Raw genomic sequence first — 72,089 nt, 5'->3', positions numbered from 1 at the left:
GCAGATCCTCACCAGACATCACCGGCAACAACGTCGCCTATGGACACAAACCCATCGTTGCTGGACCAGACAGGACTGGCAAAAAGTGTTCTTCACTGATGAATCACCGTTTTGTCTCACCAGGGGTGATGGTCGGATTTGCATTTATCGTCAAAGGAATGAGCGTTACACCGAGGCCTGTACTCTGGAGCAGGATACTGCTCGTTCTATGTGTGATTTCTTGCAAGACAGGAATGTCAGTGTTCTGCCTTGGCCAGCGAAGTGCCCGGATCTCAATCCCATTGAGCACGTCTGGGACCTGTTGGATCGGAGAGTGAGGGCTAGGGCCATTCCCACCAGAAATGTCCGGGAACTTGCAGGTGCCGTGGTGGAAAAGCGGGTTAACATCTCACAGCAAGAACTGGCAAATCTGGTGCAGTCCATGAGGAGGAGATGCACTGCAGTACTTAATGCAGCTGGTGAACTCACCAGATACTGAATGTTACTTTTGATTTTGACCCCCCCCTTTGTTCAGGGACACATTATTCAATTTCTGTTAGTCACATGTCTGTGGGATTTGTTCAGTTTATGTCTCAGTTGTTGAATCTTGTTATGTTCATACAAATATTTACACATGTTAAATTTGCTGAAAATAAACACAGTTAACAGTGAGAGGATGTTTCTTTTTTTGCTGACTTTATATGTCAAGATAGGTGGAACTCATACTTCTCTATCCCAAGTTTCCTTCCTGGGTCACATTATCTCTACCGCAGGCATCCAAATGGACCCCGTAAAGGTTGAGGCGGTCGCTGACTGGCCCCGTCCCACCTCACTCTAGCAGGTCCAACGGTTCCTCAGGTTTGCCAATTTTTACAGGTGTTTTATACGCAACTTTGGTGCGGTGGCAGCGCCTCTCACGGTCCTAACCCGCAACTTCCAGACCCATTTTTACTGGAATCCCGAGGCTGACAGGGCATTCATAGAGCTCAAGGGACGTTTCATCTCTGGACCCATCCTCATTCGTCCTGATCCTACTCGTCCCTTTGTGGTAGAGGTGCACACATCGGTGGACAAGAGGAGGACAAGAAACTGCACTCATGCGCCTTTCTCTCCAAGAGGTTCTCGCCAGCGGAACATAACTACGATGTAGGCAACCGGGAGCTCTTGGCAGTTAAGTGGGCCCTTGAGGGGTGGAGACACTGGTTGGAGGTCTGGCACCGAAGGCCTCTTCAACCCGGTCACCTATGGTCTCCAGCTTCCCAGGCCTATGAGGGTCTGTCCATCCTTCCATGTCTCCCATCTCGAGCTGGTAAGGAGCAGTCCCTTCTCTCCCCCCACACCTGCACCTCCGACCCCTCTACTTGCGAATGGTCGCCCGGCCTGCACTGTCCGCCGTCTGCTGGAGGTTCATCAAGTCCCAGGCACCCTGCAGTACCTGGTGGACTGGGAGGGCTACGGCCCAGAGGAGCGGGCGTGGGTGCCTGCCCGAGACATCCTGAATCAGGGACTTGTTCGGGACTTCAACCAACTATGTGGTGGTCGCCCTGGCTCCGCAGCTGGACCCGCTCCTAGAAGGGGGGGGTACTGACATGGTTCCATCTGTCACCAGAGGACGGCAGAGACCGTCCTAGAGACATTAACGTCAGTCAGGTGTGGCCAATTTAATCATTATGATTTCACTGTAAAGAGGTGTGTTTTCTGTTGTCCTTTGCAGAAGCTTGGATTGTTTAACGTGTGCGGTCGTTTCTTGAGTGAGTTTTCGAGACTTAGTGTTTGTTGTTTTTCAAGTGTACTGTGATCCTGCGGCTACCGTTTCTCAGTATAGTATAATGTTTATCCTTAACCACTGATTCCTCATCTGGTCTCTTCTCTGCACCTGAGTCCAACCTTAACACGTCACAGGTTCTATTTTCACACGTGGTACATAATCACAACTTAGTACAAAACTCCAAACTGGTCACACTTGTAACACAGCCAGTCTCTCATTGTGTTTTCATTTGGATTGTAAACATCTCTCAGCACACAACCACTGATTCAAAATATGTTTATTGTGAAATGTATTGAGAACATTGGTTTAATCACCAAAACACAACATAATATCTTTTCAATTTAGTTGTTTTAACTAAATCAAATCAATTTTTATTTGTCACATGCGCCGAATACAACAGGTTTAAACCTTACCATGAAATGCTTACTTACAAGCCCTTAAAAACTTCTTAAGGATCGATGTCCGCTAGCGAGACAACTTCTGGTGAAACTGGGGGGCGCGAAATTCAAATAAATTCTCAAAGTTATTATGGATTTTAAACATTTAGGTACATACAGTTGAAGTCGGAAGTTTACAAACACTTAGGTTGGAGTCATTAAAACTAGTTTTTCAACCACTCCACACATTTCTTGTTAACAAACTACAGTTTTGGCAAGTCGGTTAGGACATCTACTTTGTCCATGACACAAGTCATTATTCCAACAATTGTTTACAGACAGATTATTTCACTTATAATTCAATGTATCACAATTCCAGTGGATCAGAAGTTTACATACACTAAGTTGACTGTGCCTTTAAACAGCTTGTAAAATTCCATAAAATGATGTCATGGCTTTAGAAGCTTCTGATAGGCTAATTGACATCATTTGAGTCAATTGGAGGTGTACCTGTGGATGTATTTCAAGGCTTACCTTCAAACTCAATGCCTCTTTGCTTGACATCATGGGAAAATCAAAAGAAATCAGTCAAGACCTCATTAAAAAAATGGTAGACCTCCACAAGTCTGGTTCATCCTTGGGAGCAATTTCCAAATGCCTGAAGGTACCATGTTCATCTGTACAAACAATGGTACGCAAGTATAAACACCATGGGACCACGTCGCTGTCATACTGCTCAGGAAGGAGATGCATTCTGTCTCCTAGAGATGAGCGTACTTTGGTGCAAAAAGTGCAAATCAATCCCAGGATAACAGCAAAGGACCTTGTGAAGATGCTGGAGGAAACAGGTACAAAAGGATCTATATCCACAGTAAAAAGAGTCCTATTTCGACAAAACCTGAAAGGCTGCTCAGCAAGGAAAAAGCCACTGCTCAAAAACCGCCATAAAAAAAACAGACCACGGTTTGCAGCTGCACATGGGGACAAAGATTTTACTTTTTGGAGAAACGTCCTCTGGTCTGATGAAACAAAAATAGAACTGTATGGCCATAATGACCATTCATGTTTGGAGGAAAAAGTTGGAGGCTTGCAAGCTGAAGAGCACTATCCCAACCGTGAAGCACGGGGTTAGCAGCATCATGTTGTGGAGGTGCTTTGCTGCAGGAGGGACTGGTGCACTTCACTAAATAGATGGCATCATGAGGTAGGAAAATTATGTGGATATATTGAAGCAACATCTCAAGACATCAGTCAGGAAGTTAAAGCTTGGTCACAAATGGGTCTTCCAAATGGACAATGACCCCAAGCATACATCCAAAGTTGTGGCAAAATGGCTTAAGGACAACAAAGTTAAGGTATTGGAGTGGCCATCACAAAGCCCTGACCTCAATCCTATAGAACATTTGTGGGAAGTACTGAAAAAGTGTGTGCGAGCAAGGAGGCCTACAAATCTGACTCAATTACACTAGCTCTGTCAGGAGGAATGGGCCAAAATTCACCCAACTTATTGTGGGATGCTTGTGGAAGGCTACCCGAAATGTTTGACCCAAGTTAAACAATTTAAAAGCAATGCTACCAAACACTAATTGAGTGTATGTAAACTTCTGACCCACTGGGAATGTGATGAAAGAAATAAAAGCTGAAATAAATCACTCTACTATTATTCTGACATTTCACATTTGTTTCAACATGTCAAAATATGTTTCTATTTACTCCTCAGACACCCTAAAATGTAATCAAACTATAATATTTCTTTCAGAAATAAGTATGTTCAATAGGAAACCAATTTTAGCAGGTGCGCAACTTCGTCATGGTCCTCTTACAATTTTTTTATTTCTTAATTGTTTTTGAAGTTACAAGCCTGAAACCTTGAACATATACTGCTGACACCCTGTGGAAGCCATAGGAATTGCTATTTTACAATATGACATTTCTCTTGCATTTCTAAGAGGATAATCTCTCTCAAAAACATAATTCAGGTTGGTTTTTCTTTGGATTTTCTCCTACCATATCTATTGGGTTATATTCTCCTACATTATTTTAACATTTCTACAAACTTTAAAGTGTTTTATTTCCAATGGTACCAATTATATGCATATCCTGGCTTCAGGGCCTGAGCTACAGGCAGTTTACTTTGGGCACGCGATTCTTGCGTAAATTGAGAAAAAAGGGGCCTAGCCCTAATTAACCAACAATGCAGTTCAAGAAATAGCGTTAAGAAAATATTTACTAAATAAACGAAAGTAAAAAATGTAATAAAATCTAAAAATAACACAAGAAAATTACATAACAATAACGAGGCTAAATAGAGGGAGTACTGGTACTGAGTCAATGTGCGGAGGTACAGGTTAGTCGACTACCAGTTAATCCAATAGCAAACAATGCAAGATAAGTGTTTCAAATTGCCCTTAAAACAGCTGAAAGTAATATGCTACAGTACTGTAAATTACAGTTTTTACATTTGGCAATACACTTACATTACCCAACAAAATGTAATCAAATGTAAGAAATGAAATGAATGAAAATAAAACACATTAATTTGCCAGTCTTGAGCATTTGTCCATAAATACTCATCCACATCAGTGAATGTCCTCAATTGTCATGCACCGTGGGAAAAACATTCTGGCATGGCGAATCCAAGCTTGACATTGGTCTGCATTGATGTCGTCGCATGTATCATCTATGGCCAGAAGGAGAGTGGCACACTCATGGGGATGGCGATTGTACACCTTCCACCTCCACGCTGAAAAAAATCCTCAATTGGGTTGAGGAAAGGAGAGTATGTGGGCAGGTATAGGATCACAAATCAGGGACAGGCCAAAACCATGTCTGAACCCCCTCTGCATGGTGGAACCTGACATACAACACAATGGCATAGATGACCCCTTCAGCTTAACAGGCCTGCTCAATTTCATTGAGAAACACAATGAGGTGTGCAGCGTTGTAGGATCCAAGTAATGGCCTACGTCCTACCACACTATCTTCAGAGATACAGTGCATTGCAAAAGTATTCATCCCCCTTGGCGTTTTTCCTATTTTGTTGCATTACAACCTATAATTTAAATTAATTTTTATTTGGATTTCATGTAATGGACATACACAAAATATCCAATTGGTGAAGTGAAATAAAAAATTAAAAAATACAAATGGAAAGGTGGTGCTTGCATATTTTTTATTTCTATTTTAAATGTCACCTTTATTTAACCAGGTAGGCTAGTTGAGAACAAGTTCTCATTTGCAACTGCGACCTGGCCAAGATAAAGCATAGCAGTTCGACATATACAACAACACAGAGTTACACATGGAATAAACAAAACATACAGTCAATAATACAGTAGAAAAAAAAGAAAACAAAAAGTCTATATACAGTGAGTGCAAATAGGCCATGGTGGCGAAGTAATTACAATATAGCAATTAAACACTGGAATGGTAGATGTGCAGAAGATGAATGTGCAAGTAGAGATACTGGAGTGGAAAGGAGCAAGATAAATAAATACATAAACACAGTATGGGGATGAGGTAGTTGGATAGGCTGTTTGCAGATTGGCTATGTACAGGTGCAGTGATCTGTGAGCTGCTCTGACAGCTGGTGCTTAAAGCTAGTGAGGGAGATATGAGTCTCCAGCTTCAGTGATTTTTGCAGTTCGTTCCAGTCATTGGCAGCAGAGAACTGGAAGGAAAAGCGGCCAAAGGATGAATTGGCTTTGGGGGTGACCAGTGAGATATACCTGCTGGAGCGTGTGCTACGAGTGGTTGCTGCTATGGTGACCAGTGAGCTGAGATAAGGCGGGGCTTTACCTAGCAGAGACTTGTAGATGACCTGGAGCCAGTGGGTTTGGCGACGAGAGTGAAGCGAGGGCCAGCCAACGAGAGCATACAGGTTGCAGTGGTGGGTAGTATATGGGGCTTTGGTGACAAAACGGATCGCACTGTGATAGACTGCATCCAATTTGTTGAGTATAGTGTTGGAGGCTATTTTGTAAATGACATCGTCGAAGTCGAGGATCGGTAGGATGGTCAGTTTTACGAGGGTATGTTTGGCAGCATGAGTGAAGGATGCTTTATTGTGAAATAGGAAGCCGATTCTAGATTTAATTTTGGATTGGAGATGCTTAATGTGAGTCTGGAAGGACAGTTTACAGTCTAACGAGACACCTAGGTATTTGTAGTTATCCACATATTCTAAGTCAGAGCCGTCCAGAGTAGTGATGCTGGACGGTCGGGCAGGTGCGGGCAGTGATCGGTTGAAGAGCATGCATTTAGTTTTACTTGGATTTAAGAGCAGTTGGAGGCCACGGAAGGAGAGTTGTATGGCATTGAAGCTCGTCTGGAGGTTAGTTAACACAGTGTCCAACAAAGGGCCAGAAGTATACAGAATGGTGTCGTCTGCGTAGAGGTGGATCAGAGAATCACCAGCAGCAAGAGGGACATCATTGATGTATACAGAGAAGAGAGTCGGCCCGAGAATTGAACCCTGTGGCACCCCCATAGAGACTGCCAGAGGTCCGGACAACAGGCCCTCCGATTTGACACACTGAACTCTGTCAGAGAAGTAGTTGGTAAACCAGGCAAGGCAATCATTTGAGAAACCTAGGCTGTTGAGTCTGCCAATAAGAATGTGGTGGTTGACAGAGTCGAAAGCCTTGGCCAGGTCGATGAATACGGCTGCACAGTAATGTCTCTTATCGATGGCGGTTATGATATCATTTAGGACCTTGAGCGTGGCTGAGGTGCACCCATGACCAGCACTAAAACCAGATTGCATAGCGGAGAAGTTACGGTGGGATTCTCAATGGTCGGTAATCTGTTTGTTAACTTGGCTTTTGAAGACCTTAGAAAGGCAGGGTAGGATAGATATAGGTCTGTAGCAGTTTGGGTCTAGAGTGTCTCCCCCTTTGAAGAGGTGGATGACCACGGCAGCTTTCCAATCTTTGGGAATCTCAGACGATACGAAAGAGAGGTTGAACAGGCTAGTGATAGGGTTTGCATCAATTTCGGCAGATCATTTTAGAAAGTGAGGGTTCAGATTGTCTAGCCTGGCTGATTTGCAGCTCTTTCAGAACATCAGCTATCTGGATTTGGGTGAAGGAGAAATCGGGGAGGCTTGGGCGAGTTGCTGTGGGGAGTGCAGGGCAGTTGACCCGGGTAGGGGTAGCCAGGTGGAAATCATGGCCAGCCGTAGAAAAATGCTTATTGAAATTCTCAATTATAGTGGATTTATCGCTGGTGACAGTTTTTCCTAGCCTCAGTGCAGTGGGCAGCTGGGAGGAGGTGCTCTTATTTTCCATGGACTTTACAGTGTCCCAGAACTTTTTGAGTTTGTGCTACAGGATACAAATTTCTGCTTGAAAAAGCTAGCCTTAGCTTTCCTAACTGCCTGTGTATATTGGTTCCTAACTTCCCTGAAAAGTTGCATATCACGGGGGCTATTCGATGCGAATGCAGAATGCCACATGATGTTTTTGTGCTGGTCAAGGGCAGTCAGGTCTGGAGAGAACCAAGGGCTATATCCGTTCTTGGTTCTACATTTTTTGAAAGGGGCATGATTATTTAAGATGGTGAGGAAGGCACTTTTAAAGAATGGCCAGGCATCCTCTACTGACGGGATGAGGTCAATATCCTTCCAGGATACCCGGGCCAGGTCAATTAGAAAGGCCTGCTCGCTGAAGTGTTTTAGGGAGCGTTTGACAGTGATGATGGGTGGTCGTTTGACCGGGGACCCATTACGGATGCAGGCAATGAGGCAGTGATCGCTGAGATCGCTGAGGTGTATTTGGAGGGCAAGTTGGTTAGGATGATATCTATGAGGGTGCCCGTGTTTATAGATTTGGGGTTGTACCTGGTAGGTTCATTGATAATTTGTGTGAGACTGAGGGCATCGAGCTTAGATTGTAGGATGGCCGGGGTGTTAAGCATGTCCCAGTTTAGGTCACCTAGCAGCACGAGCTCTGAAGATAGATGGGGGGCAATCAGTTCACATATGGTGTCCAGAGCACAGCTGGGGGCATAGGGTGGCCTATAGCAAGCAGCAACAGTGAGAGACTTGTTTCTGGAAAGGTGGATTTTTAAAAGAAGAAGCTTGAATTGTTTGGGTACAGACCTGGATAGTAAGACAGAACTCTGCAGGCTATCTCTGCAGTAGATTGAAACTCCGCCCCCTTTGGCAGTTCTATCTTGTCGGAAAATGTTATAGTTAGGGATGGACATTTCTGGGTTTTTGGTAGTCTTCCTGAGCCAGGATTCAGACATGGCTAGGACATCCGGGTTGGCAGAGTGTGCTAGAGCAGTGAATAAAACAAACTTAGGGAGGAGGCTTCTAATGTTAACATGCATGAAACCAAGGCTTTTACGGTTACAGAAGTCAACAAATGATAGCGCCTGGGGAATGGGAGTGGAGTTAGGCACTGCAGGGCCCGGGTTAACCTCCACATCACCAGAGGAACAGAGGAGGAGTAGGATAAGGATACGGTTAAAGGCTAAAAGAACTGGACGCCTAGTACGTTCAGAACAGAGAGTAAAAGAACAAATTTCTGGGCGAGGTAGAAAAGATTCAAGGCATAATGTACAGACAAAGGTATGGTAGAATGTGAATACAGTGTGGGTAAACCTGTGCATAGAGTGACGATGAAAGAGATATTGTCTCTAGGAATATTATTTAAACCAGGTGATGTCACCGAATGTGTTGGAGGTGGAATTAACCTCTCTGGGGCAGGCGGGACGAATTCGTCCCACCTACGTAACAGCCAGTTGAATCCTGTGGCGCGATTTTCAAAACCTTTGAAATGCTATTACTTCAATTTCTCAAACATATGACTATTTTACAGCTATTTAAAGACAAGACTCTCGTTAATCTAACCACACTGTCCGATTTCAAAAAGGCTTTACAACGAAAGCAAAACATTAGATTATGTCAGCAGAGTACCAAGCCAGAAATAATCAGACACCCATTTTTCAAGCTAGCATATAATGTCACAAAAACCCAAACCACAGCTAAATGCAGCACTAACCTTTGATGATCTTCATCAGATGACAACCCTAGGACATTATGTTATACAATACATGCATGTTTTGTTCAATCAAGTTCATATTTATATCAAAAACCAGCTTTTTACATTAGCATGTGACGTTCAGAACTAGCATACCCCCCGCAAACTTCCGGCGAATTCACTAACAATTTACTAAATTACTCACGATAAACGTTCACAAAAAGCATAACAATTATTTTAAGAATTATAGATACAGAACTCCTCTATGCACTCGATATGTCCGATTTTAAAATAGCTTTTTTGGTGAAAGCACATTTTGCAATATTCTAAGTACATAGCCCAGCCATCACGAGCTAGCTATTTAGACACCCGGCAAGTTTAGCACTCACCAATATCAGATTTACTATTCTAAAAGTTTGATGACCTTTTGTTGTCTTCGTCAGAATGCACTCCCTGGACTGCTACTCTAATAACAAATGTTGGTTTGGTCCAAAATAATCCATCGTTATATCCGAATAGCGGCGTTTTGTTCGTGCGTCCCAGACACTATCCGAAATGGTAAATCAGGGTCGTGCGCATGGCGCAATTCGTGACAAAAAAAATCTAAATATTCCATTACCGTACTTCGAAGCATGTCAACCGCTGTTTAAAATCCATTTTATGCCATTTTTCTCGTAAAAAAGCGATAATATTCCGACCGGGAATGTCCATTTAGCTAAACAGAGGAAAGAAAACAAAGCTTTCGGTCGACGCGGGCACGAGCCTGAGTCTCACAGTACTGTAACCAGCCACTACCCAAACGCGCTACTTTGTTTCAGCCAGAGCCTGCAAAGCCACGATTCAGCTTTTTGCCGCCTTCTGAGAACCTATGGCAGCCGTAGGAAGTGTCACGGGACAGCTAAGATCCTCACTCTTCAATAAACAGAGACAAGAAGAACGACACCTTGTCAGACAGGCCACTTCCTGCATGAAATCTTCTCAGGTTTTTGCCTGCCATATGAGTTCTGTTATACTCACAGACACCATTCAAACAGTTTTAGAAACTTTAGGGTGTTTTCTATCCAAAGCCAATAATTATATGCATATTCTAGTTACTGGGCAGGAGTAGTAACCAGATTAAATCGGGTACGTTTTTTATCCAGCCGTGTCAATACTGCCCCCTAGCCCTAACAGGTTAAAGTGTTCACTAAGGCGTATTGAGCAGGGCTAGAGGCTCTACAGTGAAATAAGGCTATAAATACTAACCAAAACAGCAATGGACAAGGCATATTGACGTTAGGGAGAGGCATGTGTAGCCGAGTAAACATCCCTTTGCTACCCCTTTGCTACGAAGCCCCTAAATAAGATCTGGTACAACCAATTACCTTCAAAGTCACATAATTAGTTAAATAAAGTCCACCAGTGTGCAATCTAAGTGTCACATGATGTGTCACATGATCTCAGTGTATATATACACCTGTTCTGAAAGGCCCCAGAGTCTGCAACACCACGAAGCAAGCGGCACCATGAAGACCAAGGAGCTCTCCAAACAAATCAGCGACAAAGTTGTGGAGAAGTACAGATCAGGGTTGGGTTATAAAAAAATATCAGAAACTTTGAACATCTCACTGAGCACCATTAAATCCATTATTAAAAAGTGGAAAGAATATTGCACCACAACAAAACTGCCAAGAGAGGGCCGCCCACCAAAACTCGCAGAGCAGGCAAGGAGGGCATTAATCAGAGTGGCAACAAAGAGACCAAAGATAACCCTGAAGGAGCTGCAAAGCTCCACAGCGGAGATTGGAGTATCTGTCCATAGGACCACTTTAAGCCATACACTCCACTGAGGTGGGCTTTATGGAAGAGTGGCCAGAAAAAAGCCATTGCTTAAAGAAAAAAATAAGCAAACATGTTTGGTGTTCGCCAAAGGCATGTGGGAGACTCCCCAAACATATGGAAGAAGGTACTCTGGTCAGATGTGACTAAAATTGAGCTTTTTGGCCATCAAGGGAAACACTATGTCTGGCGCAAACCCAACACCTCTCATCACCCCGAGAACACCATCCCCACAGTGAAGCATGGTGGTGGCAGCATCATGCTGTGGGGATGTTTTTCATCACCAGGGACTGAGAAACTGGTCAGAATTGAAGCAATGATGGATGGTGCTAAATACAGGGAAATTCTTGAGGGAAACCTTTCAGTCTTCCAGAGATTTGAGACTGGGACAGAGGTCACCTTCCAACAGGACAATGACCCTAAGCATACTGCTAAAGCAACACTCGAGTGGTTTAAGGGGAAACATTTAAATGTCTTGGAATGGCCTAATCAAAGCCCAGACCTCAATCCAATTGAGAATCTGTGGTATTACTTAAAGATTTCTGCACACCAGCGGAACCCATCCAACTTGAAGGAGCTGGAGCAGTTTTGCCTTCAAGAATGGACAAAAATCCCAATGGCTAGATGTACCAAGCTTATAGAGACATACCCCTAGAGACTTGCAGCTGTAATTGCTGCAAAAGGTGGCTCTACAAAGTATTGACTTTGGGGAGGTTAATAGTTATGCATGCTCAAGTTTTCTGTTTTTTTGTGTTATTTCTTGTTTATTTCACAATAAAAAACATTTTGCATCTCCAAAGTGGTAGGCATTTTGTGTTAATCAAATGATACAACCCCCCCAAAAATCAATTTTAATTCCAGGTTTTAAGGCAACTTAATATGAAAAATGCCAAGGGGGTGAATACTTTCGCAAGCCACAGTAGCTGCGCACATGGAGATGTGTCCCCCACATTGTACAGGCACTTGGACGGTTGCCCATTGGCCGATGAGGTTCCGCCCACAGCGCCAAGTTTTGGCCAGGTTGAAGACCGCTTCATCAACAAAGATATGCTTATAATGATTCACAGCAGCATCAAACAGCATCACCCTCTAAAAATCTATTTGGTGAGTTATTTTTACAGTATAGTTCCATGCACATGAAGTAGCATGTGCATCAAATAGTAACAGTAATACAGTATATAGTGCTGTACCTGAAAATACTCGGCCAGCAGTTGTTTCACCCGGTCGTTGTTTCTTTCAAAGGGCACCAAGTAAAAGTGTTTCATAGATAGCTGGTGCCTCTTCAAAAAGTTGTGATTGTTGGTAGGCTGATGGATGTCACATTGGCAAAGGTGTCATCGTTCTCCTCAATGGCCTGCTTTATTTCGGACAGCAGTATGTCATTCCTGGCCCTCACCATTTCCACCACTGCCAACTCCTGCTGGACGGTCAGCACACAGCCATGGCCACCACCATGGGGTCTTCTGTCAATTCTGAGGGTAGAACAGAGTATACTGTCAATACATCATACTGTAAGAATACTGTAACATGTTTTGTGAATTTGACACTGTAAATATAAGGGTAAACCATTGTGCATATCCTGCAGACTTGTCCTCATGATCGAATTGACAGTTGATCTTTTCAGATTGGGGTGAACTACTCTGCCAGTAAGGCCAATGTTTACCACATGGTCAATGACGACGGTCCGGACTTCATTAGACAACAGTTCACTGCCATCTGCCTCCCTCTCTCAGATGTCAACCTCTTTGACGGGGTCCATGCCCACCTCTTTGATGGGCCCGTTGTCCACGAACTCTTTGATTTCTTCCTCTCCCTTGCTGTCTATCCTGCTCCATGTTGAAAGAAAATGCAAGTTTTCACACACCCTTTTGTATGGTGACCAATTGTGGTTACCACTATGGGAAATCAAATAGCAATAACGAGTTGTCATTATGTATGGTTATCATGTATCATACATGTTATTTAGATGTTTATACTTTACAAACACACCTTTTATTTCTGTCTCCAAATCCATATAAAACAGTTTAAAATCTATAGGTTTACCAAACGGTTCATGCATTTAAAGAAATGAGAAGAGAATCACATGAAAAGTATTGTGAGCATTGCATTGTGAAAGGAAATTACTTTATATGAAAGGTATTTATAGATGAAACACTGACTAGGTTTGGTGAAACAATTACTCTGATTTTGTGCGTTGTACTTAGTCAATTGAAAATGTGCTTAAAGTTAAGAAAAAACAGCCTTTTTGATGATCTGTTTTGAGTTTCGTACTAAGAGTTGTGAAATTTTACCACACACTTGTGAACATAGTACAAAAGCAATAAAAAAAAACTGTTCAAAAGGTAAAGATAGAAAGCTTACCTATAACAATATTACAATAAGGACAATCGTATACCATTTTGTTTCACTCCCCTACCTCCCTCCCCAACTTAGTTTAAGATATTTATACATGCCAACAGCGCCACCCTCTGGGCACCATTGTTTTTTGAGGAAAGTAAGGTAGAGTATGATTGGTTTCATGGGGCAGCAGACAGCCTACTGGTTAAGAATGTTGGGCCAGTTACCGAAAGGTTGCTGGTTTGAATCCTTGAGCCGATAAGGTGAAAAATCTGTTGATGAGCCCTTGAGCAAGGTACTTAATCCTAATTGCTCCTGTAAGTCATACCCCACATTTTGTCAACTTATTCTTAAAGTTGTACTAGTAGAATGCAAAAAGTGCAACTTCGAAATTGGGTAGTGCATCATCAGTTCCTCTTGTCATGTAAGTCATTGCATACCTTAGAGCGATATTTCCAACTTGTCATAAATGTCCAGATCAACTATCCTATGTCAGCTAACATTTGTTAGCCCATAAATGTTGTTGTAATATTTGAGTCACTTAAATATCACATGAATACACATTAGACGCGGGATGTTCCCTAATGATGGAAGGGGAACCTGAGTGAAAAAGTTTGAGAACCCCTGTGCTAAATGACTAAAATGTAAATGCATCTGCTATTAGACTGTTAACCAGAGGAGGGCAGTCACAAGCCTCACAATAGACTGTCATGTCTAAGGAGGTGAGGGGGACTCAAAGGGAGATTATCATTTGAGCAAAAGACCGTCCTCTCTCCTCCGTGACCCGAAAACTGATAAGTGGTCGAGGGGTCAAGAAGAGTGTCAATTCGTTAGTAGGCGAACGGAAGTGTCCTCTCCTCCTCGATAGCCACCTTTCCTCAAGGATAGTCATGTGTATCCTACCATCACGGAGGAGTTCTGAGATCCGCTACACTCCCCTTTGAATCAGCTGTTGTTTTCCTTTTATCTATTAAATGTCTTGCACAGTAGTTACATTTGTTTTGATTGCTTAATTTATTTTGGGATCCAACCTGATGACGCATTACATACAAGCACATTTGTTTCCACATTTCCTCTCCTCGCCTCCTCTCCTCAATTACCTTTGACCTTCTATCAAAACGAGGCAAGGAGAGTACAGAGGACGTAGGATTTAGCAAAGCTAATTGAGTACCTCCAAAGGCAACTTGATTCCAATGCCTGTTCATGAATTGATTATTGTTGTAAATTGTAATGTTATAGCAAAAAAAGCTGAAAATAACATTGCATCCCATCTATCACTTGTACAACTACCATAAGTGACTTCATGACACTATAGAATTTAATTTACTCTGTAGCTGATTTGAAAAGGATCTTAAAGCTCTCCTCAAATAGATATTGGCCTGAGTCCCCAAGCAGGCTGGACAGGTCATAGTACTACAACCCCCCTTCCCCCTCCACTCCTCTCTTCCCTGCCTACGGGCGTCCCTTCAGGGCCTTAAGGCCACAGTCCAATACTCTCAGTTCACCCTATATCATCTTTATGGCCCAAATAAATTATCATCTGAGGGCGACCATCAACGATTTCCTCATGTAATAGGGTACAGGGAAAGCTCTGTCTGCCACAAGTACTGATTTACAGATCTAGCTCATCATAGGACCAGGCCGAAGGGAAGGGAGTGGACAGGTAGAGAGCCGCCCCAATTCAAATCAGGCCCTAATATAATTAGTAACTACAGGTTTAATATAGATAAGAAAAAAATATATGATGTATCACACTTTATTGCACTAAGGAACAGTATTTCATTGTCCATGTTTGTGAGTGTAATGCATGACGACCTATGTTCTGTTCAACCCTGGAATAATTAGATTCCACTGCAGGGTTTTGTATCCAATCACTTTTCCACACACATAGTTAGATAGAAACATCTCCCTGTATTCCTCCTGCCTCTGCTGCTGTATTACATTCACTGTTTGATGTTCCAGACTGTGACACCAAGCTTGCGCCAGACACCAACAGTATTTCAGGACCAAGTAAATACAAAGTGACATTGAATAATGGGTTCATGCTTCTTCTGTTCAGCTGCTCAGGTGATGAAATGCCAAATGAGCCACCAGCAAGATTTCATTTAAGATGATGGTTCTTACACAAAAAATGTAGTGTTAGGTTTGGCAAAATAACTGTATTTTTTTTTTTACATTGATGGCTATTTGATGAGGCAAAGATGGCCTGAACAAGGCTTTCGTTAACTTTACGTGACAATAAGGCTATAGGCATTGATAAAATGTAATAAACAACCAAGTAAAAAAATAGTGTAACATTTGTGAAAATTCACAAAAACGTCTGTCCTATAGTAGACCCGACTGAAAGAGAAGTTTATTTGTGCTATACCGAACCAATTACCACATCATGCATATTATACAGAAGGAAACGCATTATCTAATTCCCTCATCTAACATTCAACACATTTACTGTATGTAGAATTTTCTAAACTTAAAGCTTCTGATGCAAAATGCCTCTCAGCAGCCGATACAGCTTAGGGGGGCACAAAGATAAAACACACACCTTAAAGATCATTAGCAATTAATATTTGGGGATTCATGAAGAAAAACAGCGTTAAACACTTGTTTAATAATTCATACTATAAACAAGAAAGTCTCTCACTTCCTTAATAATTTAGACGTAAGCTAATGTTGATTTATTCAGGAAGGTCTCTGCCACCAGCCCTGCCTGGAGTGCCCAAATTTGAATTAAAGTAGGACAGTAGCAGGCGAGTCTGTAATAACATTTGTATAATTTTATTATTGCTCTGGGCTCAGTTCATTTCCTCCTCCAGTAGCTGCGTGAAATTGTTTGATTCTGGAAACCGCCTTGAGTCTGCAGCTCTGGGGTTGGAGGGTGGTACAGGAAGGAATGCGACACACTCCCTCTCTCTCTCTATCTCTCTTTCTCTACCTCCCTCTCTCTGTCTGATTCTCTGTCTGACACATATACACACACACACATAAATAACCCTTTGTTATTCGGGGCTTCATAATACTGTTACACTGGCTCACTTAATAACTAAATCTGTCTGGAGAATATGATTGATATCCTCACTCACCTTGTCGCTTATGATAAATATTGTGCTATATTTGCATGAGAGAAATGGGAGAGTGAGTACAATTGGCATTTATCAGATTTATCAAATAACGCCGAAATTAAGTTTTGTGTTTGTGCACTATTTGAACACACACTTTGCCATTTTCAGTTAACATTGGCCCCAGAATTGATCAAGTTCAACCATTGTCAGTCATTCTAAGATACAGGTTTCTAGAATACATTCCTAGGTTACAGAGTACACCTCACGTCTAGGATACAGAGTACACTTCACATCTAGCATACAGAGTACACCTCACATGTCTAGGATAGAGAATACACCTCACATGTAAACCGATAATCTCATAGTTAACCTCACCTGAATACCATATTCATAATGTATCAAATATTACAATATTTGATACATTATGAATATGGTATTCAGGTGAGGTTATCTATGAGATTATCGGTTTACTGTTGTGCGCATTCAGTTTGCCTAGAGTACACCTCACATGTCTAGGATAGAGAGTACACCTCACATGTCTAGGATACAGAGTACACCTCACATGTCTAGGATACAGAGTACACCTCACATGTCTAGGATAGAGAGTACACCTCACATGTCTAGCATACAGAGTACACCTCACATGTCTAGGATAGAGAGTACACCTCACATGCCTAGGATACAGAGTACACCTCACATGTCTAGGATACAGAGTACACCTCACATCTAGCATACAGAGTACACCTCACATGTCTAGGATAGAGAATACACCTCACATGTCTAGCATACAGAGTACACCTCACATGTCTAGGATAGAGAATACACCTCACATGTCTAGCATACAGAGTACACCTCACATGTCTAGCATACAGAGTACACCTCACATGTCTAGGATAGAGAGTACACCTCACATGTCTAGCATACAGAGTACACCTCACATGCCTAGGATAGAGAGTACACCTCACATGCCTAGGATACAGAGTACACCTCACATGCCTAGGATAGGACAAAAATTCAGCCCTGGCATTTTAGCCACTCCAGCCCACATCACATTTGAACCAGTTCATGTTTAAGACAAATACAACATGTATAAACACCAATGGAGATACAACTCACCACTGTAACTGTGCCGCTGTTGCCTCCCTGTTGTGCAGTCTGTCTCTGCATCTTCTCTGGTGTCACTCTGTCTGTGCTTTTCCTTGTTCTCCTCTGTTGTCTGTCTGTCTGTCACTCCTAAGTGTTAATTGATATTACATATAGAGCCAACAAATTAAGGAACTGGCAGTACATCTATGTCTCTGTTTTCTTCCTACCTCCACTGCACTAACCTCTGAGCTGTCTCTGCTAAGCCTAGCATCCTTTCCCACAGCACTGATACCAGAAGACCAGGGGACCACACTGCCTTTGCTGGGCCCAGCAACATCCTATTTGTGAATGAATAAACACATTTATTAGATAAAGAAGAAAAATACTAAATAAATGCCTAATTGATTGCCATTAGCTCATAATACCTTACAAAGGCCTAACTACTTATATTGCAAATATAAGTGCCTTGATTTCATATCCTAAGGGTTAATGGCTTACCAGACAGTACCACCATCCAATCTGCAGCAACTGTGTGATGCCATCACATCAGCATGGACCAACATCCCTGTGGAACTTTTCCGAGACCTTGTAGAATACCCCGAATAATTCAGGATGTTCTGGAGACAAAGGGGGATCCGACCCGGTACTAGACTGGCCGGTGAGTGTATTTCAAATTAGTGCATGTCATGTGTTCCCCCCTGCCCACTTAGCTAAGTGTTTAAATATTAGGCTACATATAATGAAAATATAATAAAAACAGAGAGAGAAGAGAGAGACGGCCAGTTCCTTAATGTTTTGGTTGTATAATACAGCCAATGGCTACATTAAGGAACTGGCAGTCTCTCTCTCTCCCTCTTTCTCTGTTCTATTGAATTCAATATAAAGCCTTCTGTGTTTGTCATAGAACGATGCTGGCACTAGTTGATGTGGATAGATTTCCAGCGTTGTGCTACGTTTGACAGTATGCATATCTTGCTGCAGAGAAGTGACAGGCCTTTCAGCAAATGAAATAAGTGGGAAATTGGTGGGACTATCCAGCCTCCAGTGGCAGTGGCTATGTAATGTAATCCGACACCAGAGTCATTCGTTACTACAGCTCATAAACTAAGACCCACTCGCAGGCTGAAGAGACTGAGATTCAGAATCGAATAAATGTTGATAAAACAATTAAAATACACAGACTCCCCAAACAAAAACATGGTCCTGCCCATCTGGCATTTGCCAGAATTGCCAGATGGCCAATCTGCCCATGGAGAGTACACTTCACATGGTCTAGCATAAAAAGTACACCTCACATGTCTAGGATACAGAGTACACCTCACATGTCTAGTACAGAGAGTACATCTGATGTTAATCTTGTAGCTCATACAGCAACTTACAGAATGATCATAACGAGATACGTTATCCTTACAGTTTTGCTACAGTTATCCTTGTTGTTGTGTTGTTGTACCTCTCTTGAATTGCAATTTTGTTGATTTGTCAGTGATTGGACTTTCATTTTCCAAAATGGTAATTTACAAAACCCAGACTACACTAACACACAAACAATCAAGTTTAAGCGCTATTAGCCTGTGTAGTGCACACCTGAGACCCCGGTGGCTTAGCGACAGGAAGAGGGTGGAGAAGCTCTGATTGGTTTCCTCAGGGCTTGGTTTCTCTCAGTTCCCACCCCCACATTCCCTCACTCCTTCTCCCCCTCATCCCTTCCTCCTTTATCCCCCATTCCCTCTATGCAGAACAGCCCAAACTCTAGTTTGATGAAACACATTTGTTTGGCTTAACTCTTCCATTGCCTTTACTACGGCCAAATCTTGGAGGCCTCAGAGGTGAAACGTGGCCCATCAGCCATTTAGCTAATGAGACGATATATGTAGGACTATGGGACTTCACCGGAGGACCTGTTTTCCATTTGGGTCTGGCCTGCACTGCCGTGTTATTAGGGAAACCTTTATTATTGTTGCCCTCTAGTGGGAAACATAATAGGATTACATTTTATTGAAGCCTCCCAGCATTACCCAACCAGCCTCCCTTCTCCTCGTCTCTCCTCTCTTCCTCTTATTGCAGTGTCATTACGTCTTCTGTTCACTGTGGGTGGGGTGGGTGTATGGCTGGTTTTGAGATGGGAAGGAACGGATGTATGGATGTAGTTGTGATAAGATAAGAGTATTCGTGAAGATAGGAGGGGTTCTATCTTCACAAAGTTGTTCAGTCTGTCTGAGCAGTGAGCACCTGCCTAGCATCTATCTGAGGGCTACCTCATTGAATGGTGGTATGCTCCTATGTGTATTCTTTTACTATTATATATCTTGTATATTCCACTATCGAAACCATAATGAGGGCTAAACAAAAGAGAACATTTTCATACAGATGCAAGTCATAAAGATATGTCATTTGTTCTTCATTATAGGTATTACCATCAATGGTACCAATCCCAACATAAGCCAACTGCACATTTCACTTTACCAAAACAAGCTAGCTGCTACAGAGCCTTCCTTCAAAAGTTATATATCCCAGTGCCAAAAATACTATGTGATGATAAACTGCAGGCAGCCCTAAACTATACATGGCCGTAGGGCAGATTGAGTCAGATTCTGGAACAATCTCAACCCTCTCCCTTTCCAGCCCACTCCCTTACATAACCACGGGCCATTACAGGGGTGTGGTGTGCACAGAAAGAGTCATTAATGTGGTCTGAGGCAACATAACAGCAAGATCTCTCAGTATGTTCTGAATGAGGATAACTGTAGCCACTGTGTGACTGAGTTCATTAGAACTATGGGGAGAGCTGGCATCTAACAGAGAGACTGGCCCTAATCACAAGTCATAGCATGATAGAGCCATGGACATACTGACTGAGGGAAATGGATATCAAGCCACCACTACTCAGTACACACTAGTCTGAACTGAAGATGCAAGAAGAAGCACAAATTAACTTCTCACTGATGACACATCCAGAAGCTATGAGTAATTCACTTATAGTAAAAAAAGGATAAATAAATCTTGCGAAGAATCAGAATAATAAAAAGAGAGCCATCTGTCTCAAACAGAGAACAACTGATAAATATATATTAATTGTGAGATACAATTAATATACAGACATAAAGAAACAATGGCTTTGTATAACTGTGGCTCAGTTTAATCCTGTTTTCCAGAGAGTTGGAAAGTAACTCAAGCCTCCATACAGTGTATGCATGTATAATAACCACGGGCATGATGTCATCAGGCACTGTCGCCTGGCTGGGTCTGTTTGGGGCGAATCACATCTGCAAGCCATTTCACTAATTTGCCCACCAAAATATAGCTCTGACAGAGCTCTCCTGCTGTTGCTGCTGCTGCAGCTAGGTTCCTTTCCAAGTTAAACACACCCCACAACCACAGTATTAGAACAATGGACTTGTCTTTGGCCCCCAAACACCAAGCAAGCATATTCAAAAATCCCCACTGGCTAGCTGGTTTTCGTTTCTACAACATCTAATGCATATCTTGAATACTGAATCGTGAGGGCCCCATTATGACTTGGCTCCATTTGTGTGGAAAACTGGAACATATACTGGAACATATATTTTGAGGCCTGGGGTGCTCTCAGTTTGCTACAGTTTGTCAGCCTGATGGCAAAGATAAAAAAAATGCAGGAGGACGGGGAAAATAGCAAATGCAAGGCTTGGTGTTTGTGTGCCAGCCGGCAACCTCCGGGGCAAATAACTCCATCGTAACACTTTAATCCTGTGTTTGTTTTTTCCCGTGGGATACATTGGTCAAACAGTGGAAAGTTAAAAAGGCCACTGTGCTCTGGATGGTCTAAGGATAGCAGGCCCTGGCCCTTCCTCAAAAGCAATCTCTGGTGATGATCTCTGTAGAATGCAATGGGAAGAAGTGACTTGTTTGATCTACATATTTTTTGTTGTTGTTGCAGTTATGGAGTGTGGGGTAGTTGTCTGAGAATCCGACCCTCAGAGTTGGTCAGTGGCCAACTTGCTACAGTCAGTAATTTACCCTTGGTACAGCCAGAGGGAATGGCTATGAGTGGTCACACTATGAGGGATCCTGGATAATGTGGTTCTATGTTTCCTATATTCTTTGTTTTCCATGTCATTTCAGAAAGCCATGACACACACCATCTCATATTGTTCTGAAATCGTTTCAGTAGTTAGAAACAGGTAAGATTGGCATTCCAGAAACATTTTGTTGAAATATAATTAGATCTTTAAGAAATTAAGTTAATTGATTTCACCCAAATTGGCAATTTTAATTTATATGATTCAGATAATATTAACTTCATAGTACCCAACATCTGATTTGGACCAACCTTCTTCCTACCAATCAGTCAGACCTGAGGAATCCCCCCAAAATTGTCAAAAGCTACTCACAGACACCCCATGCCAATCCAACCCCAACAACCAGTATACAGTATCAGTTCTCTAAGTTTGACAAGTAGGATGCTGCGGCTTGGAGAATTGCTTCTCCATACTATATAATGTATTCCCTGTTTTTTTTACCCTGTTCAGAGAAATTAGTCATTGAAGTCGCTTTATTTACCATAAAGTGCTGTAAAAGTACTAGGTTTTGACCACTAGATGCAGATGTTCCTGCTATACCACCACAATATATTTTCATAATGAGCCAAATATATTGGTTTTCTAACCCAAAGTTGCAAAATAAATGTTGTGATATATTTAATAAACACAATAGACCAGCAAAATTGATAAAAAAAATTATGTGGCTGTATAAATCAAATCAAATTTTGTCACATGCGCCGAATACAACAGGTGTAGACCTTAATGTGAAATGCTTAGTTACAAGCCCTTAACCAACAATGAATTTCATGAAATAGAGTTAAGAAAATATTTACTAAATAAACTCAAGTAAAAAAACTGTAATAAAAAGTAACACAATAAAATACATAACAATACCCGAGGCTATATACAGGGGGGACAGGTTAGTCGAGGTAATTTGTACATGTCGGTAGCGGTAAAGTGACTATGCATAGATAATAAACAGCGAGTAGCAGCAGTGTAACATTTGATTAATAGTCTGGGTGGCCATTTGATTAATAAGTAGAATTGCAGGAACAGCGGTATTTACTGGTCAAAACCTGGTACTTTCACACTACATTATGGTAATGAATTACATTGTATGCATAAGCAATACTACAAGCCAGCTTCATACTACTTGTCAAACTTAGAGAACTGATACTGTATACTGGTTGTTTGGGTGGAATTGGCATGGGGGGGGGGTCCGTGGGTGCCTTTGTACTCATTGTCAATGTAATTCAATCAATGTAAAATCAATGTACTCATTGGTAGAAGGAAATTTGGTCCAAATCGGATGCTGGGTACTATATTTATTGAACATTATCTGAATCTTATAAATTCAAATGGCAAATTTGGGTGCCATCAATTAGTTTAATTTCTCAGAGATCAAATTCTATTTAAAAAAAATAATGTTTCAGGAATGCTAGTCGTATTTGTTAATAACTACAGAAACGATTTCAGAACAATCTGAGATGGTGGGTGTCAAATCCTATTTTTTGTGCATTTGAGGTGGAACAACCCAATGGTATGATGCTCACATCTAGCATGTTTGAGTACATGGAAAACGTTTACTTAAAAGGCACCTGCTTTAACAGAAATATATCTATCTTCAAGCAATACTATTCTTATGACTTTCAGCCATGATGTGTCAAGCACTAGCTACACAACTGTATTCATACTTTCTTCTCATTAGAGTTTTGAATAGCTTAGTTCAGGAAGGACAGATACAGCAGATGAACATCAACATCATTAGAAATTTTTGCTGCGGTTATGGAGAAATTAACCGCATATTATTCTGAAACCTAAGATGGTGAATATATTTGCATAAACGTGAGATCCTTGTATTCCCCATTCAGGGCAACTAGTGGTTTTAACAGCAGGGGGCGAGAGAGAGGATGGAATAATTTTTATTTTATTACTGTGCTTATTTGTAAAGGGGGGGGGGGTCAACACTGGTGTTAATGTATATGCAGTAGATGGGGTTCACTGTTGAACATAGTTCTCTCATACTAAAATGTAGGGTGAATAAGTTATATCTGGCATGTGCCTCTGTTATAGGGAAAAGCCATGTAAAAGATAAGGATATAATTAAAAGTATTTTACATCCAGGTAAGGTAAAAATGTCATGTTCTGCATTATATATATATATATAAATGAATTATACATATATATAAATTATACATATATATAAATGAAAGCAAGAACTTCACTCAGATGGCACAATGCCCTTTGCTGTCAATATCCCGCAGTTTGATACTAAAAGCTTAAGAGCCTCAATCTTCCTGAAATTATGCATGGTTGAACGTTTGAAATGAGCTCGTGCATCAGCCCCAGGCCCTGATTCAGACTTGATTGGGGCAAAGCAGGCTGCAAGTGCTTATTTATATAACTACGTCATTTGGGAGGTTGGCCAAAGAAATAATAATAATAAAAGGAAGTGTCGATTTTCCATTAGAATCCATCGACTTAAAAAAGTTGATTGTAATCAACTAGTTGTGCGATGCACATGCTGTGTCCGTTTATGTTTGAGCTCCATATCTTAGACGACACGTTTGGAAGAAAAAAATTAAAAAAGACTCAACCAACAATCTATATAATTATCATCTGCTGCTGCTTTTCCTCCCTGGCAAAGAAACACTTCATCCATTTGCAGAAATCGCCCGCGGGAATGTTACATCAAAACTAATCATAACGATTAAAATCTGCTTTTCTGTGCGAGAGGAAGGCAATGGGCGAGGATGTTGTATGCCGAAAAAATTTGCAAGATATCTTTATACGATTTTATGAAGAAATATAAAATACAATTTCAAGAAAGGCCGACGCACTGCTGTAAGTGATCTGCTCTTTAGCTCGGAGTTTTATTGTGGAGATTGGTTTAGACTGTGGTAGAGACATGAGCTAATTGTATCCTGATCTTTGCCTTGAGGGGTTTCGGAGCCCTGGAGCAAGTACTCTCTGTATTTTGTTCTGTCTACCTTAGCCAAGCTATTGCATTTCTCACCGGTGTAGGAAGGGAAGCAGCTCGCAGGCGAAATCGGAGGGAAAGGGTTCTCAAAAAGATACTTTATGCCCATCCATGTTTCAGGTAAGCAGAGAATTATTTGGTTTGCTAATATTTCCGAGGCTGGTTTGACTGGGACATTCAAGGCGCAGTCGCTTTTACGCATGTGCCAGGCGATGAGCACCATAGTTCTAACAAAAAATATTTAACCACTTCCTGGATATTGTTCGGTGTTTAACAACTGTATGTTTGTTAAAGTAACGACGACTGGCTTCAAATGCTTATTTGTATTTTCACCGAATTGTACGACCTTCGTTGAGCAAACACCGTAGCTATCCGCCCGTGTGAATTCGCTCCTGGCGCATTCGCCTACTTCAGCCCCAAACACATTATCGTCTCCGTTTTCCCCGTCGGACTTCTTGTCACACTCTTATTACGAACCGAGTTTAGGCATTTCGATACAGGCTTTTCCTATATTCGTTTGTCCTAAACCAGTTTCATTTCCTGAATGCCCCAGATCTGGCTAATGAAAGACGCCATTGTGGAGTAATTTTGCCGGAGGGGATTTCTTATTTTGTAAAACAGGACGTACCTATTCAACACACGTCAATGCAGATTCCGTGAATAATCTCATTGTATTCGCCATCATTTTGTAACGAGAACCTTATCTATGTAAGCCAAGACAAATGTAGGCTACAGTATTTTCCTTTTGCTTCCCATATAGATCTCTTGCGGGGCTGACCTATACCCGTGCGCAGGGAATTCCACGGTACAGACGCGCCACTGCAAATAATTAAACTCCCGGGCGGAAGTCTGGATCTATGTTTGCATCTTTGTAGCTGTGATGTTATGGAGACAAAACATGATATATATGGTTAGTATTATCAGTGTACAAATTCACATTTTACATTGTTCTTGTAATAAATTAGCCTGCTAGTATGATATATGGACACAATGAACACACTAATGCAACTTTGAACCTCTACTTGCCTTTTGCCAATCTAAATCCAACTGTATGCAGGCTGCTGGTAACAGATTTGTACGGCTATCCTACAAGTTTACACAGATGTTTGTGCTCCATTATGACACCCGCTATGTAATTATCTAATTCTAACCAAGACACACTGGTGCAATGCATGTGATTACGTAACAAAATAATATTCTCAACCTTTTAATGCCAGGAAGTAAAACGCGCGCAGATGTTGGAACAGTGAAGTATTCCTATTCCTTACTTTTGAGTAAAATGCGTGGCTGTAGGAGCGTTCACTGGAGGGCGCTGTTATGACGAGCAATATTGGCATCTGTGCTTAAAAGGGCACCATGTCTCACATTGCATTGTAGTGTCCACTTATTTACAGAATTTAGACGTAAACAGACATGGTTATGATTTCGATCCCCAATTAGAACTATATCAATAAGTAATGTTGGCATTCAGCATTTTTCCTCTTATAGTAAATTAAATACATTTCCATGCAGTTACTACTTGAGTAATGTGCTTCACTTCTTGTCACACCTGAGAGGAGCTCCAAATGTACAATGGGCAAAACAAATATTAAATGGCCATAGGCAATAAAGTGGACACAACTGCCATCCTGTAAACACTTGACTAGTGACTACCTGTGACTTGGCATTTCCAATCAGGCCATTTACACCAAGTGTTCCAAATTACAAGGTACAGTTGCACTATGGGAAATGAAGGGCTTCTTAAAGTGATGATGCTACACCCATTATTGGATTATTACATGTTTAACATTTTTAGGACTTGATGGGAGGGAAGATACCTACGATACTCCTTCTTGTGCATGTAGCCTTATTACATTTAACAATGTTTGTTCCACACACACCATGTAAAGTATTTGTTGAAAACTGAACACCAAAACGGAGTGCAGTCCGACAACAAAAGCGTTGATCCATTGTGCCAACTCCAGATTTGTTTGAACAGGTTGGGGTGTGGATGCGGTCAACACAATTACACCAGACTAGGATAAACAAGCAAGTCACTTGCGACAGCAATTCTAAATTTGTTTAGCGTGTTCTTGCAGTATAAATGTAGGAACTTGTGTAGCAAGGGAACATTGAACCACTAACAAAGGGTAGAGCATGTGTTTTGTATACACATTGCTATGTGGTAGGCCTACATTATTCAAAATGGCAACAGGTGGGAAGACTGACTGTAGCAGTTCTGAAAGGAAAAGGGATGAAGGGAATGGGTGTAGTGTGTCAGGCCACACATAGCATTGCGCCATCATGGAATCCGTGCTATTGCGGTGCTTTGCATCGTGTTGCTTGTCAGGTTCTACTGATGATCTTACCACCTCCGTATTCTGGGTTATAGCTACGCATAATCCTCCTGGTGGTCCATGCCACGGTAGACATGAGTTTTAGATTTGTACTGTATGGGTTGAAGGGTGCTCCGACTGTTTGAAGGTAGGAGTAGTCAACCTGAAAAAGAATCCACAGGACATGGTTTTAATTTGAGTTGGGATGAAGTGGTTGTGCTACAAGTACTCAGTCCTATGCTCCCTTTCTCCCTTTCTATCTCCCTCGCTCCATGGCGCGCACACACACTTTCAAGATTCTTAGCAGATTCTCAACTCCATCTACTTTCATGATGACAAGGCTCTGAGGAAGCCAATTCCAGTGAGCTGGTTTACAGGACTTACTTTCTCCACACACACCATCTCCCACAAATTAGTCGGGGAACAAATTACCTGCATTCTGAGTGTGATCCCACGCACTTTGCTGGCTGCCGTACACAGGTCCCCCTTTTGAAGAGCGGCCGTGTGATTTCTTCCTCTTTGTTCACCCCGCGGGCCCCTCTGCCTTCTGCGAGAGGGATTCTGGAGTTGAATTTTAAAACTATGCATGGCGGCTGGCTGCCTGCGCTTATCAGCTCTTGCACAAACGAACTGCATGCAAATCAGGGCAGGATCACACACCACAGTGGAGGCCTGCACTCAAAGGCAGGCTTAATTGCTAATTGGGTATCTAGGTGTGAAACCCACACTGCCAAAACTGAGAAGAAAAAAAACATGGATGTTTTAATGCCAGTTGCGGTTGTTTTTAATTAATTTATTCCATTTTAACTTATTTAAAATGAGTGGATTGGATTTCCTGAATGTTTTGGGGAAACTAACCCAGGAGAGTGTAATAGTCAACACCAATACTTCCAACATGAATCTAACATGCAATGTTTTTTGAGATTCTGTTTGGTATACACTACAATAAGAGGTCTGATGTTGTGGATTCAAATGTATCATATGACCTGTTCATCTTTGGACATGTTTTATACCTCTTTTTGGAAGTGAAATTGTCATTGTGTCTCTCTGATTGGCCATTTTAGATTAGGTCTAGAAGTGACTGAGAAGTCTGCATTTTTCTGGTATATACCAAGACCATAATGCTTTATATGGGGAGCTGTTTTTTGGTCTGTGTGAGAATGGTAGGTACCAGACTACTTTCAAGAAGGGCACCTGCACATAAGTATTAATGAGATGAGACTAAAGTAAAGCCTATCACAGACACGCCATTGTGAAACAAAGTAGAAATGTATCCACAACAGTGACACATCAGGATCCTGCTAGTTTATGTAAAATGGGTGGGAGGGTCACTGTTTTCATTTGCTCTTAATCTCCACCACAATCTTAACAGCCCTCCTGAATATGGCCCATTGTTCTGTGAAAATACTATGTGAGTAAACAGGTCTTTAGATGGTGTGCTACAGACTAAAAGGGTCTGTGGAAAGGTCAAGTGTTCATCCAGGGTCGCCAAAACACCCTGGGGGCTAGTGTGTGTGCCTGTTTTAAAACTAAATGCATGCTATTCAATCGATTACTGCTCGCCCGTCCAGCATCACTACTCTGGACGGCTCTGACTTAGAATACGTGGACAACTACAAATACCTGGGTGTCTGGTTAGACTGTAAACTCTCCTTCCAGACTCACATTAAGCATCTCCAATCCAAAATTAAATCTAGAATCGGTTACCTATATCGCAACAAAGCATCCTTCACTCATGCTGCCAAACATACCCTCGTAAAACTGACCATCCTACCGATCCTCGACTTCGGTGATGTCATCTATAAAATAGCCTCCAACACTCTACTCAACAAACTGGATGCAGTCTATCACAGTGCCATCTGTTTTGTCACCAAAGCCCCATACACTACACACCATTGCGACCTGTACGCTCTCGTTGGTTGGCCCTCGCTTCATACTCGTAGACAAACCCCGCTGGCTACAGGTTATCTACAAGTCTCTGCTAGGTAAAGCCCCGCCTTATCTCAGCTCACTGGTCACACTCGTAGCACGCGCTCCAGCAGGTATATCTCACTGGTCACCCCCAAAGCCAATTCCTCCTTTGGTCGTCTTTCCTTCCAGTTCTCTGCTGCCAATGACTGGAACGAACTGCAAAAATCTCTGAAGCTGGAGACGCATATCTCCCTCACTAGCTTTAAGCACCAGTTGTCAGAGCAGCTCACAGATCACTGCACCTGTACATAGCCCATCTGTAAACAGCCCATCTATCTACCTACCTCATCCCCATACTGTATTTATTTATCTTGCTCCTTTGCACCCCAGTATCTCTACTTGCACATTCATCTTCTGCACATCTACCATCCCAGTGTTTAATTGCTATATTGTAATTACTTCGCCACCATGGCCTATTTATTGCCTTAACTTACCTTATTTGCACTCACTGTATATAGACTTTTTATTTTGTTCTACTGTATTGACTGTATGTTTTTGTTTATTCCATGTGTAACTGTGTTGTATATGTCAAATTGCTATGCTTTATCTTGGCCAGGTCGCAGTTGCAAATGAGAACTTGTTCTCAGCTAGCCTACCTGGTTAAATAAAGGTGAAATAAAAAAATATATAGATATATATCTGTCTCGAACAAAAAACAAACTGGTATCTGCAGTATTTTGATGTCACTGAATACTCTGCACTGTTTGTTACTGTGAGCTTTGTATTTTCACCAAGGACTTGTTGCCAGACTTCTGGAAAAGGTTTAGTTTCTGATTTCAGGCTAGATGGAAAAGTAATGTTCAGCCTTTGTTAGTGCTTGAGAGGCAGCCGGAACAAATGATGACTGGGGGAAATGGAGGGTGAGGAATAGAAAGGGCAGACATGCAGTAAATGCGACTACCTGCTTTTAAAACGGCGACAACCTTAAGAAACCCCGAGGCACTAGAATGCTAATGTTGTCCGGGGCTTTGACTTATCCATACACCATTGCAAAAGTGGCAGTGACTGCCACAGCATCGCTCTTGTGTGTGTACTGCTGCCATCCATTAACGCATCTCCGGAGTCTGCAGGTAGAAACAGACAACATCTCCAACTTGAAGCCTGTTTTTCGTGCGCCAGGTTTGATAATGGACGCAACGGATATCATGGATTTAACGCATCAGAAAACGAGAAAGCGCCCGCGTCCAATCAGTTCTTTAGATGAGTCCGTAGTACACGCGTCCCTGAAACGAATCTCAATGCGAACGGCGGAATGCGGGGACGCTCCGTTCATGTACTCAAGAGGCGATCTCTTACCTGCAGCATCACTGAAGCAGAATGATCATTCTGTGTCTTCCTCACCAGCCACAGTTTTGTCAGCGCAGGTAGGCTAACGGAGATTTAGTCCAATTCGTTTCAGCAAACTATGGTCAAGTTACTTGCGATGTGACATGGTTGCAATTCATTGTAGGGGCTTTGTTTGATGTCTACTTCCTAGTGCCTACCCACCAATAGTGGAAGTTGTTGGATATTTATTTGACGTGAATATCATCAATGCCAAATAACTTGAATGTATTTTCCCACATTGATAAGATCGGTTCAGCAGAGCAAATATCATTTGATTTAATCCCGGGTTTTATAAATATTTTGCACATCCCAGTGTAATTACTACTTAATAAAAAATATATAACATTACATTTCTCCATCCAATGACATTGTTTTCATATTGTGTAGAGATGGACCTGCTTTTCTTATTGGCTCAGAGGGGGGTCTTGAACTTGTGGTTAAGAAACTCAATTTGTTCTGTGTGCCATTAGATATTGCCAGCTAATTGTGTTTTTAGGTTAGCAGGGAACGTTTCTTCTAAATCTTATTACATTATTCAAATCTAGACCGACTATTGCTCTTTTACAGTGTGTGTGAAATTGCTGTTCCAAATTAATTTGGCTTTGGAAGATGATTATGCCCAACAGATATGGGGGGGTGTGGTTGGTAACATTCTAGTCAAGGTCAGGAAATACTATGCTAGTGTAACTCAGAGACCTCTATTCTCTCAGTCCTGACAGAAAAGAAGAGTTGGACCGTAGCCAACTATTTAACCATAATTTATTCAGAAATATGAGAATATTGTCTGGCCAATCAGAGAACTGCAATGTTTTTAACTGGTGCACATTTACCAATGGAAAAATACATATTTACATCCATATTATGAACAGATAATTTTCATGGCTTGACTTTTCAGTCTGTACTCTCCACCATATTGATAGTCATTTGTTGATAATCATTCATTTGTGCTAGGATAACCGTTCCAGCATGTCCAGGCCCATGATCACCAGATCACCAGCATCCCCCTTGAGTAACCAGGGCATCCCGACGGCTGCCCAGCTCACCAAGTCCAATGCCCCTGTGCACATTGACGTGGGCGGACACATGTACACCAGCAGTCTGGCCACGTTAACCAAGTACCCAGAGTCCAGGTAAGCGCATGTGACCACTCACCTATTAATGCAGTTCCTCAATTGCAAATGACTAAACATATGTCATTGTTTTGGTACCTGTAGGTACAAAACGCCAGTGTTTTCATCTATGACCTTCATATGTGGCTCTAGAGGGGGTTTGGGATGATTCCGAGGTTGAAAGTGAGATGATGAGCCTAGCCCATGTCAGCTGTGTTTATCTAGATTTGGTCTCTGACTCCATAATGTCATAATTTGACAGCTCAGAAAAGTCAAAGTTCACCCAATCACAATGATTCAGCACTCAAATGGATGAATGAGGTGGGAAAGATTGGATTTGAACACAGGGCTTGATATTACACTTTTTCATAATTCAAACTCATATGATTATTAAGGCTATTCTACATTACGCTAATTACTATGAATCATCACAATATTTCGACACAATACCAAATACAAAATGGCCACCTTTTTTCAAGCCTGCCCCAGAGTTATTTTGAGCAGTAAACATTTGCAGGGCTCAAAAGTCCAAACTGCAGACAAAAGCATCTCAGTTATTCTGACAGATGTCCCAGCAGCAGTAAAGGGCCAAAGGGCATGGGGCCATCTGGAGGCAGGAGGGCCACTGCAGCCTGAGGCCGGGCCCCCAGGGCGCCATCCTGCCTCGGGCACCTCTCTACCAGCTGGCCCTGACCCCTCCATCAGACCACAGCATAGCTCTCATCCATGCCGCTTCATTTCTATATTTATTTATTTCTCCCATTCTATTTCCCTCTCATTCTGTCTGTGTGTCCCTCTTCCTCTCTTTCTGTCTGTTTCTTCTGTGCGCACTCACTGTTTTTCTCCCTCCCTCCCTCCCTATATCTCTCCCACTCTCTTTCTCTGCATGGAGCAGAGTAATGTGTGCATCACTCAACAAAGGTGTGAAAGAAATCAAACACTCCTGAGTTCACCCACATCCAGTGAGTCATAGAATCTGCACATGAGTCACTGTCCTGTAGCCATTTTAGGTGATATTTCCCTGTGCTCAAAACCACACCTGGTGTACTGTCAATTCAAAATGTATAGCTCAACTCAACAGTAGCTGTAGTTTGTTTGGCCCTATAACAAATGCTATATTGAAGGAAAACAAATAACTGTCTCTGGCTTTTCTTTCTCTCCCTCTAGAATCGGACGTCTCTTCGATGGCACAGAGCCCATAGTGTTGGACAGTCTGAAGCAGCACTACTTCATAGACAGGGATGGACACATGTTCCGCTACATACTCAACTTCCTCAGGATCTCTAAGCTCCTCATCCCAGATGACTTCAAAGTGAGTGTCCCTTCCACTGCAATCAATCAGCTAGCCATCACTAGTCCCCAAACGTTCAGGGGAACAAAGTGGACACCTTAGTCATGGGTAACCCTCAGTACTTGGTCTCCCTAGGATTGGTGCTGACAGATTACATACTGTGTGGAGACACAAGTTCTGAAATAGTGTATTTTTTTTATTTTTTATACCTGTGTTTCTAGATAAAGTAATCTTAAAACAGGTGTTAGAGACCTTAGTTTTGCAGTAGTATGTTCTGTACTGAGTGTCCAGAAGAATCACTCATCCTCACTGTAAGTGACACATTTGTATTCTGTTTGCTAGATTTTTGCGTCATTTAGCCCTTAATTACAAACTTGCCCCCAGAGAAAACAAATAATCACATTATCTGATGGACTGTCCACACAGTGACTCAATCAGGGGGAAAGGATATCAGCTAAAATAAGCAAAGACTAAAGACTAGCCCAAGTTCACACCGAGGCCAAATTCACCCTGACAAATGTGCAGATGTGACACTGAGGAGTCTGAGAAAAATTGAAAAGCCCCTCGGTCCTATGGGTAAGATATCCCACAAGGCCTCAGTGGTTTTTTTTGGTAGCCTAGATACCTGCCTGGTCTTCACACAGTTTGTTCGTATGAATGTCTATTATTCATGTTTGTTCTCATTCCTGTTATGGTTGATGGAACTCTTCCAGCATCCTCTTTGGCCATTTATTTTACTAGGCTATAGAAGTGGAGGCATTGTGTTGGGAACCAATAGTTCTTTCACCCATATGAAAGAAATGAGACGTGAGGAAAGGAGATAAGAAAGCTGTAATACAGTATTGAGACTTCCTTTGCCTCAGCTTGACTTGTCCTATCCTCACTGACTTGTCTCTGTGCTGCCCCCTGCAGGACTACAGCCTGCTGTACGAGGAGGCCCGGTACTTCCAGCTGCAGCCCATGCTGGCCGAGCTGGAGCGATGGCGCCAGGACCGCGACCTGGCCCGGGTGTCACGCCCCTGCGAGTGCCTGGTGGTACGTGTGGCACCCGACCTGGGAGAGAGGATCACGCTGAGCGGAGACAAAGCCCTCATCGAGGACGTGTTCCCAGAGATTGGCGACGTCATGTGCAACTCTGTCAACGCAGGCTGGAACCACGACTCCACACATGTAATCCGCTTCCCGCTCAATGGATACTGCCACCTCAACTCCGTCCAGGTGAGGGCCGAAGACGCCAGACACACGTGGCATGGCCACTATAAGGTCTACACCTGTTGTATTCGGCGCACGTGACAAATAAACTTTGATTTGATAAGGAGACTCCATGTTCACCCAATATGGATGTTGTACAGTAGGCTAGATACAAATGTTCATCAGTTATGATGAAACCATTGTCTCAGTCAGAGATGCATCAATAAATGAAAGCACAGAGACATTATTAAATATATAGGACAACGTTTCCTCATCCTTACTGTATATTGCAGGAAGCTTTTCTCTCGCTCATACACAAACCACTCAAGTGGATGCAGTGGAGAGAGGGACCAAGACAGAGAGGGACCAAGACAGAGAGGGACCAAGACAGACAGACAGACAGGGGGAGAGAGGGCTCCATTCAGCTCCCTGGCAGGTTGTCCTGAGGCAGGGCCCATAATTCTGTTTGGTTATTAAAGCATGCCGGCGGTGGGTGCTGTATCTGGGCCTAATGGAGGCAGGGTGTGTGTGTGTGGGGGGGACTGCCAGCAGTGGGGGGACCTTTGTAGTTCTGGTGGGGCTCTGGCCTGGGGCAGAGGGAGAGAAGGGCGTGCTGAGCAGCCCACACTGAACCAAGTGGCACCGAGAGAAAGAAAAGCCCTACTGATCCCTGGGGCCTCTTTGATGGAATGTGATCCTGCCACCCTCCGGACACGTCTGTAAATGTCTGCAAGCCTGCAGGATCAGGGACAAATCTATGCACGTGCAGAGACGCACAGATCTTCAGTTTCTTGGCAATTTCTCACATGGAATAGCCTTCATTTCTCAGAACAAGAATAGACTGATGAGTTTCAGAAGAAAGGTCTTTGTTTCTGGCCATTTTGAGCCTGTAATCAAACCCACAAATGCTGATACTCAACTAGTCAGAAGGCAGGTTTTACTGCTTCTTTAATCAGAACAACAGTTTTCAGCTGCGCTAACATAATTGCAGATGGGTTTTCTAATGATCAATTAGCCTTTTTAAAATGATACACTTGGATTAGCTAACACAACGTGCCATTGGAACACAGGAGTGATGGTTACTGATAATGTAAACTCTTATGTAAACTCAGCAAAAAAATAAACGTCCTCTCACTGTCAACTGTGTTTATTTTCAGCAAACTTAACGTGTAAATATTTGTATGACCATAACAAGATTCAACAACTGAGACATAAACTGAACAAGTTCCACAGACATGTGACTAACAGAAATGGAATAATGTGTCCCTGAACAAAGGGTGGGTCAAAAGTAACAGTCAGTATCTGGTGTGGCCACCAGCTGCATTAAGTACTGCAGTGCATCTCCTCCTCATGGACTGCACCAGATTTGCCAGTTCTTGCTGTGAGATGTTACCCCACTCTTCCACCAAGGCACCTGCAAGTTCCCGGACATTTCTGGGGGGAATGGCCCTAGCCCTCACCCTCCAATTCAACAGGTCCCAGACATGCTCAATGAGATTGAGATCAGGGCTCTTCGCTGGCCATGGCAGAATACTGACATTCCTGTCTTGCAGGAAATCACGCACAGAACGAGCAGTATGGCTGGTGGCATTGTCATGCTGGAGGGTCATGTCAGGATGAGCGTGCAGGAAGAGTACCACATGAGGGAGGAGGACGTCTTCCCTGTAACGCACAGCGTTGGGATTGCCTGCATTGACAACAAGCTCAGTCCGATGATGCTGTGACACACCACCACAGACCATGACGGACCCTGCACCTCCAAATCAATCCCGCTCCAGAGTACAGGCCTCGGTGTAACGCTCATTCCTTCAACGATAAACGCGAATCCGACCATCACCCCTGGTGAGACAAAACCGTGACTCATCAGTGAAGAGCACTTTTTGCCAGTCCTGTCTGGTCCAGTGACGGTGGGTTTGTGCCCATATGCAACGTTGTTGCCGGTGATGTCTGGTGAGGACCTGCCTTACAACAGGCCTACAAGTCCTCAGTCCAGCCTCTCTCAGCCTATTGCGGACAGTCTGAGCACTGATGGAGGGATTGTGCGTTCCTGGTGTAACTCGGGCGTTGTTGTTGCCATTCTGTACCTGTCCCGCAGGTGTGATATTCGGATGTACCGATCCTGTGCAGGTGTTGTTACACGTGGCCTGCCACTGCGAGGACTATCAGCTGTCCGTCCTGTCTCCCTGTAGCGCGGTCTTAAGCGTCTCACAGTACGGACATTACAACTTATTGCCCTGGCCACATCTGCAGTCCTCATGCCTCCTTGCAGCATGCCTAAGGAACGTTCACACAGATGAGCAGGGACCCTGGGCATCTTTCTTTTGGTGTTTTTCAGAGTCCGTAGAAAGGCCTCTTCAGTGTCCTAAGTTTTCATAACTGTGACCTTAATTGCCTACTGGCTGTAAGTGTCTTAACGACTGTTCCACAGGTGCATGTTCATTAATTGTGTATGCTTCATTGAACAAGCATGGGAAACGGTGTTTAAACCCTTTACAAAGAAGATCTGTAAAGGTATTTGGATTTTTATGAATTATCTTTGAAAGACGGAGTCCTGAAAAAGGGACGTTTAATTTTTTTGCTGAGTTTAGATATTCCATAACAAAATCTGCTGTTTCCAGCTGCAATAGTCATTTACAACATCAACAATGTCTCCACTGTATTTCTGATCAATTTGATGTTATTTTAATGGACCAAAAAAATATGCTTTCCTTTCAAAAACAAGGACATTTCTAAGTGACCCCAAACTTTTGAACGGTAATGTATATCCTTTCATTTATCTTGTCATTATTATTTTTCTATATTATCTGTTCCTCTCGGTTCTATCATCTCTAATGCCACTCCCTTGTGCTAGACTTGGGCACATGTTGTCACTGAGTTTGTTTATAACTACTTAATACTACCCGCTCTAACATGATTGGTTCTCTGTGTGATGGGAAAACAATTGTTTCTCATCATCTCTCTCCCTTCTCTTCAGGACAGCTAAATGTTTCTCTTTGTGTAATATCTAAACAGTGTTAGCTATCATGTTACCTCAACCAACCTTCTCTACTTGTGTCCACCAGGTCTTGGAGCGTCTGCAGCAGCGTGGCTTTGAGATCGCCGGATCCTGCGGTGGGGGCGTGGACTCATCCCAGTTCAGCGAGTACGTCCTGAGGAGGGAACTGAGAAGGGCAGGCCAGCGAGGAGGGTCTAACTCAAACCGTATAAAACAGGAGCAGCTGGACTAGACCTCCCAGACACCTGGGGAGCTAGACTTTTTTTTTCGGTGGCAGCCAAGCACTAGACGAGAAGCAGCAGAGCTCTGTGGATTCTGGGTATAATGCTGCGCTCATGTGCTAATTAGTACTAGGAAACTCTGAAATGTACTACTTGCTAACTGGTTGAACGTGGCACATGTATAATTACAACCACTTTGCATGTCGAAAATGTCTGAGTTTCCTAGCTCCGACTAGCACGTGAATGCAGCTTTATCGTTTTGTTTGATTGTCATTAAACATTTTTTTACTTGAGAAGAACCACAGAGAAAGAGAGTGACCAAGCCGCGACAGGAGGTTTTTTTTGCCATAAGAAGATACAGAACATTTTGATAAGTTGATATCTCAAGGATATTTGTGATTGTTCATGCCCCGCCCCATCAAAATATATAAAAAAAAAAGGATGAATACTTTCCCAGGGTCCCCAAATAAAGTTTGTTTTAAAACTTTGAACCTACATTAGGTTAGATATGATTTCCATGATTAAGACCGTACAAAATGTAAATGGTTTGATCGCACATGTAGTGCAAGGCCATTCACTAGTGATTTGCAGTTTTTATTTACCCATTGGCATATTTACCAAGTCAAATTGTTCTCCCTTACTATAAAAACGTTCACTGTGTTGCTAGAGGCAGACAAACAGTGCTATACATCATGGTGTTGTGAGAAGATCTTGGTTAGCATAAACACCATTCTTTTTAACAGAACTGAAACATTATCCACACTCTTATTCACACAGGATGTTAAGTATCGTGATACATACAAATGAAGTGTTTTTACTTTAATCAAAGTTACCTTATTGGATTTTATAATATGAAATATAGTTCACATTAGTATTATCAATATTTTATGTCATAGACCATTCTATACTCACTAAATGAAAATGATTAAGTAAATTATTATAAGAAATGTCCCTGCATTGCCTCTGTTTTGGGTACTAAACCTAGAGAACAGAGGTGATTAATTCAGAGGAGCCACAAGATCCTATTGAGTGACCTACTGTAAATGATATTTGCCATTGTATATGTTTTGTTTTTTTACATTGAAATGGATACCTTTTTAACCGGCATAATGTTGCCTCATAAATGACTGAACAGATCAGGCTAATAGTATAAGACCCAAATTTAACATTTATTCTTAGGACATTGATGATGTGAAGTTTGATTATCATAAACTATTTCTAACGTGATCTACCTACGCTCCCTAGATTTGAGTAAAGAGGAATGTAGCACTAAAATGTGAAATAAATCTTCAACTGAAGTTGTACTGATGGCTGATCCATTGTGTGTTGTTATGGTGCTAACAGAGAGAGTAGAGTGTTTATCATTGTACATGATATCATGGAATAGGTGTTGGTTCTTGTTGTATGTTCAACACAAACAGGCCAACAAAAATTGATTGTTGCTTTGCATTTCATCAATTTCACACACCCTTAAAGGATATTCCTTTAATATAGTGTTGAATAACACAGAACATTTATTTTTTTGTGAACATATGTTTAATTTTGGTGTTATAAGGTTGGTATCTACATGGAAAATAATTTTAGAATTCTGTTGCAGCTCAAGTCAACTAAATAATCCACAATGCAATGCTCTGTCAATGGGCGCGCTGGCTGGCTAGCGAGGTAGCTAGCAAACGAAGCTAAACACAATAATTCCAAAGACCATATCAGCATGTAAAGAAGCTAGTTAGTTGTAAAATTGCCTAAACAAACTATCAATTTAGGTGTCTACAATCTCACCATGTTCAACCTGCAGATCGACGTGATTAACAGACTGGCGTCTGACATTTGCAATGGCAGATATACTTTTGAGATGGGGAAACGCTGCCCATGCTACGTCAATGGTGCATTCTGGACGATTCTAGGACAAGGAGGACTCTCCTTCAAGGAGTGAACGGGAGTCTATTGGGCGCTAGCTAAAATACCCAACATGAGCACAAATTTCGTCAATAAGAAGTTCAACATCACAAATCTTTTCCGACATGTGAGATTAACTTGCTATCTGTAATATTGTATAGCTTTAGAATCGTGACATTGTGTACTTTCGATGCAAAAGGCACTTTTCTCGACATACACTGATTTAGAGAAGGGATTGCGTGGCGATTAGTTTAGCAACCGCGTGACGCGGCATGACCACGTGAACACGATTGGTTGACAGTCTGCTGGGTGGGGCGTTTATATGTTCCTTCATTCATTGGATTCCTATATCCTTTCTATAATATCTCTGGCAACGACGCCATGCAATACAACCTGAACTAAAGAGGTGGAAAAATGTGCTAGACCCTCCGTTAAATTACACATTTCTCGAGGTAGGAACATTGCAAAAATATGATCAATGGCTCATTTGAGAGAACATCCTGCCGAGTTATGACATCGGCCAATATTGAAATCTGACATGTATGTTAGACGTTTTCGCGATCTAAAAGTCGTATTCCTATTAACTTCCAGTGTAGTGAAGGCGACTTTATCACGCTGCTACGTCATACCGGACGGATTGCTGCCTGCTTGAACGCCAATAACTCAGACACAAGTGAAACATGAAATGATCCAGGGAATCGATAGAACATCACTCAGATGAACAAAAACAATTTAACATTCAAAATGGGTGAACCTTTCCTTTAAGTTAGTGGTTATGAGAATGTTAATAGATATCAAGTAAATTTCACCCCCATTCTCCAATGCTTTCAAATCAAACGAAAGTTTATTCGTTGCATACACAGATTAGCAGATGTTAAACCAGGTGCCACAAAATGTTCGTGTCTAGCTCCAGCAGAGCAGTAAGCATCTAGCAGTACAGTACTAACACAAATAATTCCCCACCCCCAAGAAATGAAGAAATATCAGAACAAGCAATGTCAGAGTCCAGAATATAAATACGTGGTGTGTATAGACAGTATGGACAATATTTAAACAGGAAAAGGTATGTACAGCAGTAGTTATATAGGCTGAGATATGTTAAGAATACAGCATGGACATATAAAGTGAGTAATCAATTAGCTTAATTTCTCAGATCAAATAAAATTTCAACAAAACAATGTTGCAGGAGTGCTAATCTTATCTGTATCTAACTACAGAAAGAATTCATTATGGAAACATTATTAAAGTGACCGGTGTTCAATGACAATGTACAAAACATAGGGCAGCAGTCTCTAAGGACTCAGACACCGATAGCGTTTGCTGGCTGAGAGTACTTACCACCTCTGAATGTAATTTGCACACTGTGTGCGCACCAATTTTACATGTAGAATATTTAGAAAAATGTAAATAGAAGCTGTTTTTCAGACGCTCTGTCCCACCTGTACAGTCTCCACCTGCTAGATGGTAGCAGGATGAACTGGCCGTGACTCAGGTGGCTGAGGTCCTTGATGATCTCCTTGGCCTTCCTGTGATAACGGGTGCTGTAGATTTCATGTAGGGCAGGCAGTGTGTTTCATCAGCAAACTTGATGATTGCGTTGGAGACTTGTGTGGCCATGCAGTCATGGGTGAACATGGAGTATAGGAGGACCCAGTTGCATAGGGAGGGGTTCAGACCCAGGGCCCTAAGCTCAGTGATGAGCTTGGAGGGCACTATGGTGTTGAAGACTGAGCTGTAGTCAAGAAACAGAATTCTTACATGGCTATTTCTCTTGTCCAGGTGGGATAGGGCAGTGTGCAGTGCAATGGCGATTGCATTGTCCGTGGCTCTGTTGGGGCGGTATGAAAATTGTAGTTGGTGTAGGGTTTCTCCATCTCTGTCATCTCTCCCTTTCACTACTGTGGCATATTCTTTAAACTTTGTGCTGGCTAGAGGCACATAAACGGACTTTGCTTTACATCATGGTGTTGTGAGAAGTGTGAGCTACAAAGGTAATGCTTTGCTTCAGACTCCGAGGCAATACCTGCTAAAGGATTTGTTTTGGGTAGATTGGTGGCTAAATTGCTCTTTACTTTAGATATATTGAATAAAAACGACAGCTCCAGACACGTCCTGACAGTTGTGTTTCCACATATCTCTCCAGGATCACAATATAAAGTGAAATCCCACACAGAGTGCTGTCGTACTGTCTTCATTCCTCTTGGCACAATGTCCACTTTCTTTTGCCTTTTTCTGCGCTTTTCTTTGTATATTGCGTTCCAAATGGCATCTTATTCCCTACTTTTTACCCAGGCCCGTAGGGTTCTGGTCAAAAGTAGTGCACTATAATAGGGTGTCATTTGGGACAGTCACTGGAGTACAGTGCATACGGAAAGTATTCAGACCCCTTGATTTTTTTCCACATTTTGTTTACATTACAGCCTTATTCTAAAATGGATTGTAAAACAAAATGTCCTCAGCAATCTACACACAATACCCCATAATGACAAAACAAAAACAGGTTTTTAGAAAAACTGAAATACCTTACTTACATAAGTATTCAGACCTTTTGCTATGAGACTCGCAATTGAGCTTGGGTGCGTCCTGTTTCCATTGATCGTCCTTGATGTTTCTACAACTTGATTGGAGTCCACCTGTGGTAAATTCCATTGATTGGACATGATTTGGACACAGTGGCCGCCATCATACTTAAATGGAAGAAGTTTGGAACCACCAAGACTCTTCCTAGAGCTGGTCGCCCGACCAAACAGAGCAATTGGGGGAGAAGGGCCTTGATCAGGAAGGTGACCAAGAACCCGATGGTCACTCTGACAGAGCTCTTGAGTTCTTCTGTGGAGATGGGAGAACCTTCCAGAAGGACAACCATCTCTGCAGCACTCCTTTATGGTATAGAGGCCAGACTGAAGCCACTCCTCATGAAAAGGCACATCACAGCCCACTTGGAGTTTGCCAAAAGGCACCTAAAGACTCTCAGACCAAACAAGATTCTCTGTTCTGATTAAACCAAGATTGAACTCTTTTCCCTGAATGCCAATGTCAAATCTGGAGGAAACCTGGCACCATCCCTACAGTGCAGCATGGTGGTGGCAGCATCATGCTGTTGGGATTTTTTCAGCGGCAGGGACTGGGAGACTAGTCAGGATCGAGGGAAAGATGAACAGAGCAAAGTACAGAGAGATCCTTGATGAAAACCTGCTCCAGAGTGCTCAGGACCTCAGACTGGGGTGAAGGTTCAACCTTCCAACAGGACAATGATCCTAAGCACACATCCAAGATAACGCAGGAGTGGCTTTGGGACAAGTCTCTGAATGTCTTTGAGTGGCCCAGCCGGAGCCCGGACTTGAACCCGATCGAACATCTCTGGAGAGACCTGAAAATAGCTGTGCAGCAACGCTCCCCATCCAACCTGCCGGAGCTTGAGAAGATCTGCAGAGAAGAATGGGATAAACTCCCCGAATACAGGTGTGCTATGCTTGTAGTGTCATACCCAAGACTCGAGGCTGTAATCGCTGCCAAAGGTGCTTCAATAAAGTACTGACTAAAGGTTCTGAATACTTATGTAAATGTATTATTTCCGTTTTTTTATTTTTTAAATGTTTGCAAACATTTCTAAAAACCTGTTTTTTCTTTGTCATTATGGGATATTGCGTGTAGATTGATGAAGGGGGAAAAAAATGTAATACATTTTATAAGGCTGTAAGGCTGTATCGTAACAAAATGTGGAAAAAGTATTCGAAATACTTTCCCGAATGAACTGTATGTCTTCAGCCCTCTTGGCCCAGATTTTCTTCTGAGCGATTGTGGTTCTTATAGGTCAGAGGTAATACTGTGAATTGCTCCTATTGTGCATAACAGGCACCCCTCATGCCTTCAACTCTAGTAATTTTCAGGTTTGTTAATAAATTGTAATTACGTTCTATGTGTTTAAGGAAATTGCTAGTGTTACGGAAATACAACCACACATCCCCAAGTTTATATCACAAATTCAGTTTTGCTCCATAAGTAACAAATTAGTCATTTAGCAGACGCTCTTATCCAGAGCAATTGCATACAGGTCCCCTGTGGGAATCGAACTCAAAACCCTGGCATTGCAAGTGCCGTGCTCTACCAACTGATCTACACGGGACCATGTTTAGTCTACCTGAAGTGTTGCCATGGAGGTAGCTGACTGTTACTGAATTAATGATGGCTTTCTGAGACAAAATTTCAGGTTGTGAATTTCCACTTCAGAAGTCTACTCCAAACTAGCATTGGGCAGACAGAGGTACTTTATGTGCACCCCGATGTGATTTTTAGTTTGTACCTGTGGGGCGTTAGACTTGGTAATCAGACCCTGTCCAGCTCTATCTCTTAATTTCCTGAATTCACACAAAGGAATTGCAGATAGCCTCCTCTCAGGACACTGCCTGTCGGAGGACAAAGATGAATGGTATTAAGAAACTAGACTCCTAGTCTTCTAAAGGACAGGTTTTGAAAAGGAGGATGGGGATATTTTGAGAGATGCTTGTCCTCTCTCGGTGGCGTCTCCTCTATCTGTGATCATGTCTCTAACTCTAGTGATTACTCCCAGTCATCAAAGGAAGGGCAATGTGGCCGGTAGACACTCCGCTAAGGGCACAGGCCCTCCCCAGGCCTTGCTTACTCACAACTAGTGAAGGTCAGTGTATGGACTCTCTCACCTCGCCTCCAAATCATCGCTGGCTTGGCTGCTTTCAGTGGCCAGTAATACAAGCTACTGTGAAGGGCAGCTAATGAGTGCCCTGGCATACTGTATCTCACTAATGAGAGGATGTACTTTGTCCTAATAATTGTCTCTATTGTCTCTCCTCTCATTCCCCCCCCCTCTCTGGAAACAGTATGACCCTTACTTTACATAGTACAGGTGCCTTAAACCTGTTTTGAAAAAACCTTGAAGGCTTTTTAATTAAGCCAGTGCGATGATAATTACAAACGGAGCCTTTGGCAAAAACAAGCATGTCTCTCGGCCTCTCTCTCTCTCACACATTCTCTCTCTCAGCCTGAGGAAATAAATTCATACTGAGAGGGGAGATTGAAGCCTCATAAATAGCTTTATTAGAATATAATGGCCACATTTCGATCCATTTTTTTCTAGCAGGAAATGTGGTGGTTCGTTTACTTGATGAATGCATGTATAGTCTTTTCGGGCCTTAAATGTCCTCGACTGAACATTCAGAAGAAGTATAATAATGTGACCCAGACTTAGCCCTCACTTGAACTACAGAAAGACAAATCTTACGTCTCCTATTGAAAGGAGACGTGTCACTACATCTGAAATATTGAATAAGAGGCCCATAATTCTTAAAAATTGGTACATATAACACATCTTGTCCCTTGATTTTCAAGATAAAGTTAAGTGTTTTTCATGATATTTGAAAACCCCTTTGATGTGACTAGCCTGAGCTCTGTATTGTTTATATATCAGTCTAGCCTTGAGTTATGGTGCATTTGCGGTGAGGAATTTTAGGCTGGACTATAGTCGCTGCGGGCCGCTTGGCATCCACTAAACACCGAGAGGGAATCATTTATATTCTACTCCAGAGGTAATAGAGGAACATGAGATTGGGAAATAGCTCCAAACTCCACTCTGCCTGTGTGTGGCTCAGGGCATAGAAAAGCCATGCAGATTTAAGGTTGCAGGAGCATATTCAAGCAGTTTTCTGTTCTCATTTTGTATGGTTTCTCAAATCCACCCATATGTATGGTACAATCACTCACCTCTCATTCTGACACACATACTAAATGAAAGGTATATGGTTGGATTATTATGTATCGGAATGTTCACTTTGGATGTCTTTTCCCAGTGGGGAAGTCCGACCAACAGAGAACCTGACTATAGATACCTCTCTCCTCTATGTATTGAAATAGCCTCAAGGCCTTTTTAAGCCACTGAGATCCAAACCTGTATTGAAAAAGCCTCCAGGCCTTTTTAAGCCACTGAGTAATTACAAATGTATCCTTTGGCAAAAAAAACCCCCACCAACTATCAAGGCACAAGGTGAGACCCAAATGCAGTTGGTTGGAGTCTTACACTGTTTATTAATCCAAAGGGGTAGGCAAAAGAATGGTCATGGACAGGCAAAAAGGTCAAAACCAGATTAGAGTCCAGGAAGTACAGAGTGGCAGACAGGCTCGTGGTCAAGGCAGGCAGAATGGTCAGGCAGGCAGGTACAAAGTCCAGAAACAGGCAAGGGTCAAAACCGGGAGGACTAGAAAAAGGAAAATGCTAAAAAAAAGGCGAACGGAAAAACCGCTGATTGACTTGGAAACATACAAGACAAACTGACACAGAGAGACAGGAAACACAGGGATAAATACACTGGGGAAGATAAGTGATACCTGGAGGGGGTAGAGACAATCACAAGGACAGGTGAAACAGATCAGGGTGTGACACCAACAAGTCTGTGTTACCAAAGCAAGTGAAGTAGATAATAAAAAAATGAACAGTAAACATTATACTTGCAAGTTTCAAAAGAATAGAGACATTTCAAATGTTATATTATGGTATTATGGCTATGTACAGTGTTGTAACAATGTGTAAATTGTTGAAGTACAAAAGTGAAAATAAATAAAGAGATAAATATGGATTGTATTTACAATTGTCTCTCTCTCACTGACTGCAGGGTGTGCAAAGCTGGGCCACCTGATGCAGAGCACATGCAGATCAGTGAAGGAGGAGTGAGAGAGCCGGGCTCTGGTCATCCCAAGTGGCGCAGCGGTCTAAGGCACTACATCTCAGTGCTAAAGGAGTCACTACAGACCCTGGTTCGATTCCAGGCTGTATCCCAACTGGCTGTGACTGGGAGTCCCATAGGGCAGCACACAATTTGCCCAGCATTGTCTGGGTTAGGGTTTGGCCGGGGTAGGCTTTCATTGTTAAATAAAGGTTAAATAAAAAATCACACCTGTTGAAGCAGATGAACAGTCTGTGAGTCCCTGCCATCAACCTATCAAGCTTTTTTTGTCCCACAACACACACTCTGACCAGTGGACTAACCAGCAGACTAGTGCATTTCCATACAGGATTTACTTCAGTGTTTTACCCAAAAGGCTCAGACTTTTCTGTTTCCATCTACTTAGGCCGGCACCCATGTCTCACTGGTCCATGGAGGACCTGCTCTTACTTGGGGCCAAAGCGAGGTCACTGGTACTTTTCAGGTGTCATTTACATAACACTGGCTAACTGTGAACTTTAACATCTTCTCACAAAGCATTGTTGATTCTGCCCTTCACAAGTCCTCACTGTCAGTCCTAGCTATGGAAACACAATTTCCCTGGTATAACATAAGGTTGTATACACTAGTGGAACACTGGTGTTAAAGTTGAAAAGCAGCAGTAAATGTTAAGGGCCAAGAATATGTCCTCCCCACTCTCAATGTCACTGCTGCTGCTGTGTCATTCAAGACCCCAGAACTGGGGGAGTTCAAGGCAGTTGGAAAGAAGGCAATGTACACAACATTTGTGAAGGTGTCGCATGTACGTTCTCTGGAAGAGGTGAAGTCAACGAGTTGGGCTGAGTTGTTTGGTCCAGGCACTTCTCCAAAAGCCTGCTGGCGGTCATCGTACAAGCTGCCAATTGACAAACTAACAGCTAACCTCCAATGGAGGATCATACAGGGGGTGCACATAGATCCAAGCATTGGGGTTAGTTGTCCATTTTGTTCTGAATCCAAGACTGGCTTTAATTCTAGGACCAAAGTACAGTTTCAGGCACAGCCAACTGGGCAAAAACGGGTTGAATCAACATTGTTTCCAAGTCATTTTTTTTTCTCTCAATGTGATAATGTTGAATCAATGAGGAAAACTGATTAGATTTGAAAAAAAGTCATCAATGTAATGGAATTTTTTCCTTTTTTCTCCCAAATCCAATGACATGGTGATGTGTCGATTTCACATTGTTGATTTCACATTGAATTTAGGATTAGTTGACAACCAAATCAAAACTAGATGTTGAACTGACGTCTGTGCCCAGTGGGAGGGGTGTGGTAGTCCTGCTAAACTTTCTGTCAGGAGTAGCCAAGCTAGCCATCTGGAGGACCACGAAGAACTGGCGGCAGGTAGCCTAGCGGTTAATTGCGTTGTGAAGTATGAACAACAGAGAATAGTTACTACAGGTGTATCTCTCAAACCTGTATCGAAATAGTCTGAAGGCCTTTTCCCCCCAAGCCGACTAGGTGAAAAATCTGTCTGTCTTTGAGCAAGGCACTTAACCCTAATTGCTTCTGTAAGTTGCTCTGGATAAGAGTATGTGATAAATGACCAAACTGTGTACAGGGTCAGGCATCTGTGGATGTGGTGGGCATGCGCAAGGTTTTAGTGGCAGCAAGACTGAAGGTGGAGTTTGCCTACTACAGATTGGCTTTTCATCCATACATCCTTAGGCTTTTCATCCATACATTCAGGAGTCGGGAGTCGTTGTGCTCTGTTGATGACAAGGGGGATCTGGAGGTGTCCTCTTAAACCCTTAAACGGTGGTGCATGATTCCTGAGGGTTGATTGTTCATGTACTGTAGGGTCTTGACCAAATAAAGGGGATTTTAAAATCGTAAAAATGATCTCTCACACACGCACACACTTACTCTCTCACACTCATTCACTTACTCCATTTCCTCTCTCTCAGTTGAGAATTAATAAGAGCTATACCCTGCCTTTGATTAAATGGTCTAAACCAGACTGTATTGCTCACCAGCCCTCTAATCGTACCCTTACCTTCCTGCCTTCCACATGGGCAGACCTGCATGTTAGCAGTTGTGCTCTAATGATTCGGGAGAGCTTGCCATTCGAGGGCCACCCATCCATCATTGTGGTAAGGCCAGGGGCTTTATTATAATACAGAGGACAGACGTGCTCTGGGGCTATGTGGGACACAATAAGAGGTCTTTCAACAGACCTATAAATACATGATCTGTCAGAGCCGCTGTCCTGGGGGCGCTCTCAGCCAGGCTCCAGCCCTCCGGTCAGCCATCACTTATGCTAAGATATGCGCTAGCCCCGGGGATGAGGCTTAGTTCATTTCAGCCCCCTCATCAACCATCAAGTGCATTCTACCTCCAGCAATGAGAATAAATAAGAACAAGATGAAAGAAATAATTAATTATCATGGAGGAGAGTAGCGGAACCTTAACAAAACAAACAAATGGAGTAGAAACATAGAAAATAATTACAATTGACACTTTTGAGGTAGCGTCCAAAGAGTATTATAGTATGTTGAGTTACCAAACCAATAAAGGTCATAGGAGTGACAGGTTGTTTACTGAAGACTGAGAATGTGAAGACTAAGGAAACATCTTCTGAAGTGGAAGACATGGTTTGCAGACCCCCTAGCTTATCATTGATGTGGAAGATGTTAAGATGTGTCCAAGACTCTGAATACATATTTCTGCACCTGTGAGTGTGCATCAACTGTAATAACATAGTTTCAGTTGTTGTAAAGGGGTATTTAAACACAGGAAACAGTTGAATAACACTTCCTCCTGTGTATTTCCCCTGTTTGAGATATGTTTTTGGTGATACTGTGATACATATGCATCTCATCATGCTTTACTGCTATTGCCTGCTGCTCCTCTCCTCAGCTTTGATGAGAATCATCTCAGGTGAGAATCTCTACCCACCAACACCAACACTGTTACCACCCAGCGAAGATCAGCCATTGGGGAGGGGGCTGTGCTGTTAGCTAGCAGGGAGATTAGTGGTGGACTGTCGCATGTTAGAATAATAAACAGTTGTACATTTTAACCCTGCATAATTTGCTATTTATCTGTTAGCCATCCTAATGTATTAAAATGTTATTCCCCCTTAGGGATGGAAACCAGTGGCAGATTATGATTATCTCCAGCATGTGGTAAGTGGAAACTCAATGACAGAAACTCCCACTACTCAACACAACAACAGTGATAGCCTGACTGACCAGGTATGGGATGTTTTAACAGACTCAGCCCTAACATTGTTGATTTGACGAGGAGCTGTGTTGGGGTTGAACTGTCAATATTGCTGAAGTGATCCAGGCATGTGGCACTAACCTCACCCCATATTTGCAGCTCATGCTTTACCCACTCTACTCTGTAGTCTGTACCCCCACATTTACACCCCAAATCCTACCCATTCCCCTCCAAACCCAACTCCCACTCCTCTCCATGCACTTGATAGCAGAGCCAGGTAGGGGAAGAGGGATGGCATTGGCTGGCATTGGACGGATGTAAGTTTACACCCATCTCTCCTCCACCCCTTACCCCCACCACCCTCCTCCTTCTCCCACACTCCTCCCCCATCTCCCTTTTCGCCTTACTCCAGATCTCTCCCCGCCACAGCTGTCTCCCCCTGGCCTAGCCCCCAGGCTTCAGGAGGCTTCCCTGCCTCCCTCTCTCTCCCCCTGCAGCCTAGAAGGAAAAGCAGGGAGAGGAGAAAAATAGAACTTCAGGCACAACATGCAAGGCCATCTGGGTAATCTTGTTCAGAAGGCTTGAGGTGATCTCTGCAATTTACACAGGCAAAAAAAATAAAACTCAGACCTAATTTCCATACCTACCAGCCTCAAGGAGACAAAATTGAATAAACCAAGAATTAGAAAAGAATTACACTAAAACCAATACAGAATATTCAACACTAGTTGCGTTTTGTTACTTGTAATCCTCCCCACATGCTCCCCAAACCCTGTGTATACTTTCTGATTTATTAAAGAGAAGAACAGTCGGAGAAACATGGAAGCTATGTGGAGAAACTAACTGCATCCACACAAACGCACGCACGCACGCACGCACACACACACACACACACACACACACACACACACACACACACAAAACACACACACACACACACAAATTCAGCCATGAAAGTAAAACAATATTTGCGATGAAAGCAAATCAAACAGAAATCCAACACGTGAACGTCAAATTGATTAGTAGGAAAATGCTAAAATGTCTTCAACTGGCATATCTCACAGTCATAACAATATGTTAATTTGCTACTTTATAGCTGAAAGCCGAATTCTGCTCATATAAACCTTGAAACAATTTCTAAAATGTGCCTTAATTTAATGAAGTAAACACCGCCACAAAACAATAAATGCCCCAATTAAAGAACAGACATGAAGAGAAGTGTCTATTTCCTGTTAGAGCCCTGTGGATATATGTACCCAAGCGTGTCTGTGCAGGAGCATATGCATCGTGTGCAGCTCGTAAACATCATGCCTTCACGTTTCACATTAGCATATGTGCCTTGCTTGTGATGTAGGTTATCTGGTGCTAGATCCAGGCTATATGTTTGTGAGAATATGGTGTGTGTGTGTGTGTATCAGTGTTATTGTGGATAGATGGATGAGTTCGTTCAAGGCATTGTGGGTTTGCTGTTTGTGTATGTATCTATGTGTATAATTAAAATAGAAAAATATATGTGTATGCTAATATATGTGTTTGCATCTGCATATTATGTAAACTGTACATGTAGTATGTTTGAGTGTGTATGGGCACGATCTGCCTCCCTCTCTGCTCTCCCTCCTTTCTCTCCCTCTTTTCTCCCTGCTCCTTCGACTGTATGTCATCTTGTGGCCTGCCTGCTTCCGTGCCTCGCACCCCTGGGGGGCATCTCCCATCAGGCTTGCTGTGCTTCAATGTGTCCCGACAGACCTGATGTGATCTGAGTGGCTGACGGGTCTGTCCCTGCTGCCCGCTGTCTTTTCTCCTCCCCGCTTCACTCACATGTGCAACTTGCTAAGGAACACACACACATACCAATAAACACACAGATGCACACACACACACGAATGCACTGACAGACACACTGCTATAATGCAGCCTGACTTCACTCTACACCTCATGTGGAGAGTGCCCAATCAAAATATTATCATTTTATCTACTTTGATATGAATGGCTTTGCATTAAGGAGCCATACAGCTTACTGCTGGTCCCGTGTGCCTCAGTTGGTAGAGCATGGCACTTACAATGCCAGGGTTGTGGGTTTGATTCCCACGGGGAACTAGTATGAAAAATGTATACACTCACTACTGTAAGTCGCTCTATATAAGAGCATCTGATAAATGTCTAAAATGTATGAGAAAAAACCCCCACAAATGCTGTACTGAGTGAATCATGATACTGTATCTCTGGTACATGACAACAGGATTCATTGCCAAACCAACCACCGGTGTGCGTAGCCAAAGAACTCTATTTTCATGTCATCTGACCATAGCACCGGTTCCAATCCAAGTGCCAATGCCTTTTAGCAAACTCCAGGCACTGACATTTGTTGGATGACATGAAAATAGAGCTCTTTGGCCACGCACATGAGTGGTGTGTTTGGTGTTGAAAGAAATATGCATAAATAGAAAAGAACCCCATACCTACTGTAAAATATGGGGGTGGATCTTTGATGTTATGGGGCTATTTTGCTTCCGCTGGTCCTAGGGCCCGTGTTAAGGTCAACGGCATCATGAACTTTACCTAATACCTGGACATTTTAGCCAAAAACCTGATTGCCTCTGCCAGGAGGCTGAATCTTTTCCACAAGTGGATCTTCCACCAAGACAATAACCCCAAGCACACATCAAAATCCACAAAGAAATTGTTGATAACCACAAAATCAACATATGCAATTGCCACCTCAGTTTCCGTACTTGAAGCCTATTTTAAACCTGTGGATTGAATTGAAGACAGCAGTCTATATGTGCAGATGAAGAATATCAAGGATTTGGAATTGTAAGGAGGAATGGTCTAAGATCCCTCCCAATGTGTTCTTCAATCTCATAAAACATTTGAGAAAAAGGCTCATTGCTGTTATCCTCGCAAGGTGAGGTATTGAAAGGTATTCACGGAATCATGGCTTTCTCTGGATATACTGTCCCCGCCCATACAGCCAGCTGGGTTCTCAGTACATCACGCAGACAGGAATAAAGAACTCTCCGGGAAGAAGAAAGGCGGAGGTGTGTTTTATTATTAACTACTCATGGTGTGATTGTGATAACGTACAGGAACTCAAGTCCTTTTGTTCACCCGACCTAGAATATTTCACAAACAAATGCTGACCGTATTACCTCCCAAGAGAATTATCTTCGGTTATAGTCACAGCCGTGTTTATTCCCCTTCAAGACGATACCATGACGGCCCTCAAGGAACTACACTGGACTTATATCCTGTGTATAAACTGCAAATACTGAGGACACATTTATTGTAGCTGGGGACTTTAACAAGGCATATTTAACCTCTTGGGGCTAGGTGGGACGCTAGCGTGCCACCCGTGGTGCACTCCATCAACAGCAGGTGCATTTCAAGAGCGGCAAATTTGAATCCAAATAAATGTCAAAATTCAAATTTTTCAAAAATACAACTATGTTACACCATTTGAAAGATAAACATCTCCTTAATCTAACCACGTTTTACGATTTCAAAAAGGTTTTACGGCGAAAGCATAAATTTAGAGTATGTTAGGACAGTACATTTACAAGAGTTGTGTGTAATGTTTTGTCAAGTCAAAGACAGGGTCACCAAAACCATAAAACCAGCTAAAATGATGCACTAACCTTTTACAATCTCCATCAGATGACACTCCTAGGACATTATGTTAGACAATGCATGCATTTTTAGTTCTATCAAGTTCATATTTATATACAAAAACAGCGTTTTACTATGGCATTGATGTTGAGGAAATCGTTTCCCTCCAATAACCGGCAGTCAAGTCAGCGTCAGAAATTAAATAATTAAAATTAGAAAACATTGGTAAAATATTATATTGTCATTTAAAGAATTATAGATTTACATCTCTTGAACGCAATCAACTTGCCAGATTTAAAAATAACCTTACTGGGAAATCACACTTTGCAATAATCTGAGCACTGCGCCCAGAAAAATACGCGTTGCGATACAGACTAGACGTCATGTTGGGGAGATCTAAAATCGAAAATACTATGTAAATAATCCATTACCTTTGATTCTCTTCATCAGATGTCACTTCCAGGTATCACAGGTCCATAACGAATGTAGTTTTGTTCAAAAAAGCTCATCATTTATGTCCAAAAATCTCCGTCTCGTTAGCACATGATGTAAGCCAGCCGGACTTCTCGTCATGAACGAGGGGAAAAAATATATTTCCGTTCGTTCAAACATGTCAAACGTTGTATAGCATAAATCATTAGGGCCTTTTTAACCAGAACATGAATAATATTCAAGGTGGACGAATGCATACTCTTTTATAACGTATTGGAACAGGGTACCCAACATGAAGTAGCGCGCCAGGTGTCTAATGGGACATCACCGTTCCATGGCTCTTGTTCGGTCAGATCTCCCTCCAGAAGACTCAAAACACTTTGTAAAGGCTGGTGACATCTAGTGGAAGCAATAGGAAGTGCCAAAATATTCCTAAACCCCTGTGTTTTTCAATGGGATAGGTTTAAAGTCAATACAACACATCAGGTATCCACTTCCTGTCAGAAAATGTCTCAGGGTTTTGCCTGCCAAATGAGTTCTGTTATACTCACAGACACCATTCAAACAGTTTTGGAAACTTTAGAGTGTTTTCTATCCATATATAATAAGTATATGCATATTCTAGTTACTGGGTAGGATTAGTAACCAGATTAAATCGGGTACATTTTTTTTATCCAGACGTGCAAATGCTGCCCCCTAGACCCAACAGGTTAAGGAAAAAGCTACCAAAGTTCTATCAACACGTTGCCTGTAGTACTCATGCTTTGGCAAATCAGATAATGGCTCCATTCTGAACTTCTCTTCCTATTGGCAGAAACTCAAACAGGATGTACCCGTGCTAAGGTCTATTCAATGCTGGATTGACCAATCAGAATCCATGCTTCAAGATTGTTTTGATTACACAGACTGGGGTAGGTTCCGGGTTCCTCTGAGAATAACATTTACGTATACACTGACATGGTGACTGAGTTCCTCAGGAAGTGTATAGGGGATGTTGTTCCCACTGTGACTATTAAAACCTACCCAAACAAAAAAACGTGGATGGATGGCAACATTCGCGCAAGACTGAACGCACGAACACCGCATTTAACCACGGCAAGGTGACTGGGAATATGGTTGAATACAAATAGGACAGTTATGCCTTCCGTAAGGCAATCAAACAGGCAAAACATCAGTACAGACACAAAGTGGATTCCCAATTCATACGTCTTAGACACGAGACGTATGTGGCAGGGACTCCAGACAATCACGCATTACAAAAGGAAACACCGATGTCTTGCTCCCGGACAAGCTAAACACCTTCTTCACCCCTTTTGAGGATAACACAGTACCACCGATGCGGCCCACTCCCAAGGACTGTGGGCTCTCGTTCTCCATGGCCGACGTGAGTAAGACATTTAAGCGGTATAACACTCACAAGGCTGTCGGCCCAGATGGCATCCCTAGCTTGGTCCTCAGTGCATGCGCAGACCAGCTGGCTGGAGTGTTTATGCACATAATCAATCTCTCCCTGTTCCAGTCTGCTGTCCCCACTTGCTTCAAGATGTCCACCATTGTTCCTGCACCCAAAAAGGCAAAGGTAACTGAACTAAATGACTATCGCCCCTTAGGACTCACTTCTGTCATCATAAAGTGCTTTGAGTGGCAATTTAAGGATCATATAACCTCCACTTTACCTGACACCCTAGGCCCACTTCAATTTGCATACTGCCCCAATAGATCCACAGATGATGCAATCGCCATTGCACTACACAATCCCATCTGGACAAGAGGAATACCAATGTAAGAATGCTGTTCATCTACAGCTCAGCCATCAACACCATAGTACCCTCCAAGCCCTCCAAGCTCATCATTAAGCTCTCGGCTGTGGGTCTGAACCCCAACCTGTGCAACTTAGTCCCAGACTTTCTGATGGTCCACCGCCAGGTTTTGAAGGAAGGAAACAACACTACGCATGCTCAGCCCCCTCCTGTCCTCCCTGTTCACAAATGACTGCGTGGCCAAGCACGCCTCCAACTCAATCATCAAGTTTGGAGACGACACAATAGTAGTAGGCCTGATTGCCAACAATGACGAGACAGCCTACAAGGAGGTCAGGGCACTGGCGGAGTGGTACCAGGGAAAATAACCTCTCCCTCAATGTCAACAAAACGAAGGGGCTGATCGTGGAGTTCAGGAGACAGCAGAGGGAGCACGCCCCCATCCACATTTATGGGACCTCAGTGGAAAAGGTGAAAAGCTTCAAGTTCCTTGGCGTACACATCACTGACAATCTGAAATGGTCCACCCACACAGACAGCGTGGTGCAGAAGGTGCAACAGTGCTTCTTCAACCTCCAGAGGCTAAAGAAATTTGGCATGGCCCCTCAGACCCTCACAAACCTTTACAGATGCACCATTGAGCATCCTGTTGGGCTGTACCACTGCCTGGTACTGCATCTGCTAAATATGTGTATGCGACCAATAAAATTGTATTTGATTTTTGAAAACACAGGAGCCAATAATTTTATCCATATCTTTTTGAGAGAAAAAAATAAGTTACTTTTTAAACAAAAACTCTTTCTCTGAGCAATTGTATTAGTACATAATATAACAAACATTTATTGGAGCATACAATATAGCTCAGTATTTGTATTATTTATTTTATAGTCTTTTGGTCATCTTTATCAAGGGTGCCAACAATTTGGGATCTGACTTTACAGATGTAGGATCTTAATTTGAGCAAGTTTGCTACAGCAGGAAATGTGAAGTATTATGTGGATTGTAATTTATGGACATTTTTGTAGGAGTTAATGCATTATTCATAAGGAAAAATCAGGTCTGACATTTTTAAGTGGAAACTTCAGAAGCATTTTTAAACCTCATATATACTACACGTTTTACATTTCCTAGATTGTGGAAAGTTCCTCTGCAACAGGGTGATCAAATTACGAACCTACACTTGTATGTGTTTATGGAAAAACTGAGTGGAGAAAAACAATGACCTCTTGGTTCAGTAGCCCTGTCACACACAGAGGAGCCTGAGGGGATACACAGAGAGAGGGGGTGGGGGTTGGATTCCATGCGACGAGGGCATCATAATGGGGCTTAGCAACACAAAGATATACCAACTGAACCTTAAATCTGCAGGGGGTTGTATGTATGTTCGGTGTGGAATCTAATTGTTGGGCTCTTACATCTTCTCAGAATTTGATGAAGTGCACTTTCCAATACTGCCGTCACCAATAGCTGATGGACTAGACATAGGAAAGACAAAGACAATACGATTTCCCACAGTCAAGCTTTCAAATACAAGATCAACAACAGTGAGCAGGCTTGGCACTTTAATTAAAAGACAAAGGGGATTTTTATTGATATTTGGCCACATACTTCAGGCGCCAGTTTATAACGCCTAAAGTACACAGTAATGTTTTCTTGATCAATCATTAACACTCCCAGTGGAGATCTTAGATCACTCTGGCGACATATCTGCCAGTGGTCTTCGGTTTGCTGCATTTCTTTAGGTCATAATGAACCTCAGCAAGGAGGAAATGACTGCTGGAAAGGTTTGGGGATGAGGAGAGGAGAGGGAGGGCGAAAGGGATTGAGGATAGGAGAGGGATTAGAAGGATCTAGTCGACAGTATAGAGCCCCACAGTGGAGGTGTCATAATACCTATAAAACCAAGTGGTCAAACAGGGAAATGGTTCCAATCGTTTTTACACCATATATTTTTCCCATAGGGGATTTTAGAAACACTTAAAATAAGGGCTGTGTTTTGTCTAGGCTTACCCTGGCATGACGTTTTGATAACCATGTAAATCTCTCTCGAACAAAGTGACTTTTATCAATATATTCGTCTCTATTTAATTTCAGATTTGAAAATACTAATTAGCATCAAAGTAGATATCATGCAAGACTACAAATACCTGCAAGCTCCTGCACGTCATCTCTAGCTGACATCTTTGATAACAGGTATTGTGTCAATTTAAAACTTGCAAAAGACAGTTAATAGACTTGTCCATTTAAAGACATTTTGCCAATTTATTAATCACTACACTGAACAAAAATATAAACACAACATGTCATTTGTTGGTCCCATGTTTCATGGGCTGAAATAAAAGATCCCAGAAATATTCTGTAAGCACCAAAAGCTTATTTCTCTTAAATGATTAAACAACATGATCATTACACAGGTGCACCTTGTGATGGGGCAAATAAAAGGCACTCTAAAATGTGCAGTTTTGTCACACAACACCATGCCACAGATGTCTCAAGTTTTAAGGGAGAATGCATTTGGCATGCTGACTGCAGGAATGTCCATCAGAGCTGTTGCCAAAGAATTTAATGATTATTTCTCTACCATAAGCAACGTTGTTTTAGAGAATTTGGCAGTACGTCCAACCGGCCTCACATCCGCAGACCACGTGTATGGCATCGTGTGGGCGAGCTGTTTGCTGGTGTCAACGTTGTGAACAGAGTGCCCCATGGTGGCGTTGATGTTATGGTATGGGCAGGCATAAGCTACGAACACAATTGCATTTTATCGATGGTAATTTGAATGCACAGAGATACCGTAATGAGATCCTGAGGCCCATTGTTGTGCCATTCATCCTCTGCCATCCCCTCATGTTTCAGCATGATAATGCATGGTTGAAGATATAGAGTTTTACCCCCGCACAGGACAAAGATTTAAGATTAAGGGCCTGATGACCTGCATGTCTACCAATGTTATTTACATGTTGAAATGTGCTTGTAGTCTATCTTCCATAGGGAAAACCTGTAGAAGCCTTAAGACACAGATCAGTGAGCGTGCCTGCACCACGGGATTTTGTTTCGTTTTGAACGGTATGTGTTTTACCGTGGACATTTGTGTTCGCTAGATTTCGAAGTTGAGATTTCTCCTCTGTGTGAACTGTGTTCTTATCCCTGTGGGTGGATGATACTTTTTGTGTGGTTACCTTGTGCGTTTTGTGCTGTGCCTTTGGGACCGCCTGTATTAAAATACATTTGATACCCTGGGACCCTTCTGCTCTCCTGCTCCTGATTCCACACACACACCCCTCTTGAAAGAGGCTTGTTACAACAGTGAAGAGGCGACTTCGGGATGCTGGCTTTTTAGGCAGAGTTCCTCTGTCCAGTGTCTGTGTTCTTTTGCCTATCTTAATCTTTTCTTTTTATAAGCCAGTCTAAGATATGGCTTTTTCTTTGCAACTGCCGTAGTCGCCTCTACACTATGGACGTTGAGACTGGTGTTTTGCAGGTTTCAGAAGAAAGTACTTTGTTTCTGGCCAGTTGAGGACTTGTGAGGCGTCTTTCTCAAACTAGACACTCTAATGTACTTGTCCTCTAGCTCAGTTGTGCACCGGGGCCTCCCACTCCTCTTTCTATTCTGGTTAAAGCCAGTTTGCACTGTTCTGAGAAGGGAGTAGTACACAGCGTTGTACGAAATTCAGTTTCTTGGCAATTTCTCGCATTGAATAGCCTTCGTTTCTCAGAACAAGAATAGACTGACGAGTTTCAGATGAAAGGTCTTTGTTTCTGGTCATTTTGAGCCTGTAATCGAACCCACAAATGCTGATGCTCCAGATACTCAACTAGTCTAAAGAAGGCCAGTTTTGTTGCTTCTTTAATCAGGACAACCGTTTTCAGCTGTGCTAACATAATTGCAAAAGGGTTTTCTAATGATCAATTAGCCTTTTAAAATTATAAACTTGGATTTGCTAACACAACGTGCCATTGGAACACAGGAGTGATGATTGCTGATAATTGGCCTCTGTACGCTGTGGTATCTCAGGAGGTCTACCCCGGGGGATGGTAATAGAGGGGAGGTACGTGATGCGACGTTGGCTCCCTCTGCTGGGAGTACATGAGCTGGGCACCCCGACACGGATAGCTCCAAGTGGAGGTAATTAGGGGAAAGTGCCAACCAGCCGTGGAGGCCAAATAAAAGGAGCATTGTGGCACACCGCGAAGGAGGACGGGGAGAGACCGACATTAAGCAAAAGCTGAGAAGAAGGACCGAGCCAAACCTACGTGATTTTCTTTGTTATGTTTATTTTATGTCCTGGTAAAGTTGTGTTTGCGGACTAGAACCTCCCTGTTTCTGTGTTAATCTCCGCACGCTCAACTAACACCCCACGGTTTACCACATATGGTGGAGAATGCAATCAACTCAGTAGCTTTGGGTGACGTGGGGTCGAGCTTACGGATATTACCATGGAGGAGCTGGTGGCTCAGTTTATCCTCAGCCAGCAGAAGCAACAGGCTCTCCAGGAGCAAGCACTGGAGGAGCAGCACCAACAAAACCTCAGACTGGTAGCGGAGGTAGCCCAGTTGAAGGCTGGCAGGGCTCAGGAGTCTGGCCCGAATCAGTTCCTGGTTAAGGTAAGGGAGGAAGATGACGTGGAGATGTATTTGTGCACCGTTAAGAGGACGGCACAGAGGGAAGGATGGCCCAAGCCCAAGTGAGCAAGCCTGTTGGCACCCTACCTCTCTGGGAAGGCCCAGAAGGCCTACTTTTACTTGAATGCTGACCAGGCCGTGAATTATGAGGGACTCAAACGTGAGATACTGAGCCGTTATTGATTCAGCCTCACAAGCCGTGCACAAAATCAAATCAAATCAAATGTATTTATATAGCCCTTCGTACATCAGCTGATATCTCAAAGTGCTGTACAGAAACCCAGCCTAAAACCACAAACAGCAAGCAATGCATGTGAAAGAAGCACGGTGGCTAGGAAAAACTCCCTAGGAAAAACTCCCTAGAAAGGCCAAAAACCTAGGAAGAAACCTAGAGAGGAACCAAGCTATGAGGGGTGGCCAGTCCTCTTCTGGCTGTGCCGGGTGGATATTATAACAGAACATGGTCAAGATGTTAAAATGTTCATAAATGACCAGCATGACAAGCACGTCCGGTGAATAGGTCAGGGTTCCATAGCCGCAGGCAGAACAGTTGAAACTGGAGCAGCAGCACGGCCAGGTGGACTGGGGACAGCAAGGAGTCATCATGCCAGGTAGTCCTGAGGCATGGTCCTAGGGCTCAGGTCCTCCGAGAGAAAGAAAGAAAGAGAGAAAGAGAGAATTAGAGAGAGCATATTTAAATTCACACAGGACACCGGAAAAGACAAGAGAAATACTCCAGATGTAACAGACTGACCCTAGCCCCCCGACACATAAACTACTGCAGCATAAATACTGGAGGCTGAGACAGGAGGGATCAGGAGACACTGTGGCCCCATCCGATGAAACCCCTGGACAGGGCCAAACAGGCAGGATATAACCCCACCCACTTTGCCAAAGCACAGCCCCCACACCATTAGAGGGATGTCTCCAACCACCAACTTACCGTCCTAAGACAAGGCCGAGTATAGCCCACAAAGATCTCCGCCACGGCACAACCCAAGGGGGGGCGCCAACCCAGACAGGAAGACCACGTCAGTGACTCAGCCCACTCAAGTGACGCACCCCTCCCATGGACGGCATGGAAGAACACCAGTACGCCAGTGACTCAGCCCCTGTAAAAGGGTTAGAGGCAGAGAATCCCAGTGGAGAGAGGGGAACCGGCAAGGCAGAGACAGCAAGGGCGGTTCGTTGCTCCAGCCTTTCCATTCACCTTCACACTCCTGGGCCAGACTATACTTAATCATAGGACCTACTGAAGAGATAAGTCTTCAGTAAAGACTTAACCTCTTGGGGCTAGGTGGGACGCTAGCGTGCCACCCGTGGTGCACTCCATCAACAGCAGGTGCATTTCAAGAGCGGCAAATTTGAATCCAAATAAATGTCAAAATTCAAATTTTTCAAAAATACAACTATGTTACACCATTTGAAAGATAAACATCTCCTTAATCTAACCACGTTTTACGATTTCAAAAAGGTTTTACGGCGAAAGCATAAATTTAGAGTATGTTAGGACAGTACATTTACAAGAGTTGTGTGTAATGTTTTGTCAAGTCAAAGACAGGGTCACCAAAACCATAAAACCAGCTAAAATGATGCACTAACCTTTTACAATCTCCATCAGATGACACTCCTAGGACATTATGTTAGACAATGCATGCATTTTTAGTTCTATCAAGTTCATATTTATATCCAAAAACAGCGTTTTACTATGGCATTGATGTTGAGGAAATCGTTTCCCTCCAATAACCGGCAGTCAAGTCAGCGTAACAAATTAAATAATTAAAATTAGAAAACATTGGTAAAATATTATATTGTCATTTAAAGAATTATAGATTTACATCGCTTGAACGCAATCAACTTGCCAGATTTAAAAATAACCTTACTGGGAAATCACACTTTGCAATAATCTGAGCACTGCGCCCAGAAAAATACGCGTTGCGATACAGACTAGACGTCATGTTGGGGAGATCTAAAATCGAAAATACTATGTAAATAATCCATTACCTTTGATTCTCTTCATCAGATGTCACTTCCAGGTATCACAGGTCCATAACGAATGTAGTTTTGTTCAAAAAAGCTCATCATTTATGTCCAAAAATCTCCGTCTCGTTAGCACATGATGTAAGCCAGCCGGACTTCTTCCGGGCGAACGAGGGGAAAAAATATATTTCCGTTCGTTCAAACATGTCAAACGTTGTATAGCATAAATCATTAGGGCCTTTTTTAACCAGAACATGAATAATATTCAAGGTGGACGAATGCATACTCTTTTATAACGTATTGGAACGAGGGTACCCAACATGAACTCGCGCCAGGTGTCTAATGGGACATCATCGTTCCATGGCTCTTGTTCGGTCAGATCTCCCTCCAGAAGACTCAAAACACTTTGTAAAGGCTGGTGACATCTAGTGGAAGCAATAGGAAGTGCCAAAATATTCCTAAACCCCTGTGTTTTTCAATGGGATAGGTTTAAAGTCAATACAACACATCAGGTATCCACTTCCTGTCAGAAAATGTCTCAGGGTTTTGCCTGCCAAATGAGTTCTGTTATACTCACAGACACCATTCAAACAGTTTTGGAAACTTTAGAGTGTTTTCTATCCATATATAATAAGTATATGCATATTCTAGTTACTGGGTAGGATTAGTAACCAGATTAAATCGGGTAATTTTTTTTTATCCAGACGTGCAAATGCTGCCCCCTAGACCCAACAGGTTAAAGGTTGAGACTGAGTCTGCGTCTCTCACATGGGTAGGCAGACCATTCCATAAAAATTGAGCTCTATAGGAGAAAGCCCTACCTCCAGCCGTTTGCTTAGAAATTCTAGGGACAATTAGGAGGCCTGCGTCTTGTGACCGTAGCGTACATGTAGGTATGTACGGCAGGACCAAATCGGAAAGATAGGTAGGAGCAAGCCCATGTAATGCTTTGTAGGTTAGCACAACTGGTCCACGACTGGGCCTTTGACCCCACCCTTTCCCCCATTCTCAGATGAGCGACCTGGTGTGCCTGACCAAGGGCTGGCTACTGACTGATGTACCGTCCCTCCCGATAATCGACAAGTTCGTTCCAGGATCAATACCTTCAGGCCCTGTCATACGAGATGAAGAAGATGGTGAGCATGCATAACCCCCAGAGCCTGGAGGAATTGCTGACCGCTGTGGAAATTCACCAGAACATCCAGGACCTGCTGAGAGGGGCTGAGCGGAGAGGGGATGCGGTGAGGGAGACGAACAACAGAAAGAGAGGCGAGGGGCTGAAGGGGGCCTGGACGGAACCAGCCGAGGCTGTGAAGCAGGAGGGTGACCAAAACCGACGAGGTCGGCGGCTGCTGGACCTAGATCAAAGACTCTGCTATGAATGCGGTGAGCCGGGGCACCTCGCGTGGAGCTGTCCCGGACGGGAGGACGCCATGACCTCCGTATCCCCCAGCTCTGGGGTAACCCGGATGGAGAGTTATGTCACCTCTTGTTGGGCGCACACGAGACTGCCCCTCCGATGGTTCCTGTACGAATCGATGGCATCGACACCAGCGCTCTGCTGGACTCTGGCAGCATGGTGGCACTGGCACACCCGCAGTGGCTCACACGAGAGGGGAATTATGAACCGGGGGATGAGGAGGTGACAGTGTCCTGTGTACATGGGGACACGAAGAGGTACCCAACGGTGCCGGTGAGGATAACCACCCCAAGGGGGGAGTGTCTGATGCACGTGGGGGCTGTTCCTAACCTGCCCATGTCCATTCTCCTTGGTCGAGACTGCCCTCTCTTCCAGGCACTGTGGAGGAGGGACCTGGGGAGGCGCAAACGTGAGGTAGGAGGAAAAGGAAAAAGGACGGTGGTCTGCACAACCCACTCCCCACCACGAGAGGTGTCCACTGGACCTGAGTCGGACCCGGAGGAGGGAGACGACCCCGCTCCGGAAAGCGAGCCACCGTGCGAGGAAGACCTCAGGCTCCCCTTTATGGAGGTGGAGGCCCTAGACGGATCTCCCGACACGGGAATCCTCACGGGTCAGTTCGGGACGGCCCAGTTAGAAGACCCCAATTTCCCGAACGCTAGGGGCCAGGTGATTGCGGTGGATGGCGTACTGTTACCTGGGGTAAGTGAGTGGTGCTACCCACATTTCGCCATCAAGCATAAGTTATTGTATCAGGTAGTAAAGCACAATGGGGAGACAAAAGACTTGTTACTCATACCCAGCCATTATGTTAGGACTGTGGTGCAGCTTGCCCACACCCACCTGCTTGGGGCACACCTGGGGATGGAGAAAACCAGGGAGCAGATCGGGAACTAGTTCCACTGGCCCGGAGTCAAGCGCGCCGTGGAGGACTACTGCCGTAGTTGCCCGGAGTGCCAGATCACAGCTCCGAGGGTACATTATAGAAACCCTTTGGTTCCCTTGCCCATTATAGGAGTGCCATTTGAGCGGGTGGCAATGGATCTGGTGGGTCCATTGGTGAAGACCGCGAGGGGACACCAATACATCCTGGTAATCGTGGATTATGCCACCCGGTATCCTGAGGCAATCCTGCTATGCACGGCGGCAGCAAAAGGTATCACACGGGAGCTCTACCATACATGAAGCGCACATTTCGGCATTTGCTGCATGATTGATGAGAAAGTCCATATTGCAAATGTACGGTCCCTTACTAGACGTCCGCAAACGTTTGTAAAATCGGCGGACGAAGGCGGGCCGTGCACCGGGGCCGGATATTCCGGGAAGTTATCGAACAAAGTCTCTCGGATGTTCGGTTTCCGTGTAATTTTTTTCTTCACATTTTGGTCATTTTTCACCTGTCCCGGAAAATACCAGCAGAGGGCGAATGGATCATATTGCAAATGTACAAAACATCTCGATTCACGACATGGCCTTTTCTCCTAAACAGAAAAGACTTCGAAGACGAAACTTGGCGAGCATAGGTTTGGCATAATGGGCAGTTGGCCCCGAACAAGACGGTGTCGAGGCCTCAACGCGTTTTGAGTTAAGGCCATTTTTCTGGGATTAAAGGTAAAAAATGAAAATAGAGCGCTAATTTGACCGCTTCACGTCAAAGTACATGAGCATACGGTGTCAGGAAAAAATAATCAGACATTTATCTATCGTCATTTAAGAGAAATCGTACATTGTACAATTGGTGATGTTCAAACAAATGAGTGTTTTTTTCAAAAAAGTTACAGATCCAGTTGCAGCGTATTCAGATGAATCCGTTAAAACCTGTTAGGGATAGGGGGCAGTATTTTCACGGCCGGATAAAAAACGTACCCGATTTAATCTGGTTATTACTCCTGCCCACAAACTAGAATATGCATATAATTAGTAGATTTGGATAGAAAACACCCTAAAGTTTCTAAAACTGTTTGAATGGTGTCTGTGAGTATAACAGAAGTCATATGGCAGGCCAAAACCTGAGAAGATTCTATATGGGAAGTGCCCTGTCTGACCATTTCTTGGCCTTCTGTAGCCTCTTTATCGAAAATACAGGATCTCTGCTGTAACGTGACATTTTCTAAGCCTTTCATTGGCTCTAGGAAGGCACCAGAACGTGGAATGATAACTCTGCAGTCTCTGGGCAAAAAACAGCAGGGGTTTTGGAGAGTGGTACTTCTGAGAACAATGACACTGCCGCGCGCGTGCATGTGACGACTCCATTTTCTTCTTTCAGTGTTTGAACGGATACAGCATCTCCCGGTTGGAATATTATCGCTATTTTACGAGACAAATCGCATAAAAATTAATTTTAAACAGCGTTTGACATGCTTCGAAGTACGGTAATGGAATATTTTGAATTTTTTGGTCACGAAACGCGCCGGCGCGTCACCCTTCGGATGGTGACTTGAACGCACGAACAAAACGGAGCTATTTGGATATAACTAAGGATTATTTGGAACCAAAACAACATTGGTTGTTGAAGTAGAAGTCCTGGGAGTGCATTCTGATGAAGAACAGCAAAGGTAATCCGATTTTTCTTATCGTAAATCTGAGTTTGGTGAGTGCCAAACTTGGTGGTTGTCAAAATAGCTAGCCATGATGGCCGGGCTATCTACTCAGAATATTGCAAAATGTGCTTTCACCGAAAAGCTATTTTAAAATCGGACACCGCAATTGCATAAAGGAGTTCTCTATCTATAATTCTTAAAATAATTGTTATGTTTTTTGTCAACGTTTATCGTGAGTAATTTAGTAAATTCACCGGAAGTTTTGGGTGGGTATGCTAGTTCTGAACGTCACATGCTAATGTAAAAAGCTGGTTATTTATATAAATATGAACTTGATTGAACAAAACATGCATGTATTGTATAACATAATGTCCTAGGAGTGTCATCTGATGAAGATCATCGAAGGTTAGTGCTGCATTTAGCTGTGGTTTTGTTATTTTTGACATATATGCTAGCTTAAAAAATGGGTGTGTGATTATTTCTGGCTGGGTACTCTCCTGACATAATCTGTTTTGCTTTCGTTGTAAAGCCTTTTTGAAATCGGACAATGTGGTTAGATAAAGGAGAGTCTTGTCTTTAAAATTGTGTAAAATAGTCATATGTTTGAAAAATTGAAGTTTTTGCATTTTTTAGGTATTTGTAATTCGCGCCACTCTATACCATTGGATATTGGTGAGGCGTTCCGCTAGCGGAACGTCTGTCCCTAACAGGTTTTAAGGAAGGTTTCGGAGGTCTGTGGGATTTCTGTGATTTTCTGTGATTTTCTGAAATAACACAAACTCATTCAACCCTCTGTAAATAAGTCAGTTCTAAACGTAAAGACCTAAAACTCAAAATTCTATAAGAGCCTAACCCAAGGAGGATATGTGTTCACTTTCAGCTTCCTGTGTCAACCAGAAGTGCCTTAAAATGGTGTCAATGGGGGCTGTTTCGAAGGGTTAAAAAGGTCAGATCTTTCCACAACTTCCTATGTGTGACTAGGCAACCCTCATGAACTGTCAATCAGTCATTTAGCCCATCAGATGTCAAAGAAAAGCTCTCTCTCACACACACACACACACACACACACACACACACACACACACACACACACACACACACACACACACACACACACACACACACACACACACACACACACAGCAAGGATGGAGTGACACAGTGCTGTGCTTAAAGACACACAGAGCCTTGAATGGCATTCCCATTATCTCTAGGTTGTGCTGAGTTCAACGAGATGCCCCGCTTGACCGTAGCTCGCTCGGCCTGAGCGCAGCGACCTTGAAAAAAAAGTAGGCCCAAAATGAAGCCTGGACCTAAATTTCAAGTGCTTTTGGATGACAGCGAGAAAACCGTTAGGGTTAGAAGCACAATTCGACCTCAGGAACGTTCCTGAGATCCTCCCGATCTGTGCAAGCCTAACCTTGACCATGTGGCATTAACCCTTAACCTCTTACATCTAGACGTTCCGCTAGCGGAACACCTGCTCTTAACTCACGTTAAACGTTCACAAAAAGCATAACAATTATTTTAAGAATTATAGATACAGAACTCCTCTATGCACTCGATATGTCCGATTTTAAAATAGCTTTTTGGTGAAAGCACATTTTGCAATATTCTAAGTACATAGCCCAGCCATCACGGGCTAGCTATTTAGACACCCGGCAAGTTTAGCACTCACCAATATCAGATTTACTATTATAAAAGTTTGATTACCTTTTGTTGTCTTCGTCAGAATGCACTCCCAGGACTGCTACTTCAATAACAAATGTTGGTTTGGTCCAAAATAATCCATCGTTATATCCGAATAGCGGCGTTTTGTTCGTGCGTCCCAGACACTATCCGAAATGGTAAATCAGGGTCGCGCGCATGGCGCAATTCGTGACAAAAAAAATCTAAATATTCCATTACCGTACTTCGAAGCATGTCAACCGCTGTTTAAAATCCATTTTTATGCCATTTTTCTCGTAAAAAAGCGATAATATTCCGACCGGGAATGTCCATTTAGCTAAACAGAGGAAAGAAAACAAAGCTTTCGGTCGACGCGGGCACGAGCCTGAGTCTCACAGTACTGTAACCAGCCACTACCCAAACGCGCTACTTTGTTTCAGCCAGAGCCTGCAAAGCCACGATTCAGTATTTTGCCGCCTTCTGAGAGCCTATGGCAGCCGTAGGAAGTGTCACGGGACAGCTAAGATCCTCACTCTTCAATAAACAGAGACAAGAAGAACGACACCTTGTCAGACAGGCCACTTCCTGCATGGAATCTTCTCAGGTTTTTGCCTGCCATATGAGTTCTGTTATACTCACAGACACCATTCAAACAGTTTTAGAAACTTTGGAGTGTTTTCTATCCAAAGCCAGTAATTATATGCATATTCTAGTTACTGGGCAGGAGTAGTAACCAGATTAACCTGTTAGGGCTAGGGGGCAGTATTGACACGGCTGGATAAAAAAACATACCCGATTTAATCTGGTTACCACTCCTACCCAGTAACTAGAATATGCATATACTTATTACATATGGATAGAAAACACCCTAAATTTTCTAAAACTGTTTGAATGGTGTCTGTGAGTATAACAGAACTCATTTGGCAGGCAAAACCCTGAGACATTTTCTGACAGGAAGTCGATACCTGATGTGTTGTATTACCTTTAAACCTATCCCATTGAAAAACACAGGGGCTGAGGAATATTTTGGCACTTCCTATTGCTTCCACTAGATGTCACCAGCCTTTACAAAGTGTTTTGAGTCTTCTGGAGGGAGATCTGACCGAACAAGAGCCATGGAACGATGATGGCCCATTAGACACCTGGCGCGCGAGTTCATGTTGGGTACCCTCGTTCCAATACGTTATAAAAGAGTATGCATTCGTCCACCTTGAATATTATTCATGTTCTGGTTAAAAAAGGCCCTAATGATTTATGCTATACAACGTTTGACATGTTTGAACGAACGTAAATATATTTTTTCCCCTCGTTCATGACGAGAAGTCCGGCTGGCTTAGATCATGTGCTAACAAGACGGAGATTTTTGGACATAAATGATGAGCTTTTTTGAACAAAACTACATTCGTTATGGACCTGTGATACCTGGAAGTGACATCTGATGAAGAGAATCAAAGGTAATGGATTATTTACATAGTATTTTCTATTTTTCTGGGCGCAGTGCTCAGATTATTGCAAAGTGTGATTTCCCAGTAAGGTTATTTTTAAATCTGGCAAGTTGATTGCGTTCAAAAGATGTAAATCTATAATTCTTTAAATGACAATATAATATTTTACCAATGTTTTCTAATTTTAATTATTTAATTTGTGACGCTGACTTGACTGCCGGTTATTGGAGGGAAACGATTTCCTCAACATCAATGCCATAGTAAAACGCTGTTTTTGGATATAAATATGAACTTGATAGAACTAAAAATGCATGCATTGTCTAACATAATGTCCTAGGAGTGTCATCTGATGGAGATTGTAAAAGGTTAGTGCATCATTTTAGCTGGTTTTATGGTTTTGGTGACCCTGTCTTTGAATTGACAAAACATTACACACAACTCTTGTAAATGTACTGTCCTAACATACTCTAAATTTATGCTTTCGCCGTAAAACCTTTTTGAAATCGTAAAACGTGGTTAGATTAAGGAGATGTTTATCTTTCAAAGGGTGTAAAATAGTTGTATGTTTGAAAAATTTGAATTTTGACATTTATTTGGATTCAAATTTGCCGCTCTTGAAATGCACCTGCTGTTGATGGAGTGCACCACGGGTGGCACGCTAGCGTCCCACCTAGCCCATAGAGGTTAAATCGGGTACGTTTTTTATCCAGCCGTGAAAATACTGAACCCTAGCCATAACAGGTTAACAGTGAAAATAAGGTGTTTACATCAAACAGTTTGCAATGACTTTTCTCCCCATAGGAATACATTGCCTATTCCCCTTAATTAACCTGAAGCCTATGTGGGTTATGAATGCCTTATGAACCTGTCTTTGATGACAATCCATCAGGCTACTGTGAGGTCTACCTGTGTCGATTCTAAGCTTCTTGGGGCAACCGGAAGTTGTTTAAAACACCATAAAGGTGTTTTGATATAACCAACCTGCAGATTGTGAAAATCACTGAATTCAACCTTGTGTAAATCAGTCAATTCTTAACGTAAAGACTTAAATCTCAGGATTCTGTGAAAGCCTACCCCAATGACAACGTGTGTTGATTCTAAGCTTCCTGTGCCAACCGGAAGTGCCTTAAATTGGGGTCACAGTAGCTGTTTTGAAGGGTTAAAAAATTCACATCTTTCCAAAACATCATATGTGTGACTAGGTAACCCTCATGAACTGTAAATCAGTCATTTATCCCATCAGATTTCCAAGAAAAACTCTCTCACACACACACAGCTAGGATGGAGTGACACAGTGTGGGGTTAGAGACACACAGAGCTCGCAATAGTTACCTTTGTTTGAACTATCAAAGAACCGTCAGACTAGAGCTCTGAAACTTTAGAAACCTGTTCTAGAGCTCAAGTCGATAGTGCACGGTGAGTTATGTGGCTCTAGAAGGTTCTCAGACCGAGAAACAGCCTCGTACATTTGCAATATCTTCAATTCATTTTGACCATCACGAAAATGATGACATTTAGAAATGTTCCAGAGTTGCAAGGCTAGGTGCATTGAAACCGCCTCGGCCCGTAGAGACGGACCGCAACGTTTCTGTCCGATAGCTCATTCAAGGACCCCGTAGCACCAATTAAGGTCGCTGCGCGGGCTCCAAATGACCTATCAAGCAGAAACTTGGGATTCAGGGTTGCCTCAGCTAGGCCTACACATAAAGTCAGAGCTGGACTCACAGCTAGAACGTAACTACATGTTTTACATTTTATTATTGTTTAATCTGAAGGCGCTGTGAATTATGGGCCTGCTCTGATATATGTGATAGTTGGCTTCTAAACGAGTTGGAAAAGTGGGTTTGGTGTCAGATGGTATCAGTTTAGTGTCACAATGATATCTAATTGACTGATAGAGGTCCCACTTCTCTCATGTCACCATCGAGCGATGGAGAGGAACCACTAGCACTGCCCGGCCATCTCGAGTTCATCGGGATGGCCAGTCAATTTTGCATTTCTGCAGTATTTTTGAGCATGTCAAATTTGTGATGGTAAATGCCCATTGAAAAATATTGCAACAAATTGCAACATATTGTACATTTGCAATATGATTCAATAGTGAAAAAAAAATCACCAAATGGACATGATGAAAACACCACAATGAGCGATGGAGAGGAACCACAGTCACTGACCGGCCATCCCGAGTTCATCGGGCCAGTCAATTTTGCATTTCTGCAGTAATTTTGAGCATGTCAAATTCGTGATGGTAATGGTCATTTTGGACGTTTTTCAAGAAATCATTAAAAAACAACAGAGTCCCACTTCTCCCTCATCATACATGACAAATAGACCATCTAGGTTGATTCATGGCTTAATATAGGGCTATATATCATTTGGGCAGTATAAATGCCATTTGGACATGGTTCACTGACTTTTGGGTTTGGAAACCGACTTCCTATGATCATACATGGCAAATGGACAAACATCCTGATTTGGCACATTCAATACTTTCATGTTGCAGTTGGACATTTCTTATGGCATTTGGCAAAAGAAATGAATAAAAGTGACTTTTGACTTCGGCTTTTGACTTCCTATGAAATCATATTGCAAATGGACCAAACATATGCCTCATGTACAAGCAAAAAATAATAATTATGTCAATAAAATATGTCAAAAGTATGTTCATAGACTTCTTATACATGTGTAATTGACAAAAAAAATCTAAAGAATTTCAAAACTCGGTCCAGAAAGCACTTTTTTAAGGGGGTGATAAGTTTTCAAAAAATGTTCACTTTTTGAAAATGTTACACTTGGGACTTGACTTGTGTTACATTTGCAATATGAAAACATTACGGTGGAGCGCGCTCGCCATCTATTGGATTTTTGCGGTGTGACATTTGGCATTTGCCATATGCCATTTGCAATATGATTTGGATGAAACGGCGTCCAAATGAGTGGTATTGTACATTGTGTGTGATTCGTACATTTACATTACATTTACATTTACGTCATTTAGCAGACGCTCTTATCCAGAGCGACTTACAAATTGGTGCATTCACCTTATGATATCCAGTGGAACAACCACTTTACAATAGTACATCTGTATCTTTTTTGGGGGGGGGGTAGAAGGATTACTTTATCCTATCCCAGGTATTCCTTAAAGAGGTGGGGTTTCAGGTGTCTACGGAAGGTGGTGATTGACTCCGCTGTCCTGGCGTCGTGAGGGAGCTTGTTCCACCATTGGGGTGCCAGAGCAGTGAACAGTTTTGACTGGGCTGAGCGGGAACTGTGCTTCCGCAGAGGTAGGGGGGCCAGCAGGCCAGAGGTGGATGAACGCAGTGCCCTTGTTTGGGTGTAGGGCCTGATCAGAGCCTGAAGGTACGGAGGTGCCGTTCCCCTCACAGCTCCGTAGGCAAGCACCATGGTCTTGTAGCAGATGCGAGCTTCAACTGGAATACAGTGGAGTGTGCGGAGGAGCAGGGTGACATGAGAGAACTTGGGAAGGTTGAACACCAGACGGGCTGTGGCATTCTGGATGAGTTGTAGGGATTTAATGGCACAGGCAGGGAGCCCCGCCAACAGGGAGTTGCAGTAATCCAGACGGGAGATGACAAGTGCATGGATTAGGACCTGCTCCGCTTCCTGTGTAAGGCAGGGTCGTACTCTGCGAATGTTGTATAGCATGAACCTACAGGATCGGGTCACCGCCTTGATGTTAGCGGAGAACGACAGGGTGTTGTCCAGGGTCACGCCGAGGCTCTTAGCACTCTGGGAGGAGGACACAATGGAGTTGTCCACCGTGATGGGGAGATCATGGAAAGGGCAGTCCTTCCCCGGGAGGAAGAGCAGCTCCGTCTTGCCGAGGTTCAGCTTGAGGTGGTGATCCGTCATCCACACTGATATGTCTGCCAGACATGCAGAGATGCGATTCGCCACCTGGTTATCAGAAGGGGGAAAGGAGAAGATTAATTGTGTGTCGTCTGCGTAGCAATGATAGGAGAGACCATGTGAGGATA

General features: G+C 42.9%; 1 protein-coding gene and 1 long non-coding RNA gene across 8 annotated transcripts; one reads left to right on the top strand and one right to left on the bottom strand.

Moving 5' to 3' along the window:
* Positions 1-16,055: 16,055 nt before the first annotated feature.
* Positions 16,056-19,720, bottom strand: LOC123726623 (uncharacterized). Its single transcript, XR_006758683.1, has 4 exons — positions 17,909-19,720; positions 17,653-17,748; positions 17,441-17,557; positions 16,056-16,223 (listed from the first exon to the last, which is right to left on the bottom strand). It is a non-coding gene; the product is annotated as an uncharacterized lncRNA (long non-coding RNA).
* Positions 19,721-23,898: 4,178 nt separating this feature from the next.
* LOC106569174 (BTB/POZ domain-containing protein KCTD1) lies at positions 23,899-38,129 on the top strand. 7 transcript variants are annotated; one of them, XM_014140230.2, is made up of 7 exons: positions 23,901-24,270; positions 24,451-24,526; positions 25,167-25,316; positions 30,970-31,148; positions 32,295-32,439; positions 33,331-33,636; positions 36,672-38,129. In XM_014140230.2, the coding sequence occupies exons 3-7, from the start codon at positions 25,287-25,289 to the stop codon at positions 36,834-36,836; spliced, it is 825 nt and encodes a 274-aa protein (XP_013995705.1). In that variant the 5' UTR covers positions 23,901-24,270; positions 24,451-24,526; positions 25,167-25,286; the 3' UTR covers positions 36,837-38,129. The 7 variants fall into 7 exon arrangements, with proteins under 7 accessions (XP_045550119.1, XP_013995707.1, XP_013995705.1 ...); XM_045694163.1 differs by lacking the exon at positions 25,167-25,316 and having other exon boundaries at positions 23,899-24,270; XM_045694162.1 differs by lacking the exon at positions 24,451-24,526.
* Positions 38,130-72,089: the final 33,960 nt, after the last annotated feature.

The sequence above is a fragment of the Salmo salar genome, chromosome ssa14 (genome assembly GCF_905237065.1).
Source record: "Salmo salar chromosome ssa14, Ssal_v3.1, whole genome shotgun sequence".
NCBI classification, from domain to species: Eukaryota; Metazoa; Chordata; class Actinopteri; order Salmoniformes; family Salmonidae; genus Salmo; species Salmo salar.
Note: the sequence above shows the minus strand (reverse complement) of the source record. Positions and strands in the feature narration are given on the sequence as shown.

What these genes read in the sequence shown, in the direction of transcription:
- LOC106569174 (XM_014140227.2), top strand. Translation starts at nt 29,640, where the DNA reads ATGCTAATGTTGTCCGGGGCTTTGACTTATCCATACACCATTGCAAAA. An exon ending in ACCAAGTACCCAGAGTCCAG is followed by an intron (nt 31,149 to 32,294) that starts GTAAGCGCATGT and finishes CTCTCCCTCTAG; the next exon opens with AATCGGACGTCTCTTCGATG. An exon ending in TCATCCCAGATGACTTCAAA is followed by an intron (nt 32,440 to 33,330) that starts GTGAGTGTCCCT and finishes TGCCCCCTGCAG; the next exon opens with GACTACAGCCTGCTGTACGA.